Source organism: Rhinolophus sinicus, chromosome 16 (assembly GCF_057876585.1).
Source record: "Rhinolophus sinicus isolate RSI-liver-muscle chromosome 16, RSI-T2T, whole genome shotgun sequence".
In the NCBI taxonomy this organism is placed as follows: domain Eukaryota; kingdom Metazoa; phylum Chordata; class Mammalia; order Chiroptera; family Rhinolophidae; genus Rhinolophus; species Rhinolophus sinicus.
The window spans coordinates 140,092,181-140,164,269 of NC_142516.1; the positions used below are offsets into that span (position 1 = coordinate 140,092,181).

General features: G+C 42.7%; 1 protein-coding gene across 2 annotated transcripts; it reads left to right on the forward strand.

Annotated features, from left to right (window-relative positions):
• Nucleotides 1-3,904: 3,904 nt before the first annotated feature.
• On the forward strand, nt 3,905-31,764 carry IRS2 (insulin receptor substrate 2). 2 transcript variants are annotated; one of them, XM_019731068.3, is made up of 3 exons: nt 3,905-8,408; nt 19,768-19,991; nt 30,607-31,764. In XM_019731068.3, the coding sequence occupies exons 1-2, from the start codon at nt 4,394-4,396 to the stop codon at nt 19,974-19,976; spliced, it is 4,224 nt and encodes a 1,407-aa protein (XP_019586627.3). In that variant the 5' UTR covers nt 3,905-4,393; the 3' UTR covers nt 19,977-19,991; nt 30,607-31,764. The 2 variants fall into 2 exon arrangements, with proteins under 2 accessions (XP_019586627.3, XP_019586628.3); XM_019731069.3 differs by lacking the exon at nt 19,768-19,991.
• The last annotated feature ends 40,325 nt before the right edge of the window (nt 31,765-72,089 follow it).

Sequence of the window (72,089 nt, forward strand, 5' to 3'; positions counted from 1 at the left end):
ATAATAAAGTGGAAAGTCTTTACAATTTCCAAGGAACTGACCCAATCTATTAACAAATCCTGATTCTTTATACATTTGGAATGACATACATAGATAATAAGTGATCCAAATAACAGTTGCATTCACTCATGTAAATCATTCTGTTGCATAGAATTAGCATGTTACAAAATTCTTGTGAAATTTCAGTTGGAACATATTAGCAAATATATTTGTGAAAAAAAAAACAAAAAACTAGCTGCTAAAATGCAGGAAGTCCCCTTATGAATCCTAAATGAGGAAAAGTCTGTTTTTGCATGGTTCATTCATCAGAGAAAGGGAATTTATTAAATGAGCTACTGACATACATTATTTAATAAAGCAAAATGTGATGAAATATTGCCATTCTTTTAAAAGACTAAATATATCCCCTGACATAAACCTCTGAAGTTAAAATCTATATCTCCTAAAATACATTTTAAACTAAAGCTATTTTAATTGGTCATACAGTATTCCACTTAATGATCTGCTTAATCAATTTTTAGATAGAATTCATCTAGATAGAAAATATTGTCAAATAGCTACAGGATTGAGAAATAAAAAAAACAACAACATAAAAGCACTGAAATGTTATCTACTTTTGTCCTCCTGTACATGCCTTTCCTAACTGAAATAGAGAAGAGTATAAGTGATGCTTACTATTATTAGTAGTAATAGTAGTATGGATTTGTGATACATTGTTAAAATCTATGTTTTTATGAAATTGACTATTTCATGAAAGGTAATTAAATTATTCCAGAAAGGACTTTTTGTTTAAATAAAAGAATCATTGCTTACGATTTTATGAAAAAACAAACAAACAAAAATAAGCAAACTAAAAAAACCCAAAACACTCCTTGCTAAAAGATATGGCCATTTTGTTATCCATTAAAGGAAAGGTAACTTCCGGCGAAAGATTTTGGACCATGAGAAAAAATTTCACCCAGGCTGCTTGCTGGCAACAGGCCATGGAAGCAGTACCCATCTCTGCGTGGAGAGCAGGTTGGCAGATGTTGTTAGCTGACTTTTGCTGAAAAAGTATGGGAAAACAGTTGGAAAAATCACAAGGTGTCGAACAAGCTTTAAAAAAATAAATAGCTTATTTGGCAATAGAAAGGGAGAAAGACAACGAGTTCCTTCATTGAGGAAGAAGCTGGAATATTTCTAATTAGAGTTCCTTACAGCTAGTTTCCTGGACTGACTTCTTAATGAGAATGAAAATTGTATGTAGAGGTTCTAAGACTTCAAAATGGCAATTAGTTTGCAGTTTTGCTGTAGATTTGTGATATTCTTGTATGAGACCACTGATACAGGTGATAATTCTTCACCCTTCCCTCTTCTGCTCCTAACTGGTGACTGAAGCCATATGCGTACATAGGGCAAGTGCCAACTGCCAATTTAGAGCTTCTGACAGCTTAAGCTGAATGCTGACTTTTAACATTAGAATAGTTAAGGGTTGGGGGGAGACCCCGGAGATGACACTGTTAATATCTGATGGGCACAGCAAGTGCCCAATGAGTATGTGAAAATCTAATGTTGTATTAAAGTCAAAATCAAAAAGAAATGAATGGAACTATTGCAAAAGATACTTTTCATGAGAAACCATTATCATATGATGCTGAACAGAGGTTGCTCCATGATCCGTGCCTGCTAGTTAGTTTTACTGAACATATAGCAGGCCCGTTTACAACCCTCATAAAATGTGATGTAAATCATCACTAAGCCAATAAAATTGGACCACATTTTCTTCAAGCTCCAAGATAAGAATCCCTTCATCTCTCTTTTCTGAGTAGACATATTGCTAGGCAACGTTTGTGAACATAGAAAGAGCAACAAGATCTAGAAAGGAAAGAAAACCAGAGAACAATGTCCCTAAAGGTGAGTCCACCAATACATACACGATCATACCCCTACATACACATATTCGTACACACATACTCACATCTATAGACACACATATACGTACGCAAAATCATACACACATATACATGCATACATTATACACTTATAGATACACATATGCATATACAAATGCATACATACACTTAAAAACAGCATTCCTAGAGGTATTTTTTAAAGCACGGTTTAAAACGGAGGTTCAACTTCAAATATACCTCTCTGAGCAAATTCTATCATATTTGCCTCGCTGATTATTCTTCCCAAATTTATGCTACTCATCATAACTGTATACATGCTAAAAATATTAATAAAAACGCTATGATCTTTGTGTAGGTAGGGATCTCTTGGCACGTAATGTTAACTAGCAGAATCTTTAAGTCACATTCTTTAAAAACTTAAAATATATCATCCTTTCAAAAATTACAATCTTTAGTTATTTTCCTTAGATTTACGATTTCATTGCATTTAATAAAATAAAAATTTGTATCTACTACAGAGGATATTCAAAAGCAAACTTCCAGGACTTCATAAAAAATTAGCCAACATTATTGTTTCAAGTTATTTCATGAAGAAACACAAATTTTAAAAAGGGGTCGGGGTTGTTTTGTTGGCCTTCTTAGTTTCTGCCAAGACCCGGAGCCTGCTGGGATCTAAACTCAGGGACTCCCACCCTCACCAGTAACCCTCACTTTGTCATTTAGGAGAAGCGACTGTATGGGTCCTTATTTGTAATCGACTTTTGAAAGTCACAAAAGCCGGGGAGATGTAAAAATTCGAGGCATCTTCAACACAGCAGTGGCTGTCTGGGAAAGACGCAGTTCTGGAGCCGCCCATCTCCTGCGCCTCGTCGCTCGGTGTGGAGGGTCTGGTGGGAGGGGGGCACTCCGCCGCGAGAACCAGGCTGTTTTCTCGCTGGAGCCCGCCCTCTTTCCGGCGCTATGGAAACTGCATTTTTCTACGCCTGCTCGTCCTCCTTCTCTTTCTCCTATTACATCCCAAACAGACGATTTCAACTTCCCGAGAACCTGCCAAGTGAATGGCGCTGATGACGCCCGGGAACGAGCCCACGACCCGGATGCGGGGGAAGGGCATCACGAGCTTGTGGGACCCCGGGAGCCACCGGAGTTGGGGTGCCGCGCCCGCTCCTCCTCCCGCACCCGGCTCTCCTTCCAGGAAGGGACACGAAGCTCCTATCGATCCAGAGCTCACCGATGACTAATGTGATGCTCGTAAACAAGCTGCCGGCGGGGCACCGAGGAACCACCCAGGCGCACACCCACTGCGGCGGGCAGGCGCGCGCCCACCCAGAGCCTGGGCGCGGGATCCCCTCGCCTGAGAGAGTGTGTGTGTGTGTCTGTCTGTGTGTGTTGGGCGTGCGTTTACGAGATGGCAGTCAAGTTCCTTGCCCCTTCTTGCCCACCGCGAATGAGGCGGCGGAGGGACGACATGGGGCCCAAATGGGGTGCTACTGCCCCATCCCCTGCGTCCAGCCCTCACGGGCAGTCTGGGTCCTCGATTGCCGCCAGTCCCGCCCCCCGCAGTGCCCCTCCTGCTATCCCCTCTCCCGCGGAAGCTCGGAGCCCAATTAATTGAGTCAAAGGCGGGAGGGACGGGCCCTCCGCGAGACGACCGCCCGCCGCTCCTTCTGCGCGCCCCTTTTCCCGCCCTGGGTGGCATCTCCTCCGCCGGCATCAACAACGAGCCTCTGATTAATGAGGCTCAGGCCGGCCCCCACCCTTCCCGGGCCCCAGCCTCAGCGCAAGGGGGGGAGGGGACGGCGGGAAACATAACCCCTGGAGAAAGGAGGGCGGGGCGGGGGTGCGCTGCCCGCCCCTCCGCGCCCCATGCTCATTGGTCGCGCGCGCTGTCCGTCCGGGGGTGCGGCGCCAATACTGGGAGTGGGGCGGGGCGGCCGCGCCGTGTGTGCCTGCGTAACGCCGAGTCACATGTTGTTTTGCTCTTCTTAGTTCAGTCACTGGGTGCGCGATGTGTTACTCACTGTGCGGCGGGGACCGCGACGAGCCCGGGTCGCCGTTGGCAGCGGTAGCGGCAGCAGCAGCTCCGGCGGCGGCACGGACCTTGAGTGCCCAGGCGCACCCCGGCACACCAGAGCGCGGTGCGGCGGCAGGACCTGTGTGGCCGCGCGTGCTTTAGGCTCGGCTCTGCGGCTCAGGGACCCCCGACTCTCGGTTCAGCCAGCGAGTCCCCAGGCGCCGCCCGGTAGGCAGCGGCTGCGGGCAGCCGGGCCAGGGGGCGGCCACCGCCGGCGCTGGGCATCCTCTGGGGCCGCGGAGGGCGCTGCGCCACCGCGCGGTACCGGCCCCCGCGGGCCTCCCCAAACCTTCCCCACCTCTTGGGCCCAAGGGACGCGGGCTCCGGCGGGCGAGCAGGGGTGGAGGGAGCCGCCCCTGCCCGCACCCCCTCCGCTCCCTTGAGCCCCTTCACGCCGGGCCGGGCGGCGCGGCCTGAAGTGCCAGCGATGGCGAGCCCGCCGCTGCATGTCCCCCCTGGGCCGGCGGGCGGCGACGGCCCCAACCTCAACAACAACAACAACAACAACAACCACAGCGTGCGCAAGTGCGGCTACCTGCGCAAGCAGAAGCATGGACACAAGCGCTTCTTCGTGCTGCGCGGCCCCGGCGCGGGCGGCGACGAGGCAACGGCGACAGCGGGCGGGGGTCCGGCGCCGCTGCCGCCGCGGCTCGAGTACTACGAAAGCGAGAAGAAGTGGCGGAGCAAGGCGAGCGCCCCGAAGCGGGTCATCTCTCTCGACTGCTGCCTGAACATCAACAAGCGCGCCGACGCCAAGCACAAGTACCTGATCGCCCTTTACACCAAGGACGAGTACTTCGCCGTGGCCGCCGAGAACGAGCAGGAGCAGGAGGGCTGGTACCGCGCGCTCACCGACCTGGTCAGCGAGGGCCGCGCGGGTGCCGGCGACGCGCCCCCCACTGCCGCCACTGCCGGGTCCTGCAGCGCCTTGCCCGGAGTCCTGGGCGGCTCAGCCGGCGCCGATGACAGCTACGGGCTGGTGGCACCCGCCACGGCCGCCTACCGCGAGGTATGGCAGGTGAACCTGAAGCCCAAGGGCCTGGGCCAGAGCAAGAACCTGACAGGCGTGTACCGCCTGTGCCTGTCGGCGCGCACCATCGGCTTCGTGAAGCTCAACTGCGAGCAGCCGTCGGTGACTCTGCAGCTCATGAACATTCGCCGCTGCGGCCACTCGGACAGTTTCTTTTTCATCGAGGTGGGCCGCTCGGCTGTCACGGGACCCGGCGAACTGTGGATGCAGGCCGACGACTCAGTGGTGGCACAGAACATCCACGAGACCATCCTGGAGGCCATGAAGGCGCTCAAGGAGCTCTTCGAGTTCCGGCCGCGCAGCAAGAGCCAGTCGTCGGGCTCGTCGGCCACGCATCCCATTAGCGTCCCCGGCGCGCGCCGCCACCACCACCTGGTTAACCTGCCCCCCAGCCAGACGGGTCTGGTGCGCCGCTCGCGCACCGACAGCCTGGCTGCCACCCCGCCGGCCGCTAAGTGCAGCTCCTGTCGGGTGCGCACAGCCAGCGAGGGCGACGGCGGCGCGGCGGCGGGGACTGGGGCGGCGGGCGGCAGGCCTGTGTCGGTGGCGGGCAGCCCCCTGAGTCCCGGGCCGGTGCGCGCGCCCCTGAGTCGCTCGCACACCCTGAGTGGTGGCTGCGGCGGCCGTGCGAGCAAGGTGACTCTGGCGCCGGCAGGGGGCGCCCTGCAACACAGCCGCTCCATGTCCATGCCGGTGGCGCACTCGCCCCCGGCTGCCACCAGCCCCGGCAGCCTGTCGTCCAGCAGCGGACACGGCTCTGGCTCCTACCCGCCACCTCCGGGCCCGCACCCGCACCTGCAGCACCCCTTGCACCATCATGCGGGCCAGCGGCCCTCCAGCGGCAGCGCCTCAGCCTCTGGCTCCCCCAGTGACCCCGGTTTCATGTCCCTGGATGAGTATGGCTCCAGCCCTGGGGACTTGAGAGCTTTTTGTAGCCACAGGAGCAATACGCCTGAGTCCATTGCCGAGACACCTCCGGCCAGGGAGGGCAGCGGGAGCGAATTGTACGGGTACATGACCATGGACAGGCCCCTGAGCCACTGTGGCCCTCCCTACCGTCGCGTCTCTGGGGACGGAGCTCAGGACTTGGACAGAGGGCTTAGGAAGAGGACTTACTCCTTGACCACACCTGCCAGGCAGCGGCCGGTGCCCCAGCCCTCCTCCGCATCCCTGGATGAATACACCCTGATGCGGGCCACCTTCTCCAGCAGCTCTGGCCGCCTCTGCCCGTCCTGCCCCGCGTCTTCTCCCAAAGTGGCCTACCACCCCTATCCCGAGGACTACGGCGACATTGAGATTGGGTCCCATAGGAGCTCCAGCAGTAACCTGGGCACGGACGATGGCTACATGCCCATGACCCCTGGTGTAGCCCTCATGGGTGGTGGCAGTGGCAGCTGCAAAAGTGACGACTACATGCCCATGAGCCCCACCAGCGTGTCTGCCCCAAAGCAGATCCTGCAGCCACGGGCTGCCACTGTGGCCTTGCCCCCCACGGGAGCTGCAGTGCCAGCGCCTGCCTCTGTGGCCAGCAGGGCCTTTCCGGTGAATGGGGCCAGCTACAAGGCTAGCTCCCCAGCGGAGAGCTCCCCCGAGGACAGTGGATACATGCGCATGTGGTGTGGCTCCAAGCTGTCCATGGAGAACACAGACAGCAAGCTGCTTCCCAATGGGGACTACCTCAACATGTCCCCCAGCGACGCGGGCACATCGGGAACCCCGCCAGACTTCTTCTCAGCAGCCCTGCATGGCGGTGGGGAGATGCTCAGGGGCGTCCCTGGCTACTGCTACAGCTCCTTGCCCCGCTCCTACAAGGCTCCCTACACCTGCAATGGGGACAATGACCAGTATGTGCTCATGAGCTCCCCCGTGGGGCGCATCCTGGAAGAGGAGAGGCTGGAGCCACAGGCCAGTTCGGGGACCACACCGTCGGCCAGCGTCTTCGTGGCTGGGGTGGGTGGCGGTGGCCACACCCAGCCTCCTCATTCTGTAGTGCCTTCGCCTGGGAGACTGAGTGGCAGCGGCAGTGGCCGCCCAGAAGGCTTCCTGAACCAGCGCTGCCGGGCAGTGCGGCCCACGCGCCTGTCCCTGGAGGGGCTTCAGACCCTGCCTAGGATGCACGAGTATCCTCTGCCGCCTGAGCCCAAGAGCCCGGGCGAGTACATCAACATTGACTTTGGCGAGGCGGGGGCACATTTGTCGCCACCTGCCCCTCCGCTGCTGACTTCGGCAGCCTCCTCCTCCTCGCTCTTGTCTGCCAGCAGCCCAGCCTCATCCCTGGGCTCCGGTACCCCAGGCACGAGCAGCGACAGCCGGCAGCGCTCCCCTCTCTCCGACTACATGAACCTCGACTTCAGCTCGCCCAAGTCCCCCAAGCCGGGCATCCAGAGCGGGGACCCAGTGGGCTCCTTGGATGCCCTCCTGTCCCCCGAGGCCTCCTCCCGGTACCCACCGCTGCCCCCACGCCCTGCCGCCCCCTCCTCCTCCCTGCAGCCACAGCCGCCGCCACCGCCCCCCCCAGGAGAGCTGTACCGCCTGCCTGCAGCATCCACGTCCCAGGGCCCCAGCGCTGCCTCCTCTTCGTCCTCGGAGACTGGGGACAATGGTGACTACACCGAGATGGCCTTTGGCGTGGCTGCCACCCCGCCACAACCCATCGTGGCTCCCCCGAAGCCGGAAGGTGCCCGCGTGACCAGCCCCACATCTGGCGTGAAGAGGCTGAGTCTCATGGATCAGGTGTCTGGGGTTGAGGCCTTCCTGCAAGCTGGCCAGCCCCCAGACCCACACCGAGGAGCCAAGGTCATCCGCGCAGACCCGCAGGGGGGCCGCCGCCGCCACAGCTCCGAGACCTTCTCCTCGACCACCACTGTGACCCCCGTGTCCCCGTCCTTCGCCCACAACTCGAAGCGCCACAACTCAGCCTCCGTGGAAAATGTCTCTCTCAGGAAAAGCAGCGAAGGGGGTGGCAGTGGCGTCCTCGGTGGGGGCGACGAGGCCCCCACATCCCCCCGCCAGTTGCAGCCACCGCCTCCCCAGCAGGGGCGGCCATGGACACCGAGTCAGCCTGGAGGCCTGGTTGGCTGCCCTGGGGGAAGTGGCTCTCCAATGCGCAGGGAGACCTCTGCCGGCTTCCAGAATGGCCTCAACTACATCGCCATCGACGTGAGGGATGAGCCAGGACTGTCGCCGCCCCCACAGCAGCACCCGCATCCGCAGCAGCATCCACATCCGCAGCCAGGCGACAAGAGCGCCTGGGGCCGGACCCGTAGCCTCGGCGGTCTCATCAGCGCTGTGGGGGCCAACAGCACCAGTGGGGTGTGTGGGGGTTCGGGCCCTGGTGCCCTGCCCTCCGCCAACACCTATGCCAGCATTGACTTCTTGTCCCATCACCTGAAGGAGGCCACCATTGTGAAAGGTGAGGCCCTTTGACCTTGTGGCTAGTGGGAGGAAGGGTGGGAAAGTGGGTGAGTGACTGGGTTCACTTCTCCTCCCTTCTTTGGTACCTTGACCTAAATGCCAAAATATTGGCTCAGGCTTCTTGGGTTTTTTTGTTTGTTTTACTTATGGCTCCTGTGTTCTCTTTCCCCAAAGACCTTGCCAAGAGCAGTCAAGTTGTCTTTGAGTTGAATATGAAGCTCCTGACTCAGGAGAGTATATTTTGTTTCTTTGGTCCAACCCGTTTCTTCTTTCCCACAGCTCTTCTTTTCCCATCTGTTAGCATTGGATGTGCTCCCCAGGTCAGCCACTCCAAGGAGGTGGCAAGCATTGTCTTGCTGATCTGCGAGGTGGGAAAGTTCTGCTAGGAAGGGCCCTGAAGTTATGACTGCTCCCAGGCTGTAGCCTTCACCTTTCTCTTTGTTTTCCTGGAGCTGAGTCCAAACTGATTCTTGCTGAGCCTCAAAGTTTATAAAAACAGGCCCGAAAGTCACTTAGGAAATAAGCATCCATTTTCATGGCTTCTAAAGGGAACAGTTCACCATTTACAGTTTACACATAAATTGTGGGAGCTGTTGTTCCATCAGACATTCTTTTCCTCCTGAGGGGCTGAGATGGTAACACTGCTTCAACACAGCTTAAAAGTAGTGATTCTCAAACTGGAGCATACCTGGGAGTCACCTGGAGAGTCTGCTGAAACCTGGATGGCTGGGTTACGTAAAGAGATTCTGATGCAGTAGGTCTGGGGTGTGGCCCAGAATGTGCATTTCTAAGAAGTCTCTAGATTGTGCTGATGCTGCTGGTTGGGGGACCATCCTCTGAACACCCTGCCCCAGGTTAGACCCACTTGAGGAGGTTTGAGAAATTACCCATTAAGCCTCACCCCAGACATTCAAGGGAAGCATCCAATGGGCACAGCTCAGGCAGGAGCATTTTTCAGTTGCCCAGGTTATGCTAATGTACAGCAGGATTTAGAATCAGTGCTTTAGACAAAACAAATGAAAGACAACAACATGGGGCTTTTCAAGAATAATTGGACAGGATTGTGCCCCGTATTGTTCTTCACATTCTCATCAAATATCCATGAGGAGAGACAGACTGCTTGCTTTGCAGCTGGTGGTGCATTCTGACTGTCTCAAACTTTGAGTGATGAGAGGAGAGAAGGAAGTATAAGGGGGCGAGGGGAGGGGGGCAAACATTCAATTCAAGAGAGTTTCTTCTTTAGTTTTGTTGCTGTTTCTGTGCAGTGTTGACAGTAAGGCAGAGGCTCTGTGAGCACCACAACACATAGTAGTGGGTAGTGTTAACTGAATGCTGTCCTAGATGCTGGCCTAAGGTCAACAGTGTGCCAGGGTTACAAGGAGGTGATCACGGTGCCATGGAGATCCCTATGCCTTTTCTTAAAGTAAACAGACCAGTTTAGTACTGTCTAAATGCAGCGTATGTTTGATAATATCCACGGGATTTAAAATTATAGCTGTAGGGTAAATAAATACCCTGTTACTCTAATATAATAGAGGAAAAGCTATTTATGTTTTTATTAAAATCATAGACTAAAAATTGAAAAGAGTCACAGAAAATTATCAGGGGTTTGGTGCTTCAGCATCTAATGAAATCAGTTGGAAGTTGTAAGAATGTGTCCCATAAATGATGACTCTCAGCTGAAGGTCACTTTGCTTAGAGTTACAATAAATAAGCACTACAGGTACATCCGAAAAATTGCTCGTGTATCAGGGAGTTGAGGATTAACTGTTGTCTAAGACACAGACCACATAAACGTACCAGCATAACTAGATTGAGTGGGGAAAAAATACATACACAGATTTATTTGGTATGCCCAAATGGGTATATGCTATAGTGAACATGAAAGTACATTTTACTGAAATCTGATTCTAATCAGAAAAACAGTCTGAGAACATAACACCTTTTACTGCTTTTGGCGGAGTAGGCAGTAAAAACCTGGACTGGATTCAGGAGGGCCCCAGGAGTGGGTTCTTGCAGTAACAGGAGGAGTGAGCCGGAGTTTGCGCCTACAGGCCTAAAAGGATTCAAGACCTTTCTGATAACATAGATACATTCAGAAACGTGATTCATGTATGATATAATGCCCTTTTCAGACTAGGGAAAATTTTAAACTGCAAGAGATAAGTTTGGTTAGAGACCCAATTTAGCTTGTTTTGTTTAAGATTTCCCACCAGTATAAAATTCCTTTCAACCTATAGGATTCAGGATTCTGAAATCAAAACAGCAGTTTATATGTTTCACGGTGGCTGAACAAAGATGAGAGATCGTTTTTGGTTGCTGTTTTTCCAAAGTCTGTGTAGCATGATGGTAAACACCCTTTTAAGAAGGAAAAAAGCTCTTTTTAAGCAAAATAGATAACTGTAATCGATCCATTGTGCCAAAACCACATTTTAAAAAAAAGGACTGCATGGTAAATGAATGTCTTGTAAACTCATTAGAACACAGAGAACAGTAGAATAGGAAAGACGAGGGTGTCATCCTAATTAATGTGGGAGCTAAATTGTGGTCTGTGAAGCCAGAAAGAGAACATTTAGAAATTCGAAATGAATATCCTCTTTTATTTAACTCACGTATGACCATAGACATTTGTTTGGGGTGCTCATAAATAAAAAGCTCACAGGAGATAAGTATTCTTTGAGAGAATGATTCTAGAAGGAAGACTTGCAAAGCATTTCTTTGAAGATGAAATAGAAGAAAAAGAATTTCCCGGGTCATTGCATGCACTGCTCGGGCTCTCAGAAGGAGCATATGTTTCCACATCGAGCTTCTCGGGTTCTGCATGGAAAAACTTCATTGGTTATGCTGAAACAGAATAATTTGGGGTCACTTGGGTAGTGTTTTGTATTTGCATAAGTGGTGACACTTAGATTGCAGCAGTGTTTGATAGTTGTTTACGCGAGAATTGGGAATGGGGGTGGGGTTTCAACACCAAAGCCTATATAGGTATAGGTATGTGTACAGAGAAAATAAATAAAAATTTAACTCTAAATTATGGCTCATTTGGGCATAGGGGAAGGTTACTTACCATGTGTTTTGTGTGTGTGTGTGTGTGTGTATGTGTGTGTGTGTGTGTGTAGAAAAATCTAACCAACCTGATGGTGTCTTTTTGGGAAACTGGAGGTATGTTACTGACTTTAAACTGCTTTTTAAAATTAACTTTATATATTTTTGTGTTATGATTATAGATTGGTGCATACATAAAATAGGCTATTTTAGTGTTGCTTTTTAGTGGGAATTTAATTCTAAAATTGGTTTTTATGTGTGTACAAGGCAGATTAGATAGGAATTGCCACTGAAAGCATCTATATTTAAGTTTTATTTGGTAAAAAGACTAGTTATTCATATCCTATGATAAAAGAATTGTGGAACAAGAGAAATGTTTCCACAGGGACAACAATCACAATTTATGTTTAAAAATATTGCCTGTTGAAGTCTTAAAACAAAGAACTTGAACATTTTTAGAACTTCATTGAGATTGCTTGACAAACCAATACCCTTTATTTTTTCTGTTGTGGATGCTTTTCTGCTTTAGCTGGCTAGCTCTTGTCATAATAAGATAACAATATACACTACTCCCACCCTATTCCCAGTAACAGACAACTAAGGTTCTAATGCAAATACACAGAGGCTTTAGTGAATGAAAGTCACATGACTTGTTCTATTTCCTTTATTGAAAGAGAAACCTTGACAAAAATAGTGCTTTGCAGAAGGAAGCATAGTGTGTGGAACACTAAACCAGGAATCAGGAAACCAGGTTTCTAGTTGCTGATCTTAATGAGTTATTGTGTGACTAGAGGGAAGCCATTTAATGCCTCTTTCTCACTTTCTCTGTCTGTAAAATGGGCCAATTATAAGTCTCTCCCTTCTGTGTCACAGGACCACTGGGAGGTCTAGGAGATAGTAAACATTGAGAGTGGTTAAGCTCTTGTAAAGAATTGTGCAAATGAATCCAGTGCCGCTATTGATGCTGGTCACCTTGAAACTGTGAGCATATACAGGAAAGACACTTGTAAATGGTTCTTAAATTAAAAAAGCAACAAAACAAAACAAAAAACAAAAAACTCATAGTGGTTTGAAAGTAGAGCCAATACCTTCTTAAGAAATGCCTGCCTTTTCTGCTTGATTGCTCGTTCCTCTCCAGTCTCCATTGTTTTTTCCCTCTTTATTTAACTTGAGATTTTTTTCATAGATAATAATCAATAGTACCATAGTGTTTTAAATTACATAGTAAACTAACAATTAAGGAAAATAGCATCCCAATCCTGAAACTGTATTAAAACTACTTTTGATTACCTTTTTTGATTTGTTTGTATTATATATTAAGAGAGATTGTCAAGATGAAAATGTATAATTACAATATACATTTGCTTAAATTTACAGTATTGTCTCTTAATGGGGGATACATTTAAAGAAAAACAGAACTCTTAACAGTTCACTAATTGAATCATCCATTGTTCAACCTTGTAGTTTCAGTCTTTGCAGTTGATTTAATTAGGGTGGTCACTCCAGCACTGTTTTGATTTGTCAAACACGGTAGGAAAACCTGTAGTTTTTTATTATTTTGTTCTTCATATGCCCACTTCCCCCAAAAAGGACTTTTAATAGATAATTAATGTTTCATATTCTTTAGAACTGTTAGTATTAAAATGAATCTTCTTCTGGAAAGGGGGACTTGCAGAAGTTTTAGCAATAGCATGTGTATAATGGGTTTTCTGTTCAAATTCCCACTAATGCATTTTCTGTAGAAGCATAGTTCCAAGAGCTAGTTAACTTTTGGTATCAGATTTGGCAAGTGGAGAGGTTTTTTTTTTTGTTTTGTTTTTTTGGGTAGCACAGAATCAAGTGTTCCCGTTTCACCTTAGAAACTTAAGGGAAAATGTAACTTTACTCTTTTATCTGCATTGCCAAGTAGAGTGGGGGAAACACTCAGAGGGACGCAAAGCCCTGTGCCTTGCCCCAAAGCCAGTTGTTCAGAGGCCATGACAGAAGGTGGATTCTCTGTAGACTCGACTACAGACATGAGCTGAATGTGTATTTCTATCCAAGATGGGCAAGGCATTTTCATGTTGGCATTTTAATAAACAAATGAAAAACATTTCGTAACTTCCATAATTATCAGTCAGTTCACGTTATTTATCAGGTGGCAGGTATTGTGACAACAGTGCTAGCTAGCCACATTAAAATGGGGACACTCTTTCTGTGTTAATTCTATTAATTGGAGCGTGTTCTTTGAGATTGCAATGGTTGTTTTGAATCGTTCAAGGTAGATTATTGTAGATAGAATTGAGTGGTAGATTTTTTTTGTGATGAGAACTGGTGAAGTCATCACTCAAGGCAGAGGAAATGCTGAGGTTGATAATTGCTACAGATTATTCGATTTCTTTCTAGATAGCTACAGAGACATATTAACTGCACTAAACTAAAAGGCACAGAAGAAAGTCCTGACTAGAGAGAGTTAGAGTATGTGATGTATACTAGCATTTTGCTTTGTGGATGCAAATAATGCCAAGAATAGTTTTCTGCATTGTATTAGAACTGAATTCATTGAATTCTGCTGAAGTAGAATTTAGTTAAAACATACAGGCTGCCTGTTCACAAATGATAAAATAGTCAATTTGGAGATTCTGATTTCTTTTCTGTTGGGCTAGAAAAATACTAAATTTGCAGAAAGTCACTTTTACATGTCCAGAAACTTTATAAAACTTGATCAGGCAAATGTATCTTCAAATTTGGCCCAGTTTATTAATGCTATCTGCAATATTTATGCACACAGACAAGATTTATAAAATATTCCTTGTTGGGCTGAAAATTCCCATTAGTGAAAATGGGAATATTTGGTCAAATATTGTGATTTGTAATATACTTTAAAGATAAGTGATCACATGCATCGTGCTCTATAAGCACTGGGTTGGTTAGTACTCATTTTAAAGAGTATCGGATTTTCTAGAAATACGTGTGTGTGTGTGTGTGTGTGTGTGTGTGTGTGTGTGCTGTTCTATAACATCTCAGCCAGTCGTGCTCCAGGAGGCTTGATGTAGATTTTTTTGTATTGAAACTCAAATACTGAACAATGATGTGTGCTCGAGTGATTATAGTCTTACTGTGACTTTAATCCATCCATATGGTATTGGTACAGATACTTCAGTGCATTGTTATGGTGTAGAATTAAATTGCAATTTTTTCAATGTGTAAAAAGAAGTCTTATGATAGAGTGCATTATATTATGTGATTTTAATTGTTACCTTAAAGTCCATATTTTTATCTTACGAATAACTTGTGCTTTTGCATAGTATTAATGCATAATCTTTAATATTTGTCAATGTAACATAGGCCTTTTTTATACAAATTTAAAAATAGTGACCTAATGCCTTTCCATGCACATTTAAAAGTAGTTACTTAAATCAGTCTATCTTTTGCCTCCAAATTATAAGTGTAACTAACCCCCAAAATTGATGGGCAATGAATGATTTTGAAAGAATGCTAATGAAGTTGGAGCTGATGAAAATGTAACCATTATTCTGATCAATATTGGAAGACAATTGTAAGCCCCTCTCTCTTTTGGATCAAAAGAATTGTTTATAATTAAAAAGGTGTTTTTTTTCTTCACTTCATAGTGCCAAGACATTTTTATACATATAGTATCATGTAATACTCCCAAAGCCCTATGACATAGGCAGGGCCATCTGGATCCCCATTTTTTTGAAATGAGGAACCTACCGCTTATAGAGGACCAGTGACTGGCCCAGGATTCCTGGGTCAAAAGGAGTAATGTTGGGTTGAACCACAGAAAGATGCCATTTTACCAACATTTTCCTTTGTTTCCACCTGGTACCATCTTCCCCTCCCCAGCTAGTGCTTTTTTATAGGATACAAATTGTGTCTGCTTTGGAAGCTCAGATACAATAGTTTCATTTAAGATTTTATCAATAAACTCCACCTGAGGCAACTTTCAAGTTAACAGTTTGTGTTTTATTTCACTTGGGTGATAGTTACTTAATTTCTCTTCCATACATTATTCATTTAGAGTAAAATGGGGACAGTTAAGCAGTAAGACTGGACATTGGAGGAAAACCCTGTTTGTTTGTTTTTTAACCAGTTTTTACACCTGCGAGTTTGAAGAGCTTAGGATTTGATATTACTTTCAAGGCTCTTGTTTTGTCAGTGAATTTTAGGGTTGAATCAAGTTGGTTGGTCATCTGTTCTGGGCTTTTCCAGCCTTGCTTCCTGGACTTCTCGTAATCTGCCAAGTGGAAAACTTATATTCCTTCCCCCGTTTTTGTTTTAGTAAAGAAAACTGTATATCCTACTTGATAACAGAACTTCCCATCACCACCACCAAATACACTAAAACTCTTTCCATGTAGTGTGGTGACAATCAAAAATATATAAGGTCATTTGGAGGGAAAAGGGTTGGGAACCATTGTATAATGTAACTTATTTAAGGTTGTGAAAACAGAGCCTGAGGGAGGTGGGGCATCATTTCCAAGGTCACTGATTTAATTAGTTGGTAGAGAAGTTTATAAATATTATCAAGAAAGAATAGAGAATGCTCTGTCTCTCTGAGTCTTTTGTGTACTGATGAATAACTTTTTCCCAGGATATGGACTGTTCTCTCTAGAACAATCTAGTATTTGGAAAAGTGGCATGGTCTTCTCACTTTGTAACATTTCAGTAGATTGCTTCATGCATAGACTGGGTATGCTAGTGGGCAGAAATAGAGCATGCAGAGGCACCTAAATAAGGAGATTGTACATCCGGGAAATACAGCTGCTGACGACCATGTGGGCAGTGTCACTGACGAGGCAGAAGAGTGAAGGTTTGGTCAACATTCAAGATCATGTGCTTTACTTGTACAAAAAATAGAAGAAGAGAAAGAAGAAGAAGAAGAAGATGGAGGAGGAAAATTCTTGGGATAATTCAGATTGAAAGCTATTTGGGAAAATGTTAACTTCTTGCTCTTTGTGGATTAATTCCTCCTGGTCCACTGATCTGGTAGCTAAGGCGTCAACTTGTGTTTCCGTCACTGCTTGAGTTGTCTTTAAAGTACGTTTTATTCTGTAAGTGGAATATCATACACTCCTCATTATGAATCAGTCCATTAACAGTTTGCTAAGATATGAGTCATTCACCTGTTTAATGTTGAGTTATTTGAAAACCAACCAGTTTAGAATTTGCCCAAAGACCTCTAAGTAACTAATCAGTTGTTGCTAGGTGGTAATCTTCAGGGGAGTAGAGTTTTTCACCAGTGCTCTTCTTGTTTTAAAGATCCTTTTCTTTTGTTTCTAAGAAAAACACTTAACCGGATTTTTATATGAAGAGAAAATGTTTTTTTTCAGAAGGTGCTACCTTTCTAGTGATATGACTACAACCCCATATTCAAAAGAATAAAGAAGACGTATGCAAACATAAAATGCATAAGCTATCCATATTTTTCAAAAATGTCATTGGGAATCTATGGCCTGGTGCACGTGCGGGTAACTCTCAGGGTTTTGTTTCCATTAGCTGTCAGTTTCTCCAGCATCCTAGGAGAGAGTACTTTCTCCTAGTAGATGGCAGCCTCAGGGCGGGGCGCCTGCCATGGTAAGCAATGTGCACAGGTCATCTACCCAGCATTTCTGTTGACACCTGTCCGAGTGGAGACTGTCTGCTGCACAGGGTAAACAAAATAGGGGAAGGCCTTTTCCTTCTATCGGGGATTAATAGAGTGATGAAACTGCTTTTCAAGTTAAGAAGAAAGCAAAGTTCAGAATACCCTTTTTTACAGTATTGGGTCTGTTGTGCACCTACCAAGTTAGGTAGAAAAGTTGACTGGATAAAGATTCTGATGTGCTGTGTAGGGAGTCGTCATAAGTAAATCCTGCAGGCTTCCCCCTGGGTGAGGTTTGGATCCCTTCTGTGAAATCGTGCCTTCCTCTGAGGACCTGGGAATTGAGCACTGGCTGTGTTTCCCAGGGCTGGTGGTAGGAAGTCATTGCAAATAGGGACGGAAGTCAGTGACCATCTGATGCCTGTGAATTCTCTGTTGTACATGCTACCCCCAAACCACCACGTGAGTGGCATCACCCAGCCGCTGCCCTGCCAGAGCCCAGCTCATGCCCATGGGGGGCCTTCTACTTCCCTTGCCTTATTCCGCGCTTCCCGAGCTGCTTGGTGGAGGGATGAATTGGGGGGAAAGTGCGGTAGGGGGAGAAGTTTGGAAATAGGCCAGGATGTTCTTACTAAATTTAAGAATGATGCAATGAATACTTGAGGAACTCCAGACAATAAGCAGGATTAAGCATGGCATGGATTAAAGTGTGGTGAGCAGCTTGATTTTGTGTGAGGATCAGAAATAGAGGTTCCAGCACTCTGACATACTGTGGACGGCACGGAGCTCCTGGGCTTCTAAGACAACAGACAAATCCTAGACAGGAAGGTTTTAGTGGTTAGTTGTTTTACACCACAGCCTGGATGCATTTGAAAAATAAATAAATTACTAAAGGTATTTGAGGCCATGTTACGCTTCTATTTTATTTTTCTATGATAGCAGGGTTTTTTGTTGTTGTTGTTTTCCAGCATAAAAGTGACCTAAAATAACACTTATGCAAATGAAACAGAAAAGAAATCCATAAGCTACTCACATGCTCTTCCAGTTATATATATCAAATAAGTTTGGTGAAACTTCTACAAAGAACTGTTGTTACTTCTCCAAGTAGACTTCTAGTAAATATACAGTTCAGTTGAATATATTCAGGTGTGCTTTAGCAAAATATAGTAGTTGCAAAACTGGAAAATCTGTATTTGTTTCCTTCCTTAGGATATTATTCAATCCAGGAGTATGAATTTATTGTATAGTCATTTTCAGAAAATTAACTTGAACTGGTTGAATAAACAAAAACAAAAATTAAAACTTTAATAATGAATGGTGTGGAAATATTAGAGATGAAAGCCTGATAAACTATTATGACTATAAACATTAATGAATTTTTAAACATTCTTTAGATTTTAATTTGGCAAACTTTAAATCAGCATCTTCTTTTAAAGTTTAAAGTTTATGTAGCTTCCAAATGACATTTTGGTAGTTAGGGTCATATCAAAATTTTAAGGATGCAGTAGAACTGACTCCCCTTAATTCTGTTTTTCTTATCATTATTTGCAGTTTAGCTTATCAGGAGTGCTGGTTTATTAGCAGTCTTAGTTACAAATTAAATAACCACTGTGGTAAAATATCCAAGTTTCCCCAGCATGGAGCATTTAATTAAGTTCTTAGAATAACTCTAGGTGATAAGAATTCATCTTCGCAACTCTGGAGTCCTGGCAGGTCAGCTGGAGTGTTCAGAATTGATGGGGTCTTCAGCAGTGTCCGAAAGCTGGAAGACAGCTGACAATTATAAGCCAACCAAGTTACTCAGAGTTCATGGTGTTCCAGCACAGGAGTGGGTGTTCTGGGAGATACAGGGGAAATCGGAAACAGGCTTCTGTCCATTCGGTGCCTTTATAGTCAACTTGGACAGCACCCCACACAAGCAGTTTTCTGGGCAGCCACTCAGTCCTTCAGCAGATGCCCATTCTTCAGGCATTCTTGGCCGAAGACAAAGAAAGCATGGATGTCCCTGCTGGGACTGTGGGTGTCCTTGCTGGAAAATTCTGATGGAACCACTCAAAGGTGTAGCCCCCTCCCCCCACACACTAGGGCTGCATCCAATGAGGCCCAATTTCCAGATCAGTTTTCTGCTCTGAGAAACCAAAGATTTCATTTTGCGGGGGTCCAGCTCCTAGATGCTAGCCTACTCTAAGCTCTTGGCAGCCTGGCCTCATAACTATCCCAGTGTGTGTCTTTGTGCACAGGCAGTCTTTGTTGGCACTGGTAGTATTCCAGAAACTTCCCAGTGCTAGGATATTGGTCTCCTTTCCTGTGCCTTCTGAGTCTTTTCAGCTTATCCTTAACTGTTGCTTTAAAACAATGCTCCCTCTTTAATCTGTGTGATATGAATTCTTCCTGTGAACTCACCGCTTCTTTCAGAACCTCTCCCTGTGCATTCATAGCTATAGATGTGAGAAAGCTCACATTTTACATGTGTTTAATACAGCTGCTTGCACGACTATCCTTCCATAAAAAGGAAACATTTAGATCTTAGTTAATACTTTCCTCATAAGTAATCCACAAACACTGAATATAATCATAGCTCTTTTTATATTTTATGCTTCAAAATTGCTTACTTTTTAGTCGTCCTAATAATTTCAAATAAGGTTGTGTTTTCTTAAGACACACCTATGATGACATGCAGGTGGCTTTAAAGTTTTTTTTTAAAGTGTGTATCCCGTCCTTTTTACAGACATCCATGATCTATCCAGGAAGACCCCCTTCTCCTCCTGTGCGGAGGAGGCCTCCTGGCCACCATCAGCCCCCTCCACCCTTAATGCTTCCTGCTCTGAAAACCTGCCGCTGCTGGACCCTCTGCCCTCTGCCACAGTGGCCACTGTTGTCAGAGGAGGGCAGGCCCACTTGGCTGGGCAGCTCTGGGTTACCAACCCATCAGGCTGATGGAGTCAGTTCCAGGTGAGTTTCCTGTCGTTCTTACTTTTTACCACCTTTTATCTATTCTTTCCAGAAAACAAACAAACAAACAAGAAACGACAGGAACTTCACTTAAGGACTGCTTGGGAGGGTAGAAGGATGGGCCGTGAGGCAGGAGGGACAGGCAGAAGGAGTTAGATTTCCTTTCAACTTTCATATTTACCCAAATTGTTAAATTTTCATATTTTTCATTACAAAGATGCCAGTTGTTAAATACATTTTGAAATATTTCACCCACTCAAAAAGTATTGAAGTCCAGACTAGTACGAAAGATTTGGTTTCCAAGCTAAAAAGAAAACAGAAGGTAGAGAGTCTTCACGTCTAACTTTGAAATATAGGAAATAAGCTTAATATGGAATGGGTTCAGAACACGAAGGTGGTAATAAATGCTCTAGGAAATAAAGCAGGAAAGAGAAAGAAGAAGGTGACAACTTGAAAGTGGTGAGGAAGCAAGTCTTATAGATATTTAGAGGAAGAGTCCATATAGGCAAAGGGAATGAATAGCCATGCAAAGGCCCTGGGGCAGAAGATTGCCAGTAGTTCCAGGATAAGAATATAAACCCATGTGGCTGATCAACAGGGAGAAGAGAGAGAGTCACAGTGAAGTGGGGGTGGTAACAAGGGGCTATGATGTGTAGGGCCTGGGGTGCCATTGTAAAGACGTTAGTTCATATCGATAGTGCAAAAGGGAACTGTAGTCTCTTTGGAACAATATGTAGAGCAATTTTAAAACTTTTCTACTGGAGTCATCTTAATTCGGTCATAGTGTCTTTTTTTTTTTTCTTAGTGAGGTGTGTGTCAATTCTTGAATTTCCTCCTCAAATATGGTACATAAAATGTGAAAAAAATACCTAAACTTTTTCTAGTGGAATAAAGACACTGAGATATAATTAAAGTGGGGAAGACAGCCAGAAATTTTCACAAGATAAACAACGAAATCCAAGTATAAGTATTTAGTCATAGACTTGCAGACTTGATTACACAAACAAACTTGTAAAGCACCTGATAATTTATAAAACATTTTACAATGGCGTTTAATCCTCAGAACCTCCTTGGAGGGCAAGTTCTTGTTTGTTACTTTCCTTATTTTTAAAAGGAAAAACCCAAGGGTGGAGAGATTTAGACACAGGCCTGCCAAGGCCATACTGGAGAGCCTTTCCCAGCTTGTGGGGGGGATGGCTGCTGCTATCTGGTTCTGTGTCTTCTAGGGAACACAGTGCCCTCATTTGTTAAAAAAAAAAAAAAGACCCTCTCCCAGGACAAACCCTGGACAAACCTCTTGGAGCTGGTTTAGTGACATGTGTGACCTCTTATTCCTAACTCTCACTGACCTGGAGCGTCCCGAATATTCTGCATTCCTGTAAGAGGTGCTAAACTCAGGCTGTACAACAAATTGATTTTTGGTTCTTCAGCTGATTTGGAAACTAAAATAATAGGTCCTTTATTAGTCTATATATTTCATAGAGATTCCACCTCAACAAGAATACGCTAATGGAGTGAGTTTGGAGCTCAGGGTGTAAAACTTGAGCAACGCTAGTGCACTGCGTGTAAAGGACCCTACTCTCCTTCTAGCCTGTCTGTGAGGAAAATGCACGTTTCATAAATGGACATGGACCAGTTACGTCTCTCACCTGCAGGGGAATCTAAATGCCGATCTCTGTTTCGGTTCACCTTTGTGTATAAACGAGAGAGAACAGACTAGCCTGTGGCCCCGACTAATCTGAGCCCAGCTAGTTAATGACGCCTCACGCTCACTGGTCACATGCGACATAAAGAGGGATTTATGCATTCTCTGATGGTGCAGCTGCCTGCACATGGACACATGCGACCCCTGTCCGGGCGTTTTGTCCCATCCCCAGGGTGTGAAGAAAGCAGCTAGGCAAGGCACTTTGTGCAGCCTTTAAGAACTATTAGCTGTAAATGGCCTAGAGTTACCCCCAGGAAAACAATTCTACTTCTGTTCTGCTTCTATCCAATTAAAACAAGTTTATTCATTTTATTCCAGGAGCTATTTGCCATTGTTTTTGTGTATTCGTCAGTTGATTATTTGCTGCTGAATTTGCAATTGTTCATGATGTCATTCATGGATATAATTTTGAATGAAGGAAAAGCTGTGATGGCACATGTGCTCGGAGAGACCACGGCTGTGGCTCCACAAATTAGCTGAAGAGCAGGGTGGGAGGAGCAGGCTCAGCTTGGCAGCGAGGGGCTGCCCGGGCTTCAGAAGTCTTTGTAGTTCAAAACAAAACGTGTGGTTACATGTGTACATCATTTAAAGGTGCGTGAAGAAAGCAAAGGGATCCAACCACAAGATACAAGTCATGCCAGTAGCATGGGCTTCTCGGCATATGAAAAAAATTTATATATGTATTGTTTATATAGATTTATACATTTTATACATAAAGTCTCATTTGTTAGTTTCACAATGACCCAGTAAGAAATTCAGAGCAGGAGGAGAATGTCCCCATTTTCATAAGAGAGAACAGGCTGGTAAGTGCTGCCCCAGGACCCTAACTGGTGAGGCCAGTGGCTTTCCACACCTACGTCTTCTTGAGCCATGGGAATGGCATGTGGTTTTAAGGCGTGGGGGCAGCTTGCCCTGAGTCATTCCTAAGCTCCCAGGAATGCGTTTGAGATGGCTGATGGTGGGAATGAGGACTAGAGAGTGTGCACTGCAATTCCTGAATAGGGTTTGACCTTCAGCCTTGATCTTACTGGTAAATCCTGCACCTAAAGGCTGGGTGCCCATTTGCACAAGGCCTTTGAAATTAGATATATTCTTCCTCCCAAGAGGCAAAGCTGACGTCCTGTATTATGCAGATGTTTCAGACGGGAAGGAAATTGACCTACAGTTTAAAAGCAGAGGCTGCTCAGGCCACTTCACGTTTGTGGCCTGTTGAATCTCAGTGTCTAGAAGGAGGATGGCCCTGTCACTGGCTCGGGGTGGCCCTGTCACTGGCGTAGGGAGTGGCAATCGATTGCACAATTTTTCCCTTTTTTCTTTAACCTTTTTCTGTTTTTCTGCAATGAAAGCTGTACTTCACTACACCTATTTTTATACACTTTCAAATTACTGCATTTTTGTTAAATGAGAAAACCAGAGTATATTTTGAATCCCAAAGTTATCCCTTTTTAACTATACTCATGAGTATGTTTCTTATTCAGTGATATTATGCCTCATAATTGAATTGTATTGGGCATAATTTCAGACTTCCAGAAAATGCTCATTTCAATGTCAATGGTAAAAACAAAAAAGGAATTGAATCATAAAACTAAAACAAAACCAAAAAAAAGTAATAGCCACTCTTAAATATTTGAAGGAAAAAAGATCTATTTGTAATGATATATAACAACAGGCTACTGGGGATTGATGTATGTTGAATAAATTGTTACTCTACGTTACTTTCATAGGAAAAACATACAATTTAGGTTCAAGAACTTCAGCAACATAAACAATTTTATAGTGTACATAAAAGACATATTTTTTACATCAATAGAAAATTATAAATAATGTATTAAATCTGAGGGAAGAATTACACTGTACATAGGATACTTGCAATTTTAAGGCAAGCTATTTTCAATTGCCTTAAATATTACATTACCATATTGTAGGTTAGAAACATAATGCTTATATTCGCATTCTCAAATGACCTGAGAAAAGATTTGGGCCCTTTTGAATTGCAGATCTAATGTCTATAAGTTGACCTCTGTAAAGCTGAGAGTAGTAGTGTAGGATATATTTAGTAATAATCAGAGTTATTTAGTACTTTTGTGTTATTCATGAAAAAGCACATAGAAGAACCATAGGTAAAGGAAATTAATTCAAAAAGTGTGCTGGCTTCATAAATGATTTCATGACTTGCTTCCTCATTTTCAGTGGGGTCTGTAATTGGATCGCATGGTTTTTAGTAGATAGTATTGCATTTCTAATGTACGTAAGTAAGCGTGCAGATAATTTTCAAAGGGGGTATCAATTAGTCTCCAGGTGTAACATACAGATGGAAACATGCAGTGTTATTTTGACAAATTTGCCCTTCATTCTCCTCATTGTCTTACTTATGTGGTGGGGCATATAGTCTCTGTAACAACCACTCAACTCTACTGTTAAACTGTGAAAGCAGTCATGTGCAAATGAATGAATGTGGCTGTGTTCCAATAAAACTTTATTTACAGAAACTGGCAATGGGCCAAAATTGGCCATACTTTGCTGACCTCTGTTTTAGAATTCCACTCTCATGTGAGGTCTTTTCTCTTGGGCTTCAGACAGTTCTAAAGTTTTGTTCTCCTTTAGAAGATTTTATTTAGCTTTTCTGTCTATGAGAAATGGCATAAACCACATGGGTTTTTATTTCGGTTTAATGCAACAAAGCTTTATAAGGACCAGACAGGCACTGTGCCAGATGCTGGGGACAGGCATAGTCCAACTAACTCCTCAACTTGTAAGGAAGACAGATGCACAAAGCAGAAATTCATTGTCTGTGCAGTATTCTGTGTCATTGGGAGAGTTTTAGAAAGAGCTAATGGTACTATGTAAAAGTTTAAACTCTGGGTCCCCAAGTGAAAGTTCCAAACCTCTTCCCCATTCCAGCCCCAGTTGCACTCCCCTTTCATTATTTCCAGAAATTGACAGTGATGGCAGTGAGGAAAGTTCTGGAAGAAGTTAAGGACTCTCCTATTGACCAGCTAGTAGGCTTTGGGCAAATCACTGATGCTCCCTCCTCTGGATTTTACCTAGAAAGGTCTAATATTTCAAAATTGAAGAGAAGAGTCCCCCAGCAATTCAGGGGGCATTTTTGCCTCTTGGGTGTTTGTGCTGAAGAATAATCAATATTTCTCCTATGACATTGGGCACTGTGGCTGCAGCTGTGGCGATGAGCCTTTGCCATAGAAGAATAGTTGATAGGATATGCGTGTCATGCTTTTTAGTAACAAGCACAAAAAAGAAATGAATACTTAAAAGTATTATGATATAAAGTTGGCTGAGGCTATACACTCTAAAATTAACACGGGTCACTGTGAAACTGATTATGTGGAGAAAGTTTGAAGTACCGTCGTTAACAGGCCAGGAGGCCTGGTTGCCCTAGTCTTTGGTGATTAAGACAAAGTCTTACGTGATGGATTACACAGGAGCCAAAGAAAAAGAGATACCTTTTATTAACCCCAGCCTTATACGAAAATTAGATTGTCTCATCCTGTTTCATGTTGTGTCGTTAACATCAAGTTACAACTTGATGCTCGGAAATTTCTTTAATAACAAACATTCAGAATGAAATGACTTTAATTGTCAGTGGAAGTGATGAGCTCATATAAAAGAAAGTTTTAAATCTTTCACAAGTAGGGTTGGTGAAGTAATAATGTACTGCCCCCATTTGTCCTGGGGAACTTGTTCTTCCATAGGTGATTTTTTTTTTCAATTTAAAAGAAAAGTCCAAGTGACCGTTTTTCTTATTTTCTCAGAATCTCTGGCTTGTTTGTTATCATACCCGACCTTACCTTTTTTTTTTTTTTTTTTGTACGTCCTGAGAGTACTTTGCTTTTAGTAAAGTAAGGAGATACTGAATTATCAGGTTTATTTTTCTAGGAATTTCTCATGTAACTGAAAAGTGTATTTTCTCCCGTAATTCTGTGTTTAACACAAAAAGTCTAAATGAGCCTGAAGGACATGTTTGGGCTCACAGGAGAGTTTGTTTTTTTCCTTAATCATAGTTGATACTAGAAACATAAACTTTAATCTTAAAAAGTATATTGTTCCTGTTTGTCATGCAAATCAATATTTGTAGCACTCTTAATTCAGATATGCCTGAAAATGGTAAGTTATTTTTACCTACTAAATGGATTTGCACTGTTTGGTCCAGTGCTGCTCACCAAAGGCCTGTGAGGCCCCGTTCCCTTCAGCTGTGCCTCAGAGACCCTGTGTACATGGGGGGGTGCGCATGAAACTGCACTGGGCTCCACAGGGGGCCTACATGAGGCCCTACATTCTAGACCTGATGTTCACTGTATTTTCCACTAATATTACTGGAATCATGGAGCCCCGCTCACAGGTGGCATGACATGTCAGTGTTTTGACATTTCTGCTATCCAGAATAAGGGAGCTTCCCACTTGTTTTAATGTCAGAGTTTTTCAGTGATTTGTTTCCTTCCCTTCCTTCCTTCCTTCCTTCTTTCCTTCCTTCCTTCCTTCCTTCCTTCCTTCCTTCCTTCCTTCCTTCCTTCCTTCCTTCCCTCCCTCCCTCCCTCCCTCCCTCCCTCCCTCCCTCCCTCCCTCCCTCCTTCCTTCCTTCCTTGCTCCTTCCTTTTGTAAAGCAGAGCAAATTGAAAGCGAGGTCTTTACCGGACCTCACCTGTACTCTTGCTCATTTGCATTCTGATTGCTCTTTTAAATGGAAGAAAAAAGGCATGGAATTATCGCAAGTCACCAGGGAATCATGATAACTGGTACATGGGACTGTATCCCTCATGTGAACATCATTTGTCATATGTGACAGAGCAAATAAAAGACGGGGAATAGCTGGCCTGCATGACCTGTCATATGGAACAACTTTAATCTTTTTACTGACAGTTTTTTGGTTTTTTTCATCAAGTAAGTCTAGATCAATGCTTTTGTGAATGGGTTTCTTTACAAAGCAATGTATGAGCTACAGAATAGTACAGTGTGTAATTATATGACAGATTCAATGAGTATCAATAAGTTTAAATTATTTTTAGATGCATTACCTCTAGGAGCAGAATTGGTATAGGTTTTTCAGTAATTGCATTCATGAGTAACACGTGATTTCTTGCTATAGTTCTTTTTTGTTTTGCTGCTGCACCTAACATGTTCAAAGAATGTTTCACATCTTAAGAGTATTCAGTGTGAAGTGATCCCAAAATTAATCATTTGTTCTTTATTTCTGCTAGAATTAACATAGATAATAAATAAAATTTTGCTTGAACCTCATCATTAGGAAGCATAAATATTTAAAGGTTGAGGATGTCAGATTAGTGGTGTTGGAAGGCTTTTTTTTCCTAGTCTGGATGAACTAGATTAATTTTCGGAGGGAGGGATAATTGAACTTACTTCAAAAGTAAGTCAATAAAAAGGCAAACAGTGTTCATATTTCCAGGTTCCAGCTCCCGCCTCCTTCCCCTTCAGGAGTGGTTTCCAGGTGGCCTTCTGTGTTTGATGACACCCAGTCCAACTCCTGAGAGCCAGCTTGAGTGACAGCACGTGCGCTAGTGCTTTTAGCCCACGCATCTTTCCTGACTAGTTTCCACGCCACGTTTCCTGTCATCTGGTTCCCTCCTTGTGGTCCTAGTTCAGAACCCTTGCTGGCATGTGCATCGGAGATTCACAGCTGGCTCGCTAGGCTGGAAAGGGTGTCTTAGACCTCAGCTGAGATGGACAGCTTCTGTCTTGGGCCTTCTTTCCATAACACATTAAGCATTGTAATTCGATTTCTAAAATGGACCCCTTTTTTTCCTCTGTGCATTCTTGGCATTTACGTTCCATAGATTTTGTCTGAGTCCTTTTGCTTAGCAAATCATAGTCATCCCCATCTGATTTGGAGGTATCCACAGCCTTTTTCTTGCTTTCCTCCTTTTGTACCTCCATAGGAATTGTTTCTGATGGCTAGCTCTGTTTATGTTTGGTGGGTTACTTCTAAGACGTGGCACTGGCTCCCTGAACTGGCTGAGCGTGTGGAGTGGGGGAGGATGTCCAAGGAGTCCATAGTAAACTGCAGGTGTTTCAGTGGCTGGCTGCTGGGTGGCGTGGATTGAAGTTCCACAGGCCGTGAGGAGGCCCACAGGTTTCTTCTCTCTTCCTTTGCTGTGACAGGAGGTGTCCATGGAAAGCAGTTGTTTTATAACCTAATAGGAGACAGGTTGCGTCCACATTGTGTTTGCTCTAGTGTACATCTATAGATTTAAATATGTGTTGGCAGCACTGCATACCTCATGCCCAGACAGCTGTCTCTGAGCTGGTGGCCATCCTCTTACTGTATCCCACGTGCCACAAACATTTCTTTCCCTGTGATAGCCCGTGTGTGTGTGTGTGTGTGTGTGTGTGTGTGTGTGTGTGTACATACACACATGCATTGAGCTTCCTCACTGGCCCACATGTATGATCATGTTCCTGCCCCTTCCTTTCCAGAGAGGGCTGCTTGGCCTCTTGGGGGAAGTGGGTTCCTTACTGTCCCAACATTAAATTGCATTACTGGGTTGCTGAAAGCCTCACTTCTGTTGAGCCTTTGGAATAGCTTTCTCACTGTGCTGGTAACCGCAGCCTGGCAATCCTTCACAATCCAGGCGTTTGCAGAGTGCTGCCCACATTTGAAAGGGCTGCTTTCACTCCCTCCCTACAGAATAACTGTCACGTGACTCCTAGTCTGGCGGGAACTCTCTCTCACGCCTCAATATCCCATGTGCCTCAGGGAGGCCCTGCACCAGAGTAGAATTTTTGAAAAATCTTGAAAGGTCATTGCATGAATGAATTATTTCCTTGCCTTTTATCAACTCTTTTCTTTCATAATGTAATGCATAGAAATTAAGGTTTTGATAATTGTATCATACTTCAAAAAATAAAATTACATGTTCGACTTGATTAGAGCTCACGAACATCTAATGATAGGACTTGTTTCATAGCAATAAAGCATCCTTGAAAACAGTGAAAATGGCTGTGGGCCTATAGATTTGCAAATGGAAATGGAAAGTAGATTTTACAGCAATAGTTAACCCCTCTGTTTATGTGACTGTATGTTTAAGTTTGGGGAATTAAAGAACTTACATGTTTAGCTGTTTTCAAGATAATGGGTTTAGATTTAACAGGAGACAATTTAGCCACATGTAGCAAATTATTAGTGTAAAAATAAAATAAACTGTGAATAGAAATCTTTATGTAAGCGGACCCAGCGGGGTTTTGATGACCTATTCTGGGGTGGTGGTGGGATTCGTCTCACAGTCAAGGCCTGAGTGACAAAATGAAAACTCATTTTAGGGTGAGAGGCAAATCCAGGTGGATTTTAGCAAATGTCTGCTTTTTAAGGGATGCAAATGTTCAGGTTCTCACTGCAACCTCTTAGAACTGGAAATCACAGTGATAATGAATGAAATTGCTGGAGGGGACACAACTTTCCTTCAGAGGAAACTTTGAGCCCTGTTTTCCATTAGGTTTCATTTGCAGAACAGTTTACTTACTAATTTTTTTGAAGGACCTAAGTAAGGCTTTTTAAAACTAATGGGATAAAGTTAGCACTGCCTTAAAATGTCACATTGTAGGGAACTTTTAAACACAGTCCTGAAAAGATGCAACATTTATGATGTACGTTGACAGCACCGTGTCTTACAGGCTATTGTTTTTCTGGCTACACACGATGCTGTACTTCCAGTGTGTACCAGGGAACGGCCTGGCATGCAGAGCAGAGTGGTTTCACACGCTCATGCTCGGTTACAGGGCACACTGGAAATGTCTCTCTTCCTGGGATCATTCCTCTGAACTCAAAAGAATTAGATTCATAAAAAAGTAAACCCAAGAGTATGGTGAACATCCAGGGTCAGAATTCTAAATGATCAGAAATGGAGGTTATGTACCTACAACTGCAAGGAAGAAAATTGACCCGTTTAAGACAGGGCGTGACCAACAACGTTCACATGTGATCAGGTAGCTGCGATTGTGGTGAGTGATGAAAACAAGCAACTTGGCATTTTTGTTAAAAAGCCTAGCGGCTTTTTAAAAAAGGGTAAAATATTATGAAATGTCACTGTCTCCCAAGTTGGTCTTGTCCCTTAAGGAAGGAACACATCAAGTGCTGAAAATGCTGGAAACTGGGAAAAGGTTACAAGAGACTGAGTCTGCAGTCTGGAAGGACAGAAGCAATTAGAACTGGTTAGGGGTGTAATGCTCTGTCTGCACCACACTCAGCGGAGAGCACATTATTGGACCTGAAACATGGGGAAGTTGGGCAGATGGAGGAGGGTATGTAACAAGTGTGTCAGTGCAGGAGCTTTTGAAATCTTGGGTCATTTTAGGAATAGGATAGAGTATCTAATTGGATGGGTGTTCTGAGGGCAGAAGTGTGGACTCATTACTTCTCCCACTTTCTTACTGTAATACACATTTGCGCAGTTGGTATAGTTTACAACACATTTTAATACTATGTGTCATGTTTTTTTCAAAAAGCTTATCAGTAGCCTTGTCAGGAAGGCAGTGGTTCCACCCCCAACCAAACACACACACACAAACACACAGTGCACGTGAAGAACTGAGACCCAGCAGTTAGAGGGGCGTTGCTTGTTAGAACAGCCCCATTCTTTAAAGGGTAGAATTATGTCTCTACCTGTCCTTCAGTGGAATGGAATGTCCTTCACAAAAGCACGTGAATAGTTTCCTTAAATTGAAAATATGAACCTCACTCTATGGACCTCACAGCTCACTCTCAACCTAATAGTTCTGCCTCCAGGGAAACTGAATAGGAGTTTACCCAGGGAAAACAATGAATACATGTTTGCTTCCCAAAGCACATCATTTCATGGAAATGCTACAGATCGGGACAGCGGGTTACGAAGGACCTTTTCTCTAACTCTCCTGACACTCATTACTGACTTCTTTCTTTTTCAGAGTGACGCTCTGTCTGGCTTTCTCACCATGACATCACACATCAGAGAATCACATTAAAAGAAGATGCTCAGCATTTTTTTCTGACCTGAAGCTGCTTACAATTTTTCTTTTGGATCTGAGCAATTACTATGTTTTGAGACATCTGTGACTTTATTAAACATGGAACCAACCAACAAGGCAAGAACACATGCCTCGCGCGCTTGTTCCCATAGGGGGCATTCATCCTTGTGCTATTTGTATTGTGTTTTGTTTTGTTTTCTGACACAATTTGCCGAAGGAACTATTCTCAAGAAAATGGGATGTTTTCATTGGCCTTTTCAGTTGTGGCCAGTGTCTTAATTGCTTCTTATTTTCATTTTGGCAAAGCAAATTTGTCCCTCAGCATGCTAGGCAGTTCTACCAACACCCATGAAAGTGGTAAAATCTGGTATTTACTGGCATACACTCAAACTACCACAGTCCTACCTCAGTTCCAGGTAAAGCCGGATTTGCGTGGTTAGGGGCCGGCAGGACCTCCTGTGTATCTGTGCTGAATGTGTCGCAAGTGTGGTCATCAGCCTTACTAAACTGGTTCCAGTACACAGCTGCTTGTTGGACTCCAATCCAGGTACTTGCGTGTTTACTCACAGACAGAGCCCAGTGTGGGACTGACATTTCTCAATTGAAATGAAATTTGAGATTGGACTTTGAAGATGGATTAATAAATAATAAATATATGTAACTGAAGCAACCTACTTTTGAAAATCATCAACTGTATTGGGTAGTAGGGGTGGGGGGCAGGGGTTTGGGAAGGGGGTGAATATCTCTTTTTACCTTTAACAAACTTGGTTAATCTCTCTATGTAGATGTTTATGTAGGTACTTCAAATTGCAAAAGCCTTTGATCCTATTTACAAGCTCAAATGTCTCTGCTATCCTTAATCTTGAGCTTGCATTTCTTTAACCAAAAATTCACGTAGGCATGCTAGCAATTCAAGGGTGGTCACCGATTTAGCAGATTTTAAAAAAATGTATTTATTATCTTTACTCTAATGCTGTCATGTGGGGCCACGAGACTGCCCTGAACAACAAAAAGAAAAAAAAAAAAAGGAAGGAAAGAAACTGATAAAACAGCCATTCTGGCCCCTCTGTTACTAATGGAAAAAGACAAGAAGAAAAACAATCTCACAGTACATGTCACTTGTGGAAAAACTTCCTGACGAGACGACCGTTGTTTTATGTTTTCAGTGTTCTGAAAATATCAGTGTTGTGGCGATTATCACAGGTGTCACCTAAAACTGCTGCCCCTGACCAGCAGAATGTCATGTCATCTCGCTGCTCCCTTGACACGTGATGGAGGGCTGTAGACCTTTTTCTCCCATGGGTGCATCCCCAGTGCCTATCTTCTTTGATAGTCCTGTAGAGGTTACACTAGTTCATTGAGGTGTGAGCTTTTTTTTTTTTTTTTTTGAGAAAAAATATATATAAATATATAGATATATATATCACTATAGAATAATGCATTAATAAAAATGAGGCTTTTTTTAGAGGAAGACCAAAAAATTCAATGTCTTAAAAATATATTTAATGGCAATGCAAAAGTCTTCCTGCTTCCATGCTGAACTTTTAGAACAGAGGATTGTATTGCAAGACAAAGTTGAATGTAAAGTGATCCCCCTGAACATTTTTAAAGTTTTACTTTTCTAAAATTACCCATCCCAACAGTGCATAGACCATACAATGTTAGTTTGAAGGTCAATTTCAGTGTATAATATATATACTTTATAAAAATGTATAAAATGTCCTAAAGTTTTGATTTAGTTTTGGGACTAGGAATCGATGGGTGGTATTTGCTTTGTAACGCTCCCCAGGTACAATAGAACTGAATATGGACCCCACTGAACACAGTGTATGACACGTATTTAAGTAGTTCTCTATACTTAGAGTAGTCATGCCGCTATACAAATGGTTCATGTTCATACTGCAACTTACAAGCAAAATAAAAAGTTAATAATATACTAAATTTTTCTCTATCTTGTACATTTCAAAAAAAAGGCATATGCAATATTTACATTTTTAATTTAGTTTACAGAATGGAACCAAAATGTATAAATGTTATGTTTGCTAAAACTTCACAATGTATATTGGGTCTTTGTACATTTTGCCTGACTTACCTTAAATTTAAAATATTTTTTGCTATATAAACTTTAACAGTTATTAAACAGTGTTTTCTTTTTGGGTACGTATTGTTTCTGGATATCGAGATGTTAAATATATTTCTTGCTATTGTGATATGACAAAAGACTTACCTTATCTTGCTCTGTCTTCCACTGTACACGCTGTATATAAGGGTCAATGTGACGCTGCTGGAGACGAGAATAAATGGAACTAGAATAGTGCATTGTATTTAGTCTGTATTGATCATGGATGCTCTCCTAATAGCCATATGCAATAAAATAAAATACATTATTTATGAAATGAATAAAGACTTGAGGATATTTTTTCTATGTGGATTCTTAGTTTAACATAAAGCCACTCTATTGGTGTTTTGGAGTAAATAAGTAAATATTCACCCCCTAAAAATACTTGGACACCTCTTAATTCGGAAATATTTATTCTGGGAACCAGAAAATACTCCTCAATCACAAAATGTATGAAAAGTCAAAGTGTTAAAAAAGACTTTGTTGACTTTACAAAACGGAACCCTTGCAAGGTGCTGGGTGCTGTCCTAAATGCTGGAGTAACATTAAATCCTTCACAGCTCACAACAACCTCCGGTGTTAGGAGTCGTCATCCCTATTTTCTCAATGAGGAGACTGAGGCACAAAGAGGTTAAAAGACTTGCTGGAGAACAGAGCTCCTGAGAGGCAGACGCAGGAGTCACCGCCAGGGGCTGTGCACGTGTGTCCTCTGCCATGCAGCCGCCCAGACACGCACAATTAGGACTAGACCAATGCACACATCAAGAAGACAGAAGTAAAGACAACAGAGCCAGGAGATGTAATTTAGGAGGCAGAAAACATAAAAAGGATGCCTATTGATTTTTATCAAAGATGATTCTACTTCCTTAGAAATATTGTTATACCTCCATTTTACCCTAATATTAGAGTAATGCAATAACCTGGGCGTCATCTCTTTTGAACGAATAAAAGCGGAGGAACTTGGAAGATGATTTTAAAATAATGGCTCTTAATTCACATGACTGGCATGCACTATGTGGTATTTGGGGACTTGTAGGTGACCGTGTGGTCTGTTTGTGCCTAGATGACAGCTGCCATTCTAGGGGTGTTGTTTAAGGCAGGAATCAGCAAATGTATTTACCCAAAAGAGCTGACGGTAAATGAAGTGAGGAGTTGTTTTAAAGGGCCGTAGATCCTGGAAATAGTCACTCAAAACCAATTTATAAACTTTTAGGAGAAGGCTAAATGTTACACGAGATACGGAAACGAAAGATAAAGACCGCACTGCACTGCCTTGATTTGGGAAGTTTGATTCTGACCCATGGATGGTCTCTGTGGTCAGCTTAGAAGATGCAAAAGGGCATATGGTGCGGTCATATTCTCACGGTGGTGTCATATTCAGAAGTCCAATATCTTTGAGCCAACCTGCAGGATCATAGCGAGTCTCTCTTGAAGCCACAGTCCCAGGTTAAATATCACTTAGCAAGTTTGCAGGTTGACTTGAGCAGACTGTTCCTTCACTTGTGCATCTAAGTAGACTAGAAGTCCTAGTATGTGAGTGATGCAGCATTACTTATAGCAACTCTTAGATGACACCAGGTGAAGGATACAGTGCATAACTGCTTCTTTTAAAATATACAGTGTCTTTATCATTGCTCTAGTAGGGCAGCTCTTCCATATTTCGCTGATTTATACAACTAAGTGAAATATGTTTACAATGCTTGTTTTGGCAATGATCTCTATGTGATCTCTCTATGTAACTATGTAGTGTCGTGTTTTTGACAGTTTGAAAATGCTGAACATCCCTTCAGGATCTCCTGTTGGCATTTTGACTCTTTCAGCTGCATCTCTGTTTTTGTCTCTTCAACCTGTTTTCACTCCACAGCTTTAAAGGACCCTGTGTAGCAATTTGGTGGTTTCCTTAGCACCCCCTTGATCTGATGCTATAATTACTTTTCTTGAATCCACCTGAACCCTCAACCTCTCGTGGCCTTTGGCACTGCATGTAGAAAAAAATTCTGCTCTCTTCTGGGCACTGGTTCCGCTGATCTGAGCTGTATCTCCTGTTTTTCTTTTCCCCCCTCTATTTCAGAATTCCCTTCTTTCACCTGGGAACTCTAAAAGCTCTAAATTTTTACCAAAGTTCCTTGTACCTCAGAAAACATACCTCAACTCTTGACCAGCCTACAGAGGTGGCCCCAAACTCTTATCAGAAAATATACAACATTTTCCCATCTCTCCAGACTTTCCCATCCATGACATTGTAGATTCTCAGATGACTTCAATATAAAACAAAAATATCAAATTGAGTTTCTCAGAAAAGACATAAAATACAATACAAGTAGCTGTATGAATTAAGATGCGTTTAGCTGCAAATAATAGAAAACCCAATTCGGTGGTGTAAACCAGTGGTTCTCAAATGTTGGGGCTTACCAGAATCCCCTGAGTACTTGTTAGACCAGTTTGCTCGGCCCATTCCCAGACTTTCTCTTCAGTAGGTCTGGGTGGAGCCCAAGAATTTGTGTTTCTGACAATTTCCCAGGTCATGCTTATGCTGGGACCACACTTTGAGAACTACTAAACAGTAAAGGAATTTATTATCTCATATAGCAAGAAGTTCGGGGTTGGATTAATAAGGCAGCTAAATGACATCATCAGGGGCCCAGGAGCTTTTCATCTTTCCACTCACTCAGCCATCATCAGGATCTTGACTTGTATCTCTCAGGCTTGTCCCCTCGTGTTCACAAGATGATTATAGCAGTTCCAAACAGCATATCCTCCCATAACAATATCCAATAAAGACAGTCTCTCTTCCTTGGGTATCTTTTTGGAGTGATGAAAACAGTCCCAGAACCACCCGCCTCCACCCAGCTCTGCCCTACTTCCATGACCAGCACTCAATCCCATGGGAGGCTGTGCTATGGCTGATTTACACTAAAAGAGATTCACTCTCTAGCCTGGAAAGAAGTCAGCATCCCATGAAGCCCAAGGCTGCAAGATATGGAACAACAGGTGGGTTGTGGGTGGTATCCTATTGGGAGACAGCTAACAGAGTCTACGATGGCTGGATAAAATGAACATGTGATCAAAACACTTCCCAAATGCAATTACACCTCAAGTGTGTTCTCTCCATTCATGGTGCACATATTCACAATGTCCACTGATTTTGAAAAGGTAGATTTCTAATAAAGCACAAGTATAAAGAATGATTAATTTAGAATTATCAGGAACATAATAGTCACGCTGGCCTATATTTACAGAACTGTTATTTTCAAGACCCCGGATGTAATTCTACTACTGTGTTTTTCATGTATGTTTGTTTTTCTTATTGAATTCTGTGCAATATTGGAACTGATTTTATGAAAGATCAAGATACAAAGGATGGAAAATTGGACCTTTGAAGGTGCATTAAAGAGCAAGGAACATTAAGATGAGAAAAGAGAAACCTGTGGTGATTTATCAGCATCAGTTACATTAGACGCTATGATAAGAAATGATTTGTCAGCCGACCTTCTCAAAGGAAGATATACCCAGAAAAAGGGGCAAAAGACAGGGAGAACAATGTGTTCATCGTCCACAAGAAAAACTTTCATAATAAGGATTATTAAATACCAATATTGATTTCCAGAGAATTTTAGATTTTAGATTACATTCCTTGGAGGCCTTAAAAAACCTAGGACTTTGTAGCCTTCTTTCTTTGAAGGGATGGGGGAGTGACCGGTAGGCCATACCAACTCAACTAGCGTTTCCCACTGGGGCCTCCACATTTCACAACTCCAGAGACGGGTGCCCCTCTCCTTGGTGCTCACGTCAACAGCTCCCTGGTCTTGTTTCATGTCTTGGCATGTCTGCGGATTAGCACACTACTTAGCATTGAATTTAAGCAGCAAAAAGGAAATTATTATAGTGTGCCTTATACCTAGTTTACTTTGTAATGAAAGTATGTACCAAAATAGCATTTAAGAATCTGAAAGAAAGATCTAATCACTTGAAGGACAGATCAGGATTTTAGATTAATCTTGACTATCGTCTAGTGTTGTAAAATCATGCTGATAGAGCATCTCTAATTCATGTCATTTCAAGAGATTATATAAAACACGATGTAGCCAAAGTGACAAAATAATCTTTTCTTTAAGATTTTTATTACAAAATAGAGCTAACATACAACATTATATCAGTTTCAGGGGTACACCATAGTTGTTCAACATTTATAAACCTAAAGAAGTGATCACCATGATAAGCCCAGCAACCATCTGACCCCGTACCACGCTATCACAATATATTGACTATATTCCCTATGCTGTACATTTCATCTCCATGATTTATTTGTTTTATACCTGGAAATTTGAACCTCTTATCCCCCTTCACCTTTTTACTCCCTTTTGTAATTTTTTAATTACAGTTGACATTCAATATTATTTTATAATAATTTCAGTTGTACAGTATAATAGTGGTTAGACATTTATATAATTTAAGAAATCATCCCCCTGTCTAGTCTAATATCCACCTGGCACTATACATCGCTATTACCATATTATTGACTATATTCCCTGTGCTTTATTTTACATCTCTATGACTAGTTTGTAACTAATAATTTGTGCTTTTTAATCCCTTCTCCTTTTGTACTCACCCCCAATCCGATCTCTCCCATCTGTCACCCCGATAAATCTACTACCCATCTGACACCATACATAGTTATTACAATATTATTCACTATATGCCTTACGCTATACCCTACATCCCCGTGGCTACTTTGTAAGAACTAGTTTGTACTTCTTAATCCCTTCCCCTTTTTCATGAACCCCTGATCCCCCTCCCATCTGGTAACCATCAAAGTGTTCTCTGTATCTGTGAGTGGTTTCTGTTTTGTTTGTTTACTTTGTTCTTTGGATTCCACGTGTAAGCAGAATTACATTGCATCTGTCTTTCACTGTCTGACATACTTCACTCAGCACTATATCCTCCAGGTTCATCTATGTTGCTGCAGATGGTAAGAATCCATTCCTTTCCACGGCAGAGCAATATTCCATTGTAGATATGTACTACCTACTGTGTATCCATGCATTTATTGATGGACACCCACGCTGCCTTCACATCTTGGCCATTTTAAACAATGCTGCAATAAACATATGTATATACACGTCCTCTCGAAATAGCATTTTGGGTTTCTTCAGGTAAATACCCAGAAGTGTGATTACTGGGTGCTTCTTTGTCTCTTATAGTAAAGACTATAAGTCTATTTTAAAGACTTAAAGTTTTAAAGTCTATTTTGTCTGACATAAGTATTGCCACTCCAGATTTTTTAAAAAATATATCGATTTACATGAAATAATACTTTTCTATCCCTTTACTTTCAGTCTGTGTGTGTCTTTCAATCTGAAGTGAGTCTGTTGTAGGCAGCATGTGTAAGGCTTTTGTTTTCTTATCCATTCAGCCACCCTATGTTTTTTATTGGAGCATTTAATTCATTTACATTAAAAGTAATTGTTGATAGATATGTAGTTATTGCTATTTTATTCATATTTTTTATTCCCGCCTCATCTTAAAGACGTCTTTTTAACATTCCTTGTAATACTGGCTTAGTGGTAATGAATTCCTTTAGCTTTTTCTTGTCTGGGAAGCTTTTTCTCTGCCCTACTTTAAACGATAGCCTTGCTGGGTAGAGTACGCTTGGTTGTAGTTTTTCATCACACTGAATATTTTGTGCCCATCCCTTCTGGCCTGCAAAGTTTCTGTTGAGAAATCAGCTGACAAATTATGGGAGCTCCCTTATAAGTTACTAGTTGCCTTTCTCTTGCTGCTTTTAGGATTTTCTCTTTGTCTTTAGCATTTGCCATTTTAATTATAATGTGTCTTGGTGTGGGCCTGTTTGGGTTCATCTTGTCTGGGACTCTCTGCACTTCCTGGACTTGTATGTCTATTTCCTTTGCCAGGTTAGGAACATTTTCAGTCATTATTTCTTCAATAGGCTTTCAATCTTTTGCTTTCTCTCTTCTTCTTCTGTTACTCCTATGATACAAATATTGTTATGCTTGATGTTGTCCGGAGGTCTCTTAAACTATCCTAATTTTTTTGGATTCTTTTTTTTTTCTTTTTGCTGTTCTGATTGGGTGTTTTCTGTTACCTTATCTTCCAAATCGCTGATTTAATTCTCTGCTTCATCTAGTCTGCTGGCAATTCTTTCTAGTGCATTCTTCATTTCAGTTATTGTAGTCTTCACTCCTGATTCTTTTTATGGTTTCTATGTCCTTTTTTATGCTTGTTGTCTCTCTGTTGAAGTTCTCACTAAGTTCCTTGAGCATCTTTTTAACCATTGTTTTGAACTCTGTCTCTAGTAGGTTGCTTGCCTCCATTTTATGTATTTCTTTTTCTTGAGTTTTCTCCTGTTATTCCATTTGGGAATTATTTCTTTGTTTCCTCATTTTGGCTGCAATTCTGTGTTTGTTTCTATGTATTAGATGGATCTGCTACATCTCCCAGCCTGGCCTGGTGGCCTTAGGTAGTAGGTGTCCTGTGGGGCCTTGGCACAGTCTCCCTGGTCACCTGTGCTGGATGCTCCAGGGTGTCCCTGGTGTGGGTTGTGGGTGCCCTCCTGTTGTACTTGAACCTTGATTGCTATTGGCACATAAGTGGGTAGGATTGACCCTCAGGCCGACTGGCTATGGGGTTTGGCCACGTCCACAGCTTATAGGCTGCTGGGCAGGAGGCTTACCCCATGGAGTGGGATTTGCCCCAGTGGGCGTTGGTGCCTGTTGAGATCGCCCTTTGTGTGTGCCATTTGTGGAGCTCATTGGGTTGTGTTCTGCTATGGTCTGAAGCCAACATCCACGTATGATGGTTCTGAGGACTGTTGGGAGGGGCTCCGATGCAGGTCCAAGTCTCCCACTGCCTGTGACTGGCAAGAGACCACCTGGTATGAGCTACATAGTGACCTATGGTTGGTTGCTGCCTGTGCTGGAGGTGAAGGCGTGTGGGAGAGGCCACGCTGTGACTCTAGGATGGCTGCCACCAGTACTGAACCTGGGGTAGCTCTGCAGAAGGCCAGGACGCTCCCAGGCTTGCTGCCACCTGCTGGCTTCCATAAAGTTCAGCTGCTGATAAAGCCTCCAACAGTAAGCCAGTTGGTGAGGCAGGGTCTCAATGAGTCAGCAGGGTGGAGCAGCGGAGCTCACCAGACCAATCAGATTCCAATTTGGCCTGTGGGGGTGGGCTCAACACAGGAAAGATGACGCCCGCCTGCCAGCTGCATGAGAGGGGGACTTCCTCAGAGGGAAAATGACAATTGCCTTCCAGCTGTCTTCTCAAAGCCACACACCTCAGTCTGCACCTCATATGTCTCCAATGCCTCCTGAGTTACCATTCCTCCACCTGAACCCAAGGTGAGTTCTTGCGAGTGAGTGAGTCTGTACGCGGGTCATTTAAGAGGATGTCTGGGTTTCCCACAGCCTTCCATCCCACTGGGATGGTGGGAATCCCCACTGTTTTCCATAGCCAAATGTTGGGGGGCTCCTCTTCCCAGCACACCTACTCCAGGCTGGGGTGCCTGGTGCGGGGCTAGGAGGGAATCTCTGAGACTGAGATAACCCTCCTGATCCTCAACCACCACACGCAGGTGTGGAGCCAGCCAATTCCATGTCTCTGCCTCTCCCACTAGTCTCTATGTGGCTTCTTTATATCCTTAGTTATAAGAATTCTTTTCAGCCAGACTTTAAGCGATTCTCCAGGTTGATTGTTCTATAATTTAGTTGTAATTTTGATGTGTTCATGGAATGAGGCAAGCACAGCGTTTACCTATTCCACCAACTTCCAGAATGAACTTTATAAATGTGTAAACATGTTTCCATCAGAGTAAAAAATCCCTTGTTTAAAATTTTTTTACCCCTCCCCTCCCCTTATTATCTTATAGGAAAAGTAAAAATTCCTTAGCCTGCTAGACCAAAGTGCTTTATTATGTGGCTTCTGCCTACCTCCTTAGGTTTATCTTCATGGCCCTTTTCCCCATGTTCCACCCTTTCTCATAGGGTATGCCTGAGCCTTATTAAATTGGATGAATTTCACCCAGCTCATGTATGAAAGGAAACATATAATGAAACTGAAAAGAATGACTGAACTTGAAATAAATGTCTATTTACTAAGAGATATTGTTTCTTTCATAAAAGATCCCTCAAGAAAAATTAATGCAAAATATCAGAAGTTGGAAGCATTTTAAAAAATACAGATTTAAAGGGCACACATTATTCCTTCACTTCTTCCTTTGAAATCTGAGGCCATTCACATTCTCATTTCCTCTCACTGCGTCTTTCCTCTTTTCCCTCCTCATATTTATGACTTACATTATTATTTTTGCATTGTCAAGGTAAAGTGATGCCTATCTTCTATAATATAATTAACATTATTTAAAAATATTCAACCTCAACTTAAAGCGATTCATGTCCTGCCACTGGTCGTTTGTATATGCATACTTTTTGATCTATTAATTGTCTGGATTTTGTTACTAAAACCAAGCAAACAGAAAACTCAAAACTTTTTTCAAAGAACCTTTATATATGTGATGTTTCCTGAGTTCTCTCATATATGAGAATATTTGCCTGTTGCCTTTACAGATGAGCAACAAATTGTTTGGGTAAGGATATGCTGAGGTCACATGTTCTTTTCTCAAGAATTTGATGTGCATTTCCCCATTGCCTTCTGGCACCGAATGTTGGTATATAAAGATCTTACTTAACCTGATTTCTTACTCTTATAGTGATTTTTCTTTTCTGTTTAGATGCCTTTATCCTTTGAAGTTGAGTAGCTCAACCAGGGTATGTCTCAGTGTTGAGTATTTTATATCAAATACTTTCAGCAATGCTGTGAACTCTGCCTTTGCAGGTACAGATCTTCCTTTATGTCAAGGAAATATCCTTGTTTTATACATTTGAACACTTTTCATTTTTAATTTATTGAGTGTTCTACTTTAGGGACAATAATTATTTCTATGGGCTTAGTCTTGACACATCTTCATATCCCTATCTTTAGCTTCTGTCTAAATGTCTTAATGTCTTTCTCCTTTTTCACCTGTCTGAATTCATTATGATTAGTTGAAGTTTACTCTCCATCAGTAACTCAGGTTTCAGCCATGTCTATCCCGTTCCTTATATTTCTAATGTATGAGTTAGTGCTACGCCACTGTTGTTGTGGTCCTCAAGCCATTGATGTTAAGACTACATCCCCCATATTCATCTTATTCTAATTTTTGTTTACTATTTCAGTTTTGAGCTCTTAATTTATTGAATTCAGAGGTTCTGTTGAATGGTGTCTGAGTTTGAATCACTTGTGGGGAATTGGCCTTGTTAAGTTGGCCCTGTACACAATGCCCCTCTCCACCCAACTTCAGGCTCAACTTCTGCCTCTGCCCCAAGCTCCCAGTGTTGGTAGTAGGTGCATTGAACTTGTCTCCAAATGTTAATCTTTTGTGTATCTGTGTCTTTGCATAACAAATTCCCTTTGCCCTCGGGTGTTGAAAACTTCTTTACTTGGAAATTGGTACTCAGTCTTCAAGCATCACCGGATCTGTTGGGATAAGTTGGTGATCCCACAGTGATAAGCAACCCTCAAATCTCAGAAGCTAATTTCTTACTCACAATAACAACACCAATGTGTGTGGGTGGAGGGAGGAATGGGGTGTGGGTTTTGGTAGCTGCCAGAGACCTAGGCTGATGGAAGCACCATCATTTGCTCCCACAATCACTGCACAGTTAGTAGGAAACATGGTAAATTGTTCACTGCCTCTTAAATGTACACTTAGAATTGAAACATGTTGCTTCTTCTCATGTTTTCCTTGGCCAAAGCAGATCCTATGCTACATCTTCAAAGGGCATGGGATGTAACCCCACCATATGTCAGAAGGAAGAAATCCAGAAATACTTGGTGAACAATTTAATAAAAACACAACCTATTTTCAACTTACCTAACTAGAGCTAGTTACTCACTTCTCTGGATTCAAACACACATTGCTCACCCCTCTGTTATTGCATCTTCCAAGTTTCACTGTATTGTTATGCATGTTTCTCCCATGAGAGAGCACCCTGATGGAAAGGGTCACATTGTAGATATGAGTTACCAAAACTCTGTTACCATACTGTGAAGCAATTGCCCTGTGACATTTATCCACATTCTCATTTCACATTCACAAACCCTCTTGGGCTAAGTGTTATTCAGTACACCGAAACTCAGAAAGATTAAACAACTTGCTCAAGGTCGCACAGCTAATAAACCATGAGTCAGAATTCAAAGCACTTATTCCAAGCCCCAGCTCTTTCCCACTACATTTTAGTAAAACTAGCACGACACATGATACATAGTAGGTACACAACAAATATTTGTTGAATATTTTGAATGCATGCATTTGTCTTATGTTTTACTAGAATAATACCAGTCCAGGTGAATGTGTTGGTTTTAATGACTATAATGTATGCTTGCATTATATCTCAATGTTTACCTTGTTTATTGGCTTTATAAAGGTATAACATCACTCAGAGAATTAAAAATATATGCTCTGATTTATAGTGACCAGTATTGAATCCCAATGCTCCCCCAATAGCTAACTTGTATGGGAATTACACATTTAGCCTCGTATAACAGAGAAGCCAAAACAATAATGGTTTAAACATGTAAAGGTTTATTCTCTCAGGTAAAACTAGACCAAATGTGGGCATCCTAAGGCTGGTGTGGTATTTCCATCGAGTTTCTCAAGACCAAGTCTCCCTCTGTCATTGCCAAGCTCAGTGCACATCTTTTGTCTTCAAGTTTGCTTCATGGTCCAAGGTGGCTCCTGCAGCTCCAACCGTCCCATTTGCTTTAGCAACAAACAAGATGAATGGGGAAAGTATAAAAAAGGTGACCCTCCTGAGCCTTCTGTTCAAGTCTTACAGGAGGAGCATTAGACACATGTAAAAGCTGCAAGAGAAGCTGAGAAACAGACTTTGAACTGGGAACATTGCACCGCAAAGTGCAGTCAGGTCTCAGTCTAAGGGAGACGGGGAGAATGATGTTTAGGTAGACAAAAGCCACCTCTGATACCTTATATATCTAGCTCTGACTTCAAAAGTAGCTGCTGCTTTGGTGTTAACTTGATCATGTGTTTTGATTTTTTAAAAAAATATATATCGTTTATTAGGTTTCCTTTTTTTTTCAAGGATTTTTAAAGTAGCACACTCTGAATGGAATGAAGGTCTTAGTCTAAAGGTAGAGTGTTTGTGGATAAGTGCTAAAAGCATTGGGAACAACAGAATAATGGTTTAACTAACATGCACTTACTTTGACTTAGGCAATGCTGGATTGGAAATATACATATGGATGTATCCCCTGAAAATTGCATTATCTTATCTTATGGGAACACCTCAGTTTTTTCAGGGAAAAGTGTACAAATTTAAGATCACTAAAATTACATGTGAACCTCAATTGTGATAGGACAGTCTTAGCTCTGGTCCCTCACCCAGCTGCCCAGAGGCAAACAGAAATTCGTTCAACACTAATTCATGACAGGAACTGCTCGGCCTTGCAGAAAATGTACTCAGCCTCCCCCCTTACTGAAGACATAGAAAAGCACAACCCTCCCTGTCCAATTGTGAAGATGGCTGCCTTCAGGTAATCGAGAAGGCAAATCACAATATCTGCCTGCATATTTGAAACACTTCACTGAGAACATTTCTTTTCCATTACTCATTTCTTCCACAAATGTTTACTGTATAGCTCCTCCATACCAGGTTCTCTTCTAGGCACTGGAGATAGTGTAGTGAAGAAACTTGAGTCACTGCACTCACCAAACCTCCTTCTAGTGAGAAACAAATAAACAAACACAAAACATGAGATGAAGACAAACAAGACAGGAAATAAATGTAGAGAGGGCTAGAGTTAAGGTGAATGGCAGGAGCACTATTTTTTGTTAGGGTGGTGGAGAAACACTCTCTGAGAAAGTGATATTTAAGCAGAGTCCCGAGGGGGCCATCCATGTGGCTATTCAGAGGAAGAGCAAAGGTCTATGGACCAGCATGTGGAAAGGCCCTGGGGCAGGACCAACTGGAAAAACAAGAGGGAGACCAAAGACTTAGTTCCTGCTCTACTCTTTACAGTTCACTATTTAGCTCTCATGTTTAAATAAGAACCAATTATGCAAATAATCTATCAGAGTCTTGCCATTTAAATGTGACCATTAACAGCTTTGGTTTACTGCCTAATACAAAGAATGGCTGAAATAGGAGGAAGGACAGCATTAAGCAAACAAAGAGAAACTTCCCTTGGCTTTGAAGGGTTATTCATTTTGGGGGCGAATATATCCTATGAGAAAGGTTAGGACATAGGTAGCCTGGATATTAGTGTAGACAGTGTATCTTCTAACAGAGGGAATGTGTGAAGTCCACACACCCCAGAAGGGCTGTAAGTGAAATATCAGGCAACACTGAAGCACTCAAAACCAGGTTTCTGCTGGGGAACAAAGTACTTGATTTCCTTAGTGTCCCAGAGCTGCCGCAGAAACCACAGGTGACAGTACAGTGATCCTCTTCGTACTAACAGTGAAGGATGGACAGTGTGTAGGAGCCGAGGTGCTCAGGGCCAGCATGGTCATCGCACGTGGGCATGAGCTGATAAGCTGTTGTCTTCGGCACAAGTGCCTTGCCTTGATGAGGCTGGTTTCTGCTGCACAATAGCACACGTGCTATCTCATTGCTGGCTAATCCCATAGGAGCCTCCCTTTGAAAGCTATGGTTGGAGTGAGTTGGGCCCCATGCTAACAAGATTTTGATGCCAATGAACCCACCGTCCCCACATTTAAGATAATTTTGTGAGTCAGTGTAATCAAAAATTACTAGGCTGTATATTTTGTTTATCCACTGATACAATTATTGTTATCTCTTATCTTGGTGTCTGTCATCATCTGTGACGACTGCTAAAAATGTCTATTCTGTCCAAAAGAAAGCAAAACACACAAAAGTCACGGTCCCTGTTCTCACACAGTGATGAGTATTTACTGACAGACTGAGGAGCAGACATTGGCATGTTCTGTTGAAATAACCAGAGAGAAGGTTTTTAAAAAGGTGCCATCTCTCCTGCTGTGTTTTACGTGACATCTCACTGCACCATCCAGGGAGGCCAGAAGATGCCCAGAGACCAACACGCCCACATTGGCTTTGTAAGATTAGAGATTTGGTTTATACCTGTATCATGCTGGGTGTGGGTGAACAGGTTTCCCCTAAAAAGCAACAGAGGCCCAGATTTTGTGATGGCAATAGACGATGAAAGATAGGGTCTGTCTTTGTGAAGCTCCTTTATCCTTGCAGATATGTTCTCGAACCTCTCAGACTCTTTGCAACAGAGAAAGGGAAGCCTCTGGCTAAGACAAAGCCAAGCCTTCCATAAAGAACTCCATAACTGTTACCCGAGTAGTAGCACAGCCTTCGCGTGAACAAGCTCTCTGGCCAGCTAGAAGCACCAGCTAGCAAAAGTGCAGAATGATGCTCTGCTCGCCATCCCGCTGAGCCTGGGTTGGGCTTTTCCCCAAACACCAAACCCATGCAAACTCTACCATGGCCCCACCTCGTGGAGGCACAAGAAGAGGAGTGCCGACTGCCCCAGGCCCAGCAGCCCTTGTCCAGCTGCCCCATTCACAGCCCTGAGGAGTCCCCATCACTGGCCTGAGCTTTCGAGGATCTGTTAGACATGTCAGCCTCTCCTCCCTGGCAGGCAGCCAAGATTTTGTTTACTGCTCTCAAAGCAAACTCTCACTCCTTCCTCCCGTCCAGTCCATTTTTTGAAAACATTAAGCACTTGGCTCACGGTCATTACTTCCTGCTTTCATCTATTTGGCCTGAAGTGATAATGTCAGGCTAGTGGCCAGAGCCAGCCCTCCAAGGCAGCACTGCTGCCCCCACAAACACACAAAGGACCATGCACACTCGGGACAGCACTTGGTGCTTCAGAGAACTCTGTGTGTTCCCTTTTCTTATTACCTTCCCCTACAGTTATTAAAAGTTAGTTGATTTTTGAAGACTGCCTATGAAGGGGAGTGTGTCTAACTTGGGTCATGGTGATCTAAAACTAAAATAATACAGTAGGTCCCCTTTACCCTCAGGGAATTCAGTCCAAGACCAAGAGGGGATGCCTCAAACTTCAGAGAGAGCTAAACCCTACGTATGTCATGTTTTTCCTATCCATACGTGCCTATGATAAAGTTTAATTTATAAATTAGACACAGTAAGAGATTAACGACAACAATAATAAAATAGAACAGTTATAACAATATACTGTAATAAAAAGTTAGGTGAATGTGGTCTTTTTCTCTCTCAAAATATCTTATTGTACTGTATTCACCTATCCACTTAAGGGAAGCTCTTTACGATTCTTTTTGGCACATCTGACTTGCCAGCACCACTCTTCTTGCACTTTGTGGCCATTACTAAGTAAATAAGCACTGCAGTACTATGACAATTGATGTGCTAACCGAGAGGGTGAAGTGATGAACACACAGGTAGCGTATACAGTGTGGAGACATTGGACAAAGGAATAATTCACGTCCTGGGCAGGATGAAGTGGGAGGGCACAAGATTTCATCACACTCCTCAGAAAAGCGCAAAATTTAAAACTTATGAATCATTTATTTTTGGGATTTTCCATTTAATTTTCCTGTGGTTGACCACTGGGAACTGAAACTATGGACAGCGAAACCGTGGCTAAGGGAGGACTACTTTACCTCTGCATCTAGTTTAGTCATGCGATCATCCCACCTTGGTTTCACAACATGTTTGCAAGATGGCAGCCCCCTGAGTTTTTCTTCCAGTGTTCTCCTAAATCCTAGAGCTGTTCTGGTAACAAAGCTTTCTGCTAACATCTAGAAGCCTAATTGAATAGAGCAGGAAGTAGTCATGAGAGGCTAGTAGCGTATCTACTACTCCTTTAAATTGCACATGTTTCTAATAGGAAGCAAAGCTGCCACATTCTGAGGAGAGTAAGTAAAACACACAAAAGTGTTTTACTTACTCTCCTCAGAATGTGGCAGCTTTGCTTAACTTTCCCCCTGCACAGACATTCCCACATTCCAGTTATTCAAAGGTATGTTGTTTCCATTCCACTAAAAGTTTTCTTCTAATTACCTGGAGGCATCCAGGTGTGGCTGCAAATATGCTCAACCCTGGGAGTAAATATCTGTACCTAAGGGCAGTGATCAGCAGAGCAAGACAGCCTGTGCAAGGTGCCTAGTACGCACAGTAACCTGTAGCTATTTACCTGGAGACTCAGGCAGGATACACAGGCCAGATGCTTGGCATATTGAAAAGGCTGATGGGTATTTTTTGATTGCTTAAGAGTAAGTATATGAGGAAGGGGTTTCAAACAGCCTCATCCTTTCTGTAATCCCAGAGGTTTTGGGTTTTTTTGTTTTGTTTTTTTTTTAAGATTTTTATTAAAAAATATAACTAATATACAATATTATATCAATTTCAGGTGTACACCATAGATTCTCAAAATTAATATACATAAAGAAGCAATACCATAAGTCCAGCAGCCATCTGAAACCCTACCATGCTCTCACAGTATTGTTGACTAGATTCCCCGTGCTGCATGCTACGCACCCATGACTCACTTGAGCCATACCTGGAACTTTGAACCTCTTATTCCCCTTTACCTCTCCCCCCCTTTTAAATTTTTCCATTACAATTGGCATTCAATATTATTTTATATAAATTTCAGGTGTAGAGCAGAGTGGGTAGACATTTATGGGATTTGAGAAATGATCTCCCTGTCTAGTCTAGTGCACACCTGGCACTATGCATCGTTGTTACCGTATTATTGGCTATATTCTCTATGCTTTATTTACATCCCCATGACTATTTTGTAACAATTTCTACTTCTTAATCCCATTCATTTTTCACCCACCCCCTCAACCCCTACCCCATCTGGCAACCAACAAAATGTTCTTTGTATCCATGAGTGTGGTTTTTGTTTGTTTGTTTGTTTGTTTGTTTTGTTCTTTAGATTCCACATATAAGTGAAATCACACTACACCTGTCTTTCTCTGCTGACGTACTTCACTCAGCACAATACCTTCCAGGTCCATAGTGCCTCCACAGATGGAAAGAACCCATTCCCTTCCGTGGCTAAGCAGTATTCCATTGCGTATATGCACCACCTCCTCTTTATCCCTTCATCCATCAACAGAAACCCACACTGCCTCTACATCTGGGCTGTTGTAAATAATGCTGCAATGATATATGGATACAGACAACCCCTCGAAGTAGCATTTTGAGTTTCTTCAGATAAATACCCAGAATTGTGATTACTGGGTCCTTCCTTTTCTCCTGATATAAGCTTTGTTTTAAAGTCTATTTTGTCTGGTATAAAAGTATTGCTACCCTACCTTTTTTTTTCTTTTTCATTTTCATGAAATATCTTTTTTTATCCCATTACTTTCAGTCTGTGTGTGTCTTTCAATCTGAAGTGAATATCTTGTAGGCAGCATATGTAAGGGTTTTGTTTTCTTATCCATTCAGGTACTCTATGTTTTTGATCGAAGCATTTACTCCATTTACATTGAAAGTAATTGTTAATAGATATGTAACTATTGTCATTTTATTATTCATTTTATACATATATAATTCTTTAAGAAGTAAATACATACATATATATCATACAGTCCCTGTAATGCTGGTTTGGTGGTGATATACTCCTTTAGCTTTTTCGTGCCTGGGAAGCTCTTTATCTGTCCTTCCATTTTAAATGTTAACCTTGCTGGATAGAGTAGTCTTGGTTGTAGATCCTTGCTTTCCATCACTTTGAATATTCCGTACCAATCTCTTTTGTCCTGCAAAGTTTCTGTTGAGAAATCAGCTGACAGTCTTATGGGAGCTCCCTTGTAGGTAACTAACTACCTTTCTCTTGCTGCTATTAGGATGCTCTCTATGTCTTTAACCTTTGCCATTTTAATTACAGTGTGTGTTGGTGTGGGCCTGTTTGGGCTCATCTTTTTTGGGACTCTGCGCTTCCTGGACATGTATGTCTAATTCCTTCGCAGGTTAGGAAAGTTTTCAATCATTATTTCTTCAAATAGGTTCTCAATCCCTTGCTTTCTTTCCTCTACTTCTGGTACATCTATGATGTGAATGTTGTTACACTTAATATTGTCCCAGAGATCTCTTAAACTATCTTCATTTTCTAAAAACTCTTTTTTCCTTTTGCTATTCTGATTGGGTGTTTTCTACTACCTTGTCTTCCAAATTGCTGATTCAATCCTAGTGTGCTGGTGATTTCTTCTAGTGCATTCTTCATCTCGGTTATTGTATTCTTCACTTCTGGCTCTTTTTTATGTTTTTTATGTCTGTTTTATACTTGCTATCTCTCCGTTGAAGTTCTCCCTGAGATCATTGAGCATCCTTATAACCAGTGTTTTGAACTCTGTCTCTGGTAGGTTGCTTACCTCCATTTAGTTTAGTTTTTGTTCTGTAGTTTTCTCCTATTTTTTCATTTGGGACATATTTCTTTGTTTCCTCATTTTGGCTACCTCTCTGTTTGTTTCTATGTATTATGTAGATCTGTTATGTCTCCCAGTCTTGACCAGGTGACCTTACATAGTAGGTGACCTGTGGGGTCCTGGCACAGTCTCCCTGGTCACCTGCTTCGGATCCTCCAAGAGTGTCTCTTGTGTGCCTTGTGTGTTCTCTCCTGTTATATTTGAGCCTTGATTGTTATTGACATGTCAGTGGGTGGGAATTACCCTCAGGCTGATTGGCTATGGGTTTTGGCCATGTCCACAGCTTACAGGCTGCTGTGCTGGGGGATTACTACATGGAGCAGGATTTGCCCCATTGGGCTCTGGTGCCCGTTGAGACCACCCTCTGGGTGTGCCACTTGTGGGGCTAATTGGGTGGTGCTCTGCTGTGGTCTGAAGCCAACCTCTAAGTATGTTGGTTCTGGGGCCTCTTGGGAGGGGCTCTAATGCAGGCCCAGGTGACTGCCTACCTGGTGGGAGCTACAGAGTGATCCACAGTTGGTCACTGCCTGTGCTGGACCTGGAGGCATGTGGGAGAGGCCACATGCGAACTGAGGATGGCTGCACCCAGTACTGGGCCTGGGGTAGCTCCACAAAAAGCCAGGACACACCAAGGCCTGCTGCTGCCTGCTGTCTGTTGCCAGTTCCAGTAAAGTACAGCAGCAGATAAAGCCTCCTGTGGTATGAAGTTGGGTGGGGTGGGGTCCCAGTGAGTCAGCAAGGCAGAGTTGCAAATCTCAGCAAACCAATCAGATTCAGATTTTCTGTAAGTGTAGGCAGCAGGCTCAACACAGGAAAGATGGCACCTCCCTGCCAACTGCTGGGGAGGAGGCTCCCTCACAGGAAAAATGCTGACTGTCCTCCAGGCCTCCCCCGGAGGCCACACTCCTCAGTCAGCCCCCATATATCTCTGATGCCTCAAAGTCTGAGTCACTGTCCCTCCACTGAAGCCCCAGGTGTGTACCTACAAGCTAGTGAATCTGTGCATGGGCCCTTTAAGAGGACGGTTGGGTTTTCCACAGCTTTCCATCCCCCCTGGATGGTCAGAATCCCCACTGTTTTTTACAGCAAGATGTTGTGCAGGCTCCTCTTCCCGGCACCAGTGCTCCTGGCTGGGGAGCCTGGTGTGGCTGGGATTTCTTGCTCCTCCGTTGGGAACCTCTGTGGCTCAGATAGCACTCCCAAATTTCCTCTGCCACATGGAGGTTTAGGGCCAGCCTATTTTGCATCTCCACCTCTCCTACCAGTCTCAGTGTGGCTTCTTCTTTATATCCTTAGTTATAAAACTTCTATTCTGCTAGTCTTCAGATGGTCCGGGTTGATTGTTCTATAATTTAGTTGTAATTTTGATGTGTTCATAGGATGAGGCAGGCATTAAAATAACACTTTTAATAATGTTTCCTTTACATTTAAGTTCAGGTAGAAAGATGAGACTTTCAATTCTTGAACTGCACCAAGATATACATGTATGTAAGTTTAGAAAATATATTGAAATAGTTTTTTGGTTGTCTATAATTTCTAATCTTTGTTGTGGTAGATTAAATGTTTGTGTCTCCCCCAGATTCATTTTTTGAACCCCTGAGGTGATGGTATCGAGTGGTGATTAGGTCATAAATGGGATTACTACCCTTTTAAAAGAGGCCTGAGAAAACTCCCTCGCCCCTTCCACCATCTGAGTATACAATGACAAGTTGGCAGTCTGTATCCCAGTAGAGGACTCTCACCAGTCTGGCACCATGATCTTGGACTTCCAGCCTTCAGAACTGTGAGCAACAGATTTCTGCTATTTTGAAGCTATTTGGTTTACGGTAATTTTGTTAGAGAAGCCCAAACGGACTAAGACGTTTGTAAAGTACCCACTTGTGACTAGTATTTGGAAGTAGCTGAATTGACACAGATAAATTAAAGTCAAAACTAGTAGATGGCAAAAAATGATAGAGTTTGCTCCTCTCAGTGTTTGGCACAGGAAGATTGCAGGTAACTACAGTATCAAAGGGCCCGGGGTATAAACTTAGACCCTGGGTCCAAGTCCTGCACAGCGTAGGGCAAATGGCCAACATCACTTAGCTTCACTCTCCTTAGCAGCTGTTAGAGGGGTGATCTCTTAGGCTTCTGCAGGGTCTGCAAAATAGTGAACATACATAAGGGCGCTCTTTAGAGAGTGAGAGAGTGCTGTAACAAGTAGGTATGAAGGCCATATCAGACACTAAGGTGAACATCAGCAATCTGCATTGTTTCACTGCGCTGCTTTGGTGTACACCTGAAATAGCTCAAATGAGCCCTTTACTGAAAGGTGAAGGGTTTGTGTAATTTCTTTGAAAGTTTTTCTTTGGAAATGCATAAGTGGAATGTCATTTCATAATATACAATAGTGCTTCTCAAACGTTAATGTGCACATAGACATCAAATGCAGTTCTGATTCAGCAGGTCTGGGATGGAACCTGAAATTCTGCGTTTCTAAGGTTCCCAGTTGATGCTGATGTTGCAGGTCTGGGGCCCACACTTTGGGTAGCAAAGGGGTATAATGCAAAGCATGGAGTGAATGGGAAATGCACATTGGGAAAAGGAGCTAATTCTTAAAAGTTCGTGTCTTCCACCTTGTTCCACTCTTCCTCAAAATCTGCCTTCCCCAATTGGCACAATAATAGGGCTAATGAACTAGAGCAGAATTGATAGGTCAACTCATGACATGGTATTAGGATAAGTGTTAACTGGTAATCTGAGTGTCTCTCCTCTGAGACTTAAATGCTGAGGGGCTTGGCCTTCTTGGGGAGCCTCTAAGGCAGGATGGCCTGGGCCCTCCTGGCATAAATCATTCAATTGTCCCACTAATGACACCGTGAGGTGGAAAGCATTTCTGCAAAAGCATCCTGAAATGGAAAAGGACTTCTTCAATGAATAACTGTCTTTTCCCTAAGCCTCTCCTTACGTCACCCTCAGAGGTCCACACAAGAGTTGTTTTCTGGTATTTGGGGTGAAATGATGAGAAGTCACCCAAAGTCATGGTAAGAACTTCTTTCCTTTCCCTGTTGATCCATGGGGTCCTACTCCATTGTGGTCAGAGTATGACTTTCCTTCTCCCTTTCCACGTATTTACTTGAAAGTACCTTAGGTGTGATTACTAAATCAAACCCTGTTTTCTTACATCTGTACTGCTTGGTGGCCAGAATTTTCATGCTTGGTAAGAAAGGACGCTGACGCTAACCCAGTTGTACGAAAGTGATTTCCTCTTGATTAGAGTTTGTATAACACGGCTTCTTTCATTAGTGCATTTTCTTCTCCCTCTCCTATCAATCAGTGTTCTTATCTGTCCCACTCTCACCTCACTCGACATCCTTCCCTGGATGCTCTCATGCACCCTCATTACTTCAAGTCTCAAATCTATAACCTGTCCTATATCCAACTCTATATCCTATCGTATATCCAGTCCTCAACTCTGACTTTCTTGACTCTCAACTCCCAGTTGGATAACTTGTAAGAGTGTACCACAGGCACCTCATGCTCAACATATCAAAAAAGCAAATCATATTTTTGCCTAGACCTGCTTTTCCTCCTGAATCCCCCATTCAGCTATTCTTGCCAAATATTCTCTCCATCCTCCTCATTATCACCTCCCTCTAAAACATGAAATCTGGATGGCGATCTCACAAAAACATATGGCCCCAAATATCATCTATATGCCAATGACTCAAATCTACTGAACATCTCCACCTGCGTGTCTAACACATACCTCAAAATCAACATGATCAAAAAAGACCTCTTTATTTAACACAGCCCACCCCACCCACCAGTCTTCCCCACTTTAGTAAAGATCACCACCAAACTTGCAGACCAAGAAGCTGAGAATCATCTTGGTGTCTTCTTTCCGTCTCATACCCCACATTTAACTCTTCAGCACATGATGACGTCTTCATCTTAAAAGTATGTCCTGCCCCTAATCCAACCCCTTCACACCACCTCCCCTCACAGTTCCAGTCACCATCATTTCCTGCCTGGGCGGCAACCGCCTTCTAAGTGGTCTCCCCGTCCCCCCCTTCCCACATTCCAATTCATTCTCCATACAACCCAGTGAGATGTATGCACATAAATCAGATCAGATCACTCCCCAGCGGCTTTCCAGTAGATTTGAAGCAGAATCCACACTCCTTTCCATGGTTGACAAATGGCTAGCCATTTGTTATAGCCATCCATACTAGTTCAGATCTATATAATCAATACATTAATTTACCTTTAAGTGTTTTAGAGATTAGGGAGTAATTGAAAATGAGAAAGGTCGAAAAATGATCTAATTATTATTAGATAATTAATATTTACCCATTAATTTGAATTAAAAGTTCATACATAGATATATATATCTGAATATTCACACAGACGTGGAAGTTTTAAATATAACCAATATATGAATTTATATAATCAATGACTAAGAATAGGATCTATTATAGAATAAATAGGAGCCCATGGTTTTTTTGTTTGTTTGTTTGTCTTTTACAATTTTATGCCAACAAACCCAATTCTAGCACCCTCAGCTATCACTTGCTGATCATTTCTGCTGCTGCTACAGATGTTTCTAGTCAAATCACTTGCCTACCAGTTACTTCCCGTAGTGCATGCTCATCCTGGAACCTTGTCTTTGAGCTATTTCCTCTTTTCTTGACTATCTTCTGCAGCATGATTCCTCTGTGGTCTGGGGCTGTTCTTAGCCAAGGACCCTGCAGTTTGGGAACGGAATCCCCATTTGCTTCTTGACAAAAGGAAACACTGACAAGCAGATTAAGAATATAAACACAAAGATCCTCTTTTACAGAAGCCTTTCTTGAATAAATATGGAATTAGCTGTCATAGGAAGTTCTGAGGCTGAAATAAACAGGGTATGATAAAATGATTGAACAACATTCTTGGGTTTGATTACCCAAGCCCTGATGTTAAGTATAGGCATAGAATCTGGTTCCTTATATGATAGGGTAATCTGTTTCATACCACATAATATATCATGTTAGCCACAGTACTTCTTTGGAGAAGATGGGTTAAATAAAAATTATGTGACTTAATGTTACTGTGACTTCAATCACTTTCTCTTTTCTATCACTTATAAAAAACTTATTAAGAAAGAGTAAAAAGGAGATGGGAAACACTAGTGTTCAGGAAAAAGATTCTTCTCCTCTGTGACATTGAGCAAATTATCTTCCTTTTCTGAGAATTATCTCATAGTTGACTAAATGAGATTCATTCAGCAAATATCTATACCACTTATATCACCTACCTTGTATCAGACACAAGCCTTTCATGAAGTTTATTAATTTTATAATGGGTCATAAGCATTAAAATGTATCATATAAGAAATGCTGAAGGTTTCTTACCCAATTCACTAAATGACGTTCTGCAAGACAGATTAATCAATTAGAAACTCCAAGATCCACTCATCAGGCCTCACCAGTGAGTTGAAAGTGATCCATCTCCAGGATTTCAAACGTCAAAGTCCCCTACCTGGCCACGACACCAATCTTCTTTGTTTCTTTTCTCTTCCTCAAACTTCACATAGTAAAACAAAATTAAAAAAAAAAAAAAAAAGTCCCACATACTCCCCTCTCTGGCCCTTTGTGATGTGACTTTGATCCTCTTCTCGTCAAGAAATGGTTTCTTTTTCCTGAGTCTGGCTGGGCTGTGACTTGCTGTGGCCAATAGGATGTGGAGGAAGTGACAGGTACCAGTCCCAAACCTAGTTCTCAGGAAGCCAGGCAGCTTTTGCTTGCTCCCTGGAACCCTGCCCTCACTATGGAACAAGACCTGGCTAGTCTGCTGGCTGAGGAGAGACCACACGGAGCAGACACCAGTCAGTCTGGTTGTCCCAAACACATCTGAGAGCCCCGTCTAGATTAGAAGTCACACAACTGACTTACAAATGCAAAGCAAAACCTCCAGAGCAAAGGTAAAGGTTTATTGATGTCTCCCATGGAGGTTCTGTGGTTTAGCTTGCAGCATCATACGACAATAGGTATTCCTCTTGGACTTGTACGCCAGTCAACTGTTACTGCTAGTCCCTCACTTCTCTGTATTATCCCAGACCATCCTCTCTCCATGGTTTCACATGCCTTTCTATTCATATTTACCCTGAAGCAGGTGTTTAAGCATAGGTAGTCAAGAGATCAGTCAAGAAAGGCCTGACAGATGTCAGATTCCTGACCCCAGGTCATCCTGTTGTTAGGGGGCATTCCTGACCTTGGGTTGCAGGTGACACTCCAAGTCAAATCTATAATTTCTCATCTCATTTTGGGTCTCTTTGATGTTTTGTTATTTTTGTTTCTTTGTCTTTTTTATTGACACCACAGAGCTTAATTTGAACCTGTCATATGACAAGAACACTGCATGGGCTTTCTCCCTCCACTTCTCTGTCCTAACCACCTAACAGTGGCCATGGTTTTGCACAAGTGATCCTTATTTCCGTACGATTGCATTCACCAAGCAGAGCTCCCTTCTCCCCTTTCTTTAAATTCTCCCTCCTCCTCACATACTCTTTCTTCCTTCCTTCTGCCTCATCCATAGTCAGTCAGCTGTTTAACAGGCACTTAATTTGAACCTGTTATATGACAAAGACATCATTCCTATTTGAGTCACACTCCGTCTAATCAGTGTGGGCGGGTTGGTGGAAAACAAACATGTAAGAAAATGAATGACTGGATTGTATCACTGGGACCTAATATAAAGAACAAAGACCCATGGAGACACCAGAGGCTGGAGCCACTAATTCTGTTTTGAAGACTGAAGGAAAACTTTCAAGGGATAAATTGTCAGCTACAACTTGGAAGGAAGGCAGAAAGATTTTTTCCAATCAAGAAGGGAAGACAGAAATGCCTGTCTATTTCTTCCCTAGTCACTCACTCCCTTCCTACTGCTTTGCAATCTGGCTGCAGCCACTCCAGCCAGTGAAATGGTTGTGTTGACAACTTTCTAGTTACCCAAACAATAACTCATTGCTCCTCTTGAGAAGCTCCCTCTGTTGACTCATCTCTACTTAGTGAAGTCACAGCACCATTTCTTGAGTGCTAGTTGTGGGCTAGACCTCCCACCAAACACTTCATATCTCATTTCACCTTCACAACAACTCTCACTGAAGACATGATGGAATGCTGACAGACAGAGTTGAGACCAATTTCTCTAGGTTTCTTGACCACAGAAGAGCAGCAGGGCTCACAACCCAGTCTGTCTTTATCCAAACCTATAAACAGAGTCACCATGCCCTCCCTCCTTGGTCTCTGATTGCTGAGCTATCCTCTTCCTTCACCTCTTCTGGCTTCTTCTGTTCTATAAACCTCATCAACCCCAAGTTTCTGTCAATGACCTTTTCGACCTTTCATTTCCTTCCTTTGTGACCTTGCTATTTGGCTCCTAATCTCATCTCTCTGCAGCTGCATCTCAAATCCCAGAAGCCACAAACTTGCGTGTACTCATATGCATACAATTGCCTGCAGGATACCTTAATTTGGCTGTCCTAATGGTATCTTAAATTCAACATGTCCAAAATTGGATCATTGTCTTCCCTGAAAACCAATTCTACCTCCTGACCCCTTTCTCTGAGTCAGTGAGGCTAAGGCTTAGAGTGGGTGGCTTATTTCTGACAGCCTCCTTCACACATCCAAACAATTTCTATCTTTGACATGTCACTGGAATCCATCCCTTCTTTGCCATTCCCACTGATACATTACTTATTACACCTGGACTTCCTGTCCCACTTTATCTCACTTTCAGTCCACATCTGCACTAGCCAGATTAATCATTCTGATGCTCAACTAAGATTATATCACTGCTCTATGCACAAAATCTTAACAGTTCCCTGTTGTTACCAAATAAAGTCCAAAGTCTACATTAGTGTTCCAGGACCTCACAGCTCAAGCTTCAACTCCAGCCTTATCTCCTGTAGCTCATCTGCACATCCCCTGTGCTACAGCAGCCCAGTGGCAGGAAGGGATCAGGTGACCACATCTCTGTATGGTCATACATCCTACTTTCACTTGTCCCCTAACTCTGTCTGGTAAAAGCTTGCCCATCATTGAAGGTCTTTCTCCAGTGTTACCTCCTCCATGAAGACTTCCGTGATCCCCTCAAACACATGACTGACACATAGCACGTTTTTTGGCCCATATTTGCCCCTGAATTGGGGTTGAGGTTTGATCCCTCTACTAAAGTGTATGTTCCTTGAGTGTCGGAATGAATAATTGTCCCATCTACCATGAAACTTGACTCTCATGGATGTAAAGATTTAGAAAATTGACTCAAAATAATAAGTTATGATTATAAGAGTATGGTGATAACTATGGTATTATAACTCAGGGCTAATCCTTTTAGAAATGTGAAAATGCTCCAAAAGAGTGAACTGAGAGGTGTGCCACGTGGTTACTGAGGAGCAAACAGCTTGAGATCTAAGGGGTATTGGTCTCTCACTGACTTAAGTTTTTGTACTAATAGAGTTGGGTCTCTTAAAGAATGTGAATGTTTGGGTTTTCCAAATCATTTGTTTGTGGAATTGTGGGTTGGCTTGAAAAGGCAGTTCCTTAGGAAACTGACTTTGTATTTTGATAAGTGACTTTTTGTGGCAGGTTTGGATAGCTCAGCTATACTCTTCTGTATATGAAGTGTGATAAAAAACTACAGTGAATATTTAAATTTAAAAAAATTATTACAGTAAAAGACATATTACCATAATTCCCCCTCTCTTTGAACACACTTAGCCCATTGTTCTTGCCACTTTCTGAAGCAGTTCTGGAAGTCCTCTTTTGTGATGTCTTTAGTTGTGCTGTCATGGCTGCCTCAATGTCCTGAATTGATTCAAAACTTTTACCCTTAATGGTCATTTTGACTTTGGGGAAGAACCAGAAGTCTCACGGTGCCAGATCTGGTGAATGTGTATGAGGACACACCGTAATGTTTTTATTTGACAGAAATTGCCATATCAGAAGCAATGTGTGACATGGAATCTTTCCACTGTGATCAAGAAGTATGGTGAATGCTGCTGCAGAGTGCCATCCAACAGAAAGGCAGGGATCTTCAATACTGGAAACAACGCATTGAACCTTAGTAACAGTGTGTGACAAGTTTCAACTTGTTTGGTGCAGTTAGTTGGGTATGAGCTACGGTTGAGAGAAGGTGTGTTTTAAAGTGTGCCATAAATCATCCTCCATCACGACAATGCTCCATGTCACATATTGCTTCTGATATATGGCAATTTCTATCAAATAAAAATATTACGGTGTGTCCTCATCCACCTTATTCACCAGATCTGGCACTGTGTGACTTCTGGCTCTTCCCCAAAGTCAAACTGATTCAGGTCATTGAGGCAGCCACGACAGCACAACTAAAAGACACTCACGAAAGAGGACTTCCAGAACTGCTTCAGAAAGTGGCACAAATGATGGGATATGTGTGTTCAAAGTGAGGAGGAGTATTGTGGGGGGGATTAATGACAATGTGTCTTTTACTGTAATATATGTATATATTTTATTTAAACATTCACCCTATTGTTTGATCACGCCTCATATTTTGTCAGGTATGTTCTTGAAAGATATGATTATGTGTAACTCAGGCAAATATATCATAAGTGTGTATTCTTTTTTTTTTTTTGACCTCTTAGGTTTAATAAACCTATTCTTAAAAGGAATCCTAGAAGTTTCTTTACAAAAAGAAACATATAACCAATTGATATTGGCATTTTGAGAAATCCTCTACCTGAATTCCCTCATTCCTTGAAAATTATGTTAAACCCCACAATATGCACGTTCATTTATTTTAATGTGTGGGTACATTACAAGGAATCAAGTAACAGTTTTAGTTAACAGCAACAGAATACAGCTTTCCCTCCACTAGGCTAAGGTATCTTAACAGAAAAAGAACATCATTCCCACACCCACACTTCTTACCCCATCAGTGACAAATGCAAAAGTTTCCTCACTTTAATAAGTTGGATTTCATATTCTCCACTACATTTAAGGCTCAAAACCCTGACCTGGTGTCAGAAAGGCAAACACACAAGCAAGCACACAAGAGGTGACTTGTTTTAATTCACACTTCCTTCTCTTCTTTTCCCCTCCATTTTTTCTCTCTCTCCTACTCTCTCTCTCCAGATGGTTCAGTCGTATAGATTTGACCTAATAGTGGCCTCTGACACAATTGACCATTCTTTCCATGACCATGCCATCCAATCCCATGGCTGTAAATATGCAGACATCATCCATATGCCCAGGGCTCTCCACTTTACATCCCCAGATCCATAGAGCCCCAGGCCTCCTCAAATTATTCATAAGCATTGGAAGTTTAACACGTCCCTAAGTGAGGCTCCCCTCCACCTTATTGTTCCTGTTGCCACCCCAACCCACTTTATAGCAGCTGCATTCTTCCAGTTACTTAGGCCAAGACAGATGACAATCTTCCTGCTGTCCAGCGTGGCAGCAAATCCTGTGGACTGTCCCTTCAAATGTGCCCACTGGTGAGGCTTCTCAGCTTCCCCTGCTACCACTTGACCCAGCTGCCTCCTCTTGCCAGGATCTTGGCTTCCTTTCTAACTGATCTCCCTGTTTTTCGCCCTGGCCCTTTTCCAGTTTATTCTTTATGAAGAAGCACTGTGATCCTTTTAAGAAAATAGGTCAGATGTGTCCCAACTTCACTGGGAGTAAAAGTCTAAATGTGTCCTGAAAACCTTTCTGGTTTGGTTCCCAGCTTCTGTTCTGAAAGTTTCTCCTTAAACTCCTGTGCCCACTGCCTGCTGTGCTTCACCAGGTCACCCTTCAGCTATAGCTCCAAGTCACCATAGCAGGGCTTGTGGCCCACTCATGTCCCCCCCTCTGCTCATCCTGAAGGGCAGCTCCCTGTGCACGATGCCTTTCTGCCTCCTGTGCCCAAAGTCCCTGTCTGAGGCAACGCCTGAGCTGTGTCCTCCATGTGTATTGGCGACTCCGCCACGTTGAGTCCCAACTGCCCTGGTGCTGACTCACGCTCAAGCACACCCTCCACTGCATGTTCCTTCCTTGTACACCCCCCTAGTGCCCCACTAGGCTGAACGGAGTTGCCTCCCAAATAAGTGACTTCAACCCACTAGATAGTCCCTGAGGCAAGGATTTGGGTTCAAGTCATTTCTTTTCCAATGGGTATGACATTACAGACTCTTGGAGTGGAGCCTTATTTCCTTCTCAGTGCAGAAACTTCAGATGACATTCCTGACTGATAATCAATCATTTCTCTCTCCTTGGATTACTCTTGTGATCGGGACTTGCACCTTTGCGCAGTCTGTCTGTTCCTCTGCTAGAGATCTCCACTGGCTCCGTGCAACAAACATTGCTAAGAGAATGCTGACTCCAGGCAGAGCGTATGACGTGACAGAGGCTGGCCCCACCTGCAGCTCCAGGAGGAGTGACTCAGCCACCACCAAGCTATTGAATGGTTCAGGATTGCTTTGATGGAGGCTTGCAGGGCTCATGGAAGGGGTTTCCCAGCCCTATTGAGAAGTCTTTTAGGAGCAACTCACTCAGGGGAGGTAAGTTCTCAGTCAATCAGCCCAGAGCTCCAAGAGGTGCCAGCGTGGAGACAAACCAATGAAAGATGAATGGGCAGAAAGACTGAGAAAATGAGAGACTGACGACACAATGGACTTGTGGCTCCTTCAGTCATGAAACAGCCCTGCCTCTCGACTTTATAGTTACAGGAGCCACTAGATTTCCTTATGAATTACACTAGTTTAGTTCAAAATTTCTGCCATTTTACTGGCTCATGCACAGTATTCAGAAAGGTTATATCATAGACATATTTACAAGGAATAAGTCAACAGGGATGGAAATTCTGATGATACAGCTGATATACAAGGCATGAAGGTCACGTTTTCATGGCACCTCTAAACTCTCATTAGAATGAATCCTGAACTTCATTAATCTGTCTGGAGTTTTATAAATAAATGTTAAGTAGGAAATATAGAGAGTAGCTTTGTTTTATTTTTTTTTCCAATAAATCAACAGGATTTGCTTATGTATACTGGGATCTACTTCCAGCTGTCAAAAAATACGTTACATAAATTTTGGAATAATTTGCTCTTAGTTATATAAATTTAATTGCCTTCATTACAGATTACAAATTTTCCCTACATTTGGAATTTTATAGTTTAAATCACCTTACACTTAATACTATTGGAAAAAAAAAGTTGTCTAAAATCACAAAGAAAAGTGTTTATTTAACATAATCAAGAAGTCCACAGATATAGTCCAAATTATAATTCAAAACTGAAAAAATTGTGTATGGTTAAAGTATCCAAAACTTAAGGAAGAAACTATGACTTAATTTTATTGTCTTGTGGCAGATACAGTAACCATATGTAGCTAACTAGAAAATCAATCCTGGCATTATTATATACTTAAGCACCACTATGAACTGTTCAACACTTAAAAAAATGATATTTAACGTTGCAAATCGGGACACAAAGTCTGATAATGGAACACGTTGTTAGAATATGAACTCTGTTGAACAATTTCACACATCAAGTGGTCAGATCTTCTGTGGTCTTCAAACTTTAAGCCACCATGATTCCCCTAAACTATGCAAATTCAAACAAGTCAACTTATTCATGAAGTGTGAGTTGTTTACAGACGTTTTCCAAGCACTGCTGGAAAAAGAAAAGAGAAGGAAAGAGGCTCATGAGTGAGGTAACCAGGGTTGGAGAAAATGTTTGGCCTCTTTCTCAACAATTTCTTCCTCAACACAACTCCCCTGAATTTGCTCTGCACAATCTGTCTTTGGGAAAAAGGAAGCAATGATTTTTTAAAGCCATATTAAAGTGTGTGCTCTCCCCAGCCACGTCAGTGAAGGGAGGACCTGGTCTACAGCAGACTTGGGGGAAGTTCAATCCTTGAACTCTGCATAGCCATGGCTGGGGCTGAGCGGCAGGGAATAAACTGCCTTTGCAGAACCAAGCCAGCCTGCAGGCATTCCTGATCTGAGGAAAACACTTTAATTAATATGTAAAACAGCAGTGGGAAGAAAAGCAAGGCTAATTTCCAAACCACATCACTGCGGGCAGCATCCAGGTTATGAAACCCGAGGACACTTACAAGAGTTCCTATTTAAAGGCACAGAGGTACTTTTGTGTGTGAGCAGCTTCTAAGGTGCTCAAAGCCCATTTATCCCATCCCCAACCTCCCAGTGGTATCCCTTTTGCTGTGCTAGAAAACGCCTTTGACTGGCAGGCTGTTGTTTTTAATTTGCAATGCACCCTCCACTTTGTGAAACCACCGAGGGCCTCCCAGTGGCCTAAAAGCCATGTTGATGGGGGCGGAGAACTGCTGGCTTCCTTTCTCTTTCTTGCTGTTTCCTTTGTTCCTGCTGCAGGCTACCTTTGGAATGTGCAAAGCAGGCTGTCTATGGCCGCTCAGGAAACTCTTCTGTACTTGCCTGGGGTGACTGTAGCTCATTTCCTGCGCTGAGGTCTCAAACCCTGACCTGGGCAGAAGGTGTCACATTCTCACTTCGCTGAGGCTCAGTCTCTGGCTGAAACATGGATTCACCAGGTGAGGTGTGTGAAGAAACAGACATGACAAGTCTTCCCTGGATTGAACTGGAGCAGCTTCATTTGGTGCTTGAACGATGAACCCAATTAAAGAGCACGTGCAGCTGCCTAAAGACTTGCCAGCGTTTGAATGTGTGTGCACCTCCCGGCTCCTGCCTTCTCAGGGGCTCACAGATAACTCAAAAGCAACGAGTCTACAGACTGCCCTCTTCTTAGACACCCCATGGAGGAGAAGCCAGAAGCTTGGAGGTGATGCTGCATCCCTCCTGCTCCTCATTATCCAATAAAATACCCAGTTCTAGCCACCAAACACCCTAGAGTCTCCAAAATATAGGGACACTTTCTTGGGTCAAACTTCTTTAAGAATTCAACCCCCCCCTCCCCCGGAAGAAACGCATCTATGCAAAATTTTACACACATTTTCATGTTTTTCACCCCCTTCTAGCCCAGTTAAGATGTGTCTCTAGAATCTGCTCCTCTGTCCCACTTCCTCTGCCATTGCCTCCATTTGGAGCACCACACACCAACTGTCTCTTACCTGGATTGTTATTATAACCCCCCACCACCACCGCCCAAGTCTCCGGCACTAGTTTCCCTCCCATCCAGAATGCTAGCACAGTTGTCTTTCTGTAGGTCCAAGGGCTTCTGGTGGCCTTTAGAAGAAAGTCCAATCACTAGCTTGGCATCACAGTCCTGTGGAGTCCCTCTCTTGCTCAGGGTATACCGAATGCCTTGGCTTTTCCTGAACTTTCTCGTTTACCTTCCCACTTCTCCCAGTACATTCTGTTGGCTCTCTTCTCCAACTGGATAGCTCATATTTGGCCCTGCTAACTCCCTCTAGGAACATTCCTTGCTCCTCGTATGGAACCTTATGTCCCCATATATACACTGGAGCACCCTGGGTCTATGTCCTTTAGCATATGCTACACAGCTGGTCTTGTCACTATTGGCTGATTGTCTCCCTCCTTCACTTGACTTTGAAGTTCTGCCGTTATAGCTTCTGTCTTCTGTGTCCTCATCTCTAAACATTCCAGGGCAGTGGCATCCCCTGATTTCTACAGGGAGGATGGTGACCTGGAGGGAGGTGGTGATCCAGGGAGGGCACCTTTTTTGAAGCTGAACTTCATAGCAAATACAATGTTCTAACTTATATTCTATATGTATTTGACATAGCTTGAAGGGTTCGAGAATATACAGAGTGGGAGCTAAAGCCCTAATCTGACTTTGCAACTACCCCCTTGGGAGTTGTTACATCTCTGCGCACATTGCTTGGCATGTAAGGTTCTCATTACATGTTTGTTGGATGACCAGATGAACGCCTCTGGAGAGACATAGTGTAGACATACGGGTAGAAAGAGCAAAATCTGAGAGTTGGAAGTTAAGGATTCCAGCCCAACTCTGCCCTGAGCCACGTGATCTCTCTCTCTCTCTCTCTCTCTCTCTCTCTCTCTCTCTCTCTCTCTCTCTCTCTCTCACACACACACACACACACACACACACCTGTACCTGCACCCATGAGTGTCCCCACTTTCACTTTGTCAAAGATGTTAGCTCACAGGTTATCCCATATCTCCTCCTTTTCCATTGCTTTGTACTCACTTCTCCCCTCGTTTTGTAAGCATGCAGCAATCCCTTCTCCCACCTCCTAGAACAAGCCCTCCTCCAGGCTCTACACTAACTACCCACCCTTCATACTCTGTATCATGAGGTGTACTCCCAAGACAACTGCTTGTAGCATCTACTAGATCATTTGCCAGCTTAGTTTTGCTCCTCTCTCTCGCTCACTCTGCTCACCAGCTTTCTTGATTGGCAAATTCAAAGGACCCTTCTAAGCCCCAGCCTTTGACCTCTAAGAGGTGTTTTAAGCCACTGACCACATTCTGCTTCTTTGGGAACACTCTATGAAGTTGACTACACAAGTAAGCACTGTCCCCTCATTCACTGTTCTCTTTCCTCTGATCTCCTACAGCATTTTTCTGGGCTACTCTTTCTCAACTCATTTAGCAAAAGTAAAGATACATTTCGCTTCCAACAATTCAAATCTTTCTTCAAAGATTTCATTTTCTTTCATTTTCTCTTCTTTGGTATAGTTTTATATTGTTTTAATTATGGTGTTATTCAATGGCCAGATCTAGACTTCTAGCCCCACTCATCTCTCTGTGGCCCAGACTTTTTTGCTAACTGCTTTCTGCTTAATTCTCCTGTACGACAGGCAACTCAGATTTCATATGTCCAGCAGTACGTTCCAGTGTGTAGCACTCACGGTGTCAGATAGTATTTCCATCTGTGTAGCTTCAAATTGCCCTTTCTTACAAAGATCAACGGGGTGTTTTTTGTCACATATAAACAAACAAAGAACAAAACTAAAATCCTCAAGAGAACTTATGTACTGAACATCTTATCATTATAAAATAATTAAATTTGCTTGTAAATTAGAAAAAAAAACTTTGTAAGTTAATTTTTCATGAAAATAACTCAGAACTATCTTGTTGTTTTTTTCTCTTATTATAATCAAAGTCTATGCGAAAAACAGGAATTTATTGGCTCATGAAATGAACAATTCTATGGATTGATCTAGAGCAGTGGTTTTCAAATGGCTTGTGCATCACACTCACTCTGGAGGGCTTGTGAAAAGACGGAGCTGGGGCCCGGCCCAAGACTTTCTAATTCAGCAAGTCTGGGGTGGCTGAAAATTTGCATTTCCAAAAAGGTCCCCAGAAATGTTGATGCTGCTGTTCCAGGGACCCCACTCTGAGAACCACTGTTGAAACTTGTGTTTAGTGACATTCCCAGGCAGCTATTTCTCTCCTCACCTCTCCAGGTCGTATTCCTCTGTGTTGATGCCCGGACACGCTAAGCTCCTGTCAGTCCCAGGCTTATATCCCCTTTAGTGTTAGTAATTTCAGGAAGAGATTTTCCCAACATCCATAAAAATTTCCCCCCAAATGACTCTGGCTCCATGCGAGTCACACGCTCACTCCCAGACCAGTCACTTGGTATCTTGTGGGGTAAGCTCTCCGGCTTACCCACATTCAGAGTCCTATTTAAAGGAAGGAATGTAGGGCAAACCAAATGTTATATATGTTACTATATATTGAGCTGGGCAAGGTACTCAATTTCTCTGAACCTCACTTTACGTCTCCAGATAATTGATTCAATAATACCTACATTTCATGATCATTGTGGAGATTAGAAATATAACCTGCTTAAAACAGCCAGCACATTGCCTGACACATAAAATATATGGAATAAAAGGTCCTTAGATACTAAGGAAACTTGCTTTGTTCCGGACTCCTACCTCTCCCAGTAAAGGTAGTTCATTAGGTGCCTGGCAACAGACTGGGTGGACGCCGATTGAGGATATGTACCCTATCATTTGTCCTCACCCATCTTTTGCTCCTTGACCAGTGACCACCCCGCATTCATGTGAGGGCTGAGGTTCTCCATTGAAAAATGAGGCATATATTTAAGAAACACTCATCCATTTAGCATCAATCAAGTATCTGCATCCCTTGGGTCACAGATGCTAGGGTTCAAATGGCGCTCCTTCTTGCTGCTAAGTGTGGCTCTCACTGTTTCTGTCTTGCTGAAGCCTTCTACAAGACTTCGGGTTTTCACAGGTCTGCAAGGATGCAGTGAGGTGAAAATTACCCTCCTGTTTTAACTGATAATTACAACTTTTTAGTTCTTTCTTGCACATCTCTCCTCTGAATTCCGATATAGAGAGCTCCTCATGGAGCTTATATTAGGATAATATTAGGGTACTCAGTTGTTCGAAAGGAGGTATGGGTCAAAGACCTCCACGTACTTTGCTTCTCCGTTGTAGACTTCCTTCAACCACAGCAACCTGGGGGGGAATGATAATAATAACTATTACATATTTGCTGAGCACTTGTGGGCTGGCATTGAATCCTCACAAAATATAGGAGGTAGGTATTCAGTTTTACAGGTGAGGAAACTAAGGCTCTGTAAGGTAAATATCTCCACAAAGCATGCAGAGCTGAGGAGCCAACTCTCCTCTGACTGGCCTATGAGTGCAGACCTCCTGCTGGGTGCACTGTTCTTTTGCTCTCTTCGGACCTGGGCTGGATTTCTCCCAGGCAGAACCTGGAACATTAAGTTGTTGATGTTGTTGTTGTTGTTCTAAATTGGATTACATATAAATTCTCTCTCCCTTCAATATTCGGTGAGATTTCTGGCAGTCACTGAAGACTCATTGCTTAATTGTTGCCACGGGTGATTTTCTGAAATCACTGCTCTGGGCCCCAGGCCATCACACCAATTCACCACACTGAAGAGATGCCTTTGTTAGTGCAAAGGCAACCTCAGGTAATCCACATTTTGATTCACCTCTGATTTTTAAGCACTAAATTAATTTTAGAAGTTGCATAAGGAAAGGTCGACCCTTCTGTTTTCTCTGGGAGTGGCAGCCATAGCTCTGCTCGGGGGTGAGCAGGCTCTACCTTTGTCCCCGCTCTCACTCCATTTCTGCTTTCATCAGGCCAGAGGTGCATTCGGGTGGGTGGAGAGTACTGCTCCAGTGTCATTGACAAGCACTTGACTTATAATAGCTTGAAGATAAAAATACTGGCCTTTAAATCCCAAGGAGTCCTATCGTCCTGTCATAATCTAACATGAAACTTAGCACACCAGTTCTTTTCTTGGTAGGGACATGCGTGTACTTGAATTACACTTTAATTCTTTAGAAAAGATAAAAATAATCACAATTAGGGGGCTCCCCATGGTTTTTATTCCTTCCCGGCAATCCCACTACTGTCCTATACATGGCTCTGAAGCAAATGAAGAATGAATGAATGAGTTCTCTGAACATAATGAAATCAAACACTGGAGAACACAAATGATGATAAATATGTAATCTAATTTCTCTTTGGGGCCAATTAGAGCATCTTAAAATTTTGGGACTAATTGGAAAGCGCCACAATTTATGGAGAAAATAAATCACAAATTTCTGGATGTCTGACACCGCGTGGAGAATACCCCTTACGTCTCTGAGATTGAAAACAGCTCACTGTAAACCTAGTGCTGTATCTCTGTCAGGACTCTCCCTTGACCTGAATAGGTTCAGCTGAATGATGGTCGCATCTGCTGAGGTTTTATTCAACACCCAACTGGGGGAGAATAAGGCATGAATTATACTAATAGTAAGCCATTTTGTCTGGCAACCTTTCTCACGTGCTTGTTTTTCCTTCCCCTGTTTTTCATTCTTTTTTGGGGAGGGGGTGTATTACCTGAGGAGAGGGGAATGCCAATCACTATCTGATTGGGTGTTGAATCAAACGAAGACTGGAAATGACAAGAGGAAACCTTATGATTGAATATTGTCTATTAATGAAAGTCCATATAAATCAATGCTCACATGGTTCTTATATGAATAAAATATTATACCTGGAGGCAGAAGGATGTGATATATTTTACTATCTTCATTAATCTGGAAGTTTTCTATTCAAGGCTGAGGCTACTCATCACTGTACAGAAGAGACAGTCCCTTCTGTATTTCTGATTTTAGGTCAAGAAAACGTCCTTTCTTTAGTAAGACAAATATTTTTCTCCGATAAACACCTGACTTAATTTTTTTCTAGGAGTTACAAAATTATGTAGACATATTCAGTTCAGGGGTTGGTTAAGTGCTTGAACCATATCTTAAGGCGACTACTGCTTGTATTTCATAATGATTGTTTTACTCAGTTATACTCAGGTCAGACACGTTATAATGATAAGGTCCATTGTGGGGTCAATATAGTAACTGATCTACAGACACGCTGCACAGGCTTCTTGCCATCAGCACAAGCCAGGGTTTATAAATGAAGGAATGTAAGAAAGCTTGAAGCTTAAGCTCAGGTCTTTGGTGGGGCAGTTATCATGAATTCTGGAAAATTCGATACATTAAATATTTTGGTATGGTCCAATCAAACAGTGTTCATGACCTAGTTTGACAGTTATTCAGGATGTGCACTAAGGTGATTTTTCTTTTCAACTATCTTATCAACCAAGCAGATTCTTCCATGTGGCCATCTGCTCAGTTTTGCAGCCCTCAGCTGTTCTTGGAGCTAAAAAAAAATCTTGCTGTGGAAAAATCAATGTACTTCTCACATAGACATAGATTTAATATGTCACAGGAATAGATGCCATAGAAATACCTAAATTGATAACACTGATTATGCCTCCATTTCATTGAGAGATCTAAGTGTAACTAAAACGTGGCTCAATGTAGGGTCAGTCAGATTATTTGGGTTATTGTTTTAATAATAAATTTAACAGTTTTACAAAGTAGGATAAGAAAACTATAGCATTTTTACACTGAAAAAGATTTCAGACATCTTTCCTGTAGTAGTCTTGTCTATACTATTTTCTTGGTGTTTTTAAAACTGTGGTTCTGTTTGTAGTTTCAAAAATAAAAGCTTTGAGTTGGCTCTGTTTGGGATTCAGCAAATTAGTGCAGTTTGTTCTGGTTTATATGTGAGGTTCTGTCTGGTATGAGGCCCAGGAGTTGGTGCCATGTTTGTGAATAGGGTCCATTTTCATCGGAGCATGTAAATAACAGGAAAAGCTAGGTTGGCAGCACGCCACCATACCTGTGCCCCTATACACACACAGATTTTCATTCATATCCAAAACTCTGCCTTTGTACCTGCAGGTAAGATCAGGGCTTCCCCAATCTAGATTTTTAGGGGTGAGCTGAATGAGAGACAGCAAGGATGCCAGTTAGTGGGTAATACAGAGATCAAGATATTGGACTTCTGCTCCCAGCCCTAGCACATCTAGGGAAGGGTTGAGACACACCTGTCAGTGCTGGTGTTTGTCCTGGGAACAATGCAGAGGTTTCTAAAGGGAAGGGGGCTGATTAGCATGGACCAAATGCCTGTCAGCTGCCAGGCAGTTTTGTCAGTCCTTCCATATACATGAACTCAGCAGTTACAGGAGCTCCGCTGTAGGCCATGTTGCCCCCACTTTCACATTTGAGGATAATCAGACTCAGAAAGGACTCATGTTTGAAAACCATATGACAATAAATGGTGGAGTTTATTCAAAAGCTTTTTGGCTCCCAAGCGGTCCTGCTTTCTATCTTGTAGCCTCCATAAACACAGGTAGACAGTAGCACAAAAATTGTAAACTTCAGCATTTTGGCAGGCCCAACATCTGTGAAAACCACAGTAGTATAATCATAAAAATCTCATGTAAATGAAATATTTTAATATGGTAAAACCAAGTAACAGCAACCACTTTTATCTGAATACAGCTGCATTATTGGCCAAACAGTGTTTTCATAAAAAATAATCCTATCTAGTAAACCTGTTATTTTTTAGAAATAGTTTCCCTCATCCTTGCTATAAGAATGGCTATTTTCTGGATAAAAATAGACTATGGAGCGCCTATCTTGTTTATTGTTCACCAGAAATGGGCAGACCAGTGGGAGTGGGGGAAGTAATACATTTACAATAGTTTCATCAAGCCCCTTCACCTTAACCAAAGGGGATGGTAAGACACTCACTGTTCATTTAGTCAGGTAAACACTGAAGTTCAATCAGTGACTCCGTTACAAAATGAAATTTATATAAATCTCTACTTTCCATTTCCTCCAGATTAGTTAAATCAAGCAGACAACAAGAATATGCTGCCAATGTAGAACATGAATAAAATAAATAAATGAAGTATTTCCAGCAGCTGTGATTATTAATTTTAGTACGTAGTAAAACTCTTAGAGTGTAGTCTGCTGTTGAGGTGTTTTTTGAGTTTTTTTTTTGTTTGTTTTATTTTGACTTTTCCTTTTTTTTTTAAATTAAAGAATGATGTTTCGGTTTCCTTCCCCCCCACCCCCCCACCTTTTTTTCGTATTTTGCGATTTCTATTCTTAGGTTTTCCAATTCGTTTCAACTACTTACACTTTTAGCTCATCTTCCTAAGCTGTGTCTTCATATATCGTTACAATGACCCTTTAAGTGAACAAATGGTCCCTTTGAACCATGGAACAGGTGAACAACCTTTGAAACGAACACTCATTCTGGTGCAATGCAGCCAGAAAAACCAAATGAACTGACAGCCAAATAAAAAGTGATTGGTTCTGTTGAGCTACACCTGCCAAATCAAGGCTTCCAGCTGGGAAATTCTTTTGCATTTTCCTAACTGACTTTTATATAAAATATTGAAGCTATGTGTATCTGTAAGTAACCACTGCTCTGATATTTAAAGAGCCTTGTTCTTTTATTTTGCCTTCCTGCGATGGAGCATCAAGAGATCAGGGTTTATATATTGAA

Bases quoted from the DNA above. Each gene is read 5' to 3' on its own strand.
- IRS2 (XM_019731068.3), top strand. From the start codon at position 4,394: ATGGCGAGCCCGCCGCTGCATGTCCCCCCTGGGCCGGCGGGCGGCGAC. The intron at 8,409-19,767 runs GTGAGGCCCTTT...TCCTTTTTACAG, and splicing joins GGAGGCCACCATTGTGAAAG to ACATCCATGATCTATCCAGG.